A 66989-nucleotide genomic window follows, 5' to 3' on the forward strand; every position below is an offset into this window, starting at 1 on the left:
TTCTCTGTTCATGCTGTAAGCCTGCTGATAGCTTGTAAATAACCATGTAAGCTTGCTGACATATATAAATATGCTGATATCCTGAAATACTGTTAGTAAACATAAACAACCTTTGATAGCATGCTTTCACATACCAGTTTCATGTTATTAGCTTGCTGTTAGTGTCATCATCAAAACTATGAGAGTATCAATCTCCCCGTTTTTGATGATTACACTATATTAGGAAAAGTAATAAACTCCCCCTAGATATAGCAATCTAATATCACTAAACTTTCACATTTATCACAGAATAAAATCTAGCAAATATATCTAATTCACAGATATGCACAATTTAACTAACACAGAGAACAATTAATCAAAGCACCTTGCATATCATAGATAATAAGTTCAAATAATCCTATCAGGATAAACCACCTGATTAACCAACCAAATTCGACAAACCTAAAACAACTTAGTCTTGAAACATAAAATAGGGCCAGAGTACTTAAGCAGATAACACGCACACTTAAGTAAAAGATTTATTTTCCTAACGTCCTCCCCCTTAATCATTAAAAAGGAAAGAAATTTTAAAACTCATCATCATCCTTTGCAGCATCCATCTTTGCCGCAATCTCGTCCTTTCGAGCTTCCAAATCCACCTTACCAGCAGCATCAGCCTCCTTAAGTGCATCCAAAGCTGTCCTTGGCCTGTCAGGACTATCTTCTTCTTCAGTACCAGTGCTGAAAGTGAACTTCACATCCGATGAACCACCAGACCCATACATCTTTTTGCAGAGCTTATGAAGAAGAGAATTAGTGTTGCCTGAGCTGCATTTCTCGGAGTATTCCCTAAACTTATCTCCATAGACCATCTTATTCCAGAACCTAGTCTGGCGACCAAGATCATGAAGCTGCTCTGACAGCTGCTTCTGTCCATCCATCGGCTGCTCGTGATTTGAACGAAGCTCTTCCATATAGTCATGAATCTCTTGAGCAGAGATTCCCAAATCAACAACCTTAACAGAGTGAACTAGGGGTGGAGGTGGAGGAACCTCAACAACAACCAAGTTCCCATCCTTATCCAGCTTCAAATTTGACTGAGCCAAAAATTTCATATCAAGAAATTCTTTTGCAGTAACAGTGTCCTCATCAACAAACGACACTCCAAACCACTCAAACACCCTTGTTAACAACAAACCATAAGGTAAACCACCAGATGACTTACCCTCAACAGAATCCATCATATTCTTTAATATCAAATCAGGCAAATCAAATTTCCTACCAGCCATCAACATAGAAACTACAACAATGTTTTGAGAAGACAAGTTAGACCTAGTACCAAGTCTAGGACTGACATTCTCGATAGAAAACTTAAACAAGGCTTGAGCCAGTGGAAGTAATTGAGTAGTGGATGGAAAAACACCCTCAGAAACAGACTCAAGACCAGTAATCAACTTCAACTGATCCTGATGAGAAAAACCCTCAACATTTTTCGGACCTCTCTTAGTGTGAATCGACACAGTAGATGGTGGGATTTTTAAAACCGCACCCAAAAACATCGAAGATAAACAAATCTTGACATCCGAAATAAAAGAAACATATTGATCTGTCCCAACAAGTTGATGATTCGCATAAAACTCACGCACTAAAGCAGGATAACAGATCTTAGGCAAATCAACCAAGAATGACTGAAAACCTAAATCTTCAAACAACTTAACAACCCCGCAAGTGACAAAAGTTTTGCTAGAGAGTGGCTTACCCAGAATGACCTTTCGGCCTGCAAGACCACGAACAACGAGAGCCTCAGATTTGACCTTCTTCTGCCCTGATTCAACACCAGCATCACCGCGATTGACCCTAGACAACTCATTGCCGCTTTCCACTGTGACCAACTCATCATCTTCTTCATCGATTAGCTTCCGCTTTTGTGAAGTAGGAGTAGGTTGAGGAGTGTGGGCTTTGACATTGGCTCTTGTCTTCTTCTTCATTGCGACAAGGAGACCGATCGAAGCTATGGTGAGTACGAAGAGTTTTCGAAGGAGGAGAGATAAAACCCTAATATCGCGAGGTGGAGTGTATATGTAGCCGAAGAGTCGTGGCGATAAGATTTGTTTCAAAATCCTTTTAACAATTATCAGGGGAGTAGTTTTAGGAATAAAATTAAACGAAGTGATATTCCTAAAATAATTCATGTTTATCTTATAAATCCCGAATGAGTGAGAATTGTTAACAGTACTTATCACTTAGCACATGTATATATATCCCTGGAAACAAATTTGAATTTTGAACTTATCATAAATTGCACAGATAGGCACACAATCACGTATCAAAATTCAACACAAAAATTCAGCTTTCTAATCATACAACGGTAATACCATTAAAGAACACATATTTCAAATAAACACTTAAACTGACCGGCATGCAAAATAAATAAAAATGATATAGAATGCTAGGAGTAAGCTGATAGTACCCGGACCATGTTTAAGAGCCTGCTGACTGCACATCACACATACCCAATTCCCTTCTCAGCACGATATAACGTTCCTCAGGAAGAGGTTTTGTGAAGATATCAGCTAGTTGGTCTGCTGTAGCCACAAAAATCAACTTGACAGCACCCTTCGCAACATTATCTCTCAGAAAATGACTTCGAATATTAATGTGCTTTGTCCTTGAATGATTGACAGGATTTTCTGAAATATTGATTGTACTTGTGTTGTCACAAAATATAGGAGTTTGCTTGCATTTGATTCCAAAGTCCTTCAATTGTTGTCTCATCCATAGCATTTGAGAGCAACAGCTACCAGCTGCCAAATACTCCCCCTCAGCCGTAGATTGAGCAACAGAAGTTTGCTTCTTGCTTAACCAAGAAACTAAGCTTTGACCCAAAAATGCACAAACACCATTGTACTTTTTCTATCAGTTTGACTACCTGCATAATCTGCATCACTATACCCCACAAGATCAAAAGCATTTGTGATAGGATAGAATAACCCCAAAGTAATGGTTTCACTTAAATATTTAAATATTCTTTTAACAGCTTGTAAGTGAGAATCCTTTGGTTTTGCTTGAAATCTAGCACAAACACAAACACTATACATAATATCAGGTCTAGAGGCTGTAAGATAAAGTAAACTACCAATCATACCTCTATACATTCGAATATCAACATCTTTACCATTTTCATCTGCTGTTAGCTTGCTGTTAACGCTCATTGGTGCTGATTTCGCCTTGATATTCTCATATCCAAATCTTTTGAGTAGATTCTTGATATACTTGGATTGATGCACATAAATTCCTTCTGGAGTTTGCTTAATTTGGAGCCCCAAGAAATAATTTTGTTCTCCCATCATGCTCATGTCAAACTCACTATGCATGCACTTTGAAAACCACTTACACAAAGAATCATTAGTAGACCCAAATATAATATCATCTACATATATTTGAACAACAAATATATCTTGGCCTTTAAAGATAGTAAACAAAGTAGGATCAATTTTACCTCTAATAAAACCATTTTTGATCAAAAATTCACTTAACCTTTCATACCATGATCGAGGTGCTTGCTTTAATCCATATAGTGCCTTCTTGAGCTTGTAGACACGATTGAGATATTTTTCATCCTTGAATCCTGGTGGTTGCTTAACATAGACTTCTTCCTTTAGATATCCATTTAAGAATACACTCTTCACGTCCATTTAATGTAGCTTGAACTTCTTGAAGCATGCAAATGATAATAGCATCCTAATAGATTCCAATCTTGCAACCGGAGCATATGTTAAAATTTGAGAAATATTTTTGGGTTTTGATAAATTCTTTTATGGTCACTCTCTATTTCATATTTTATCATGTAATAAGTGGTTGTTGGGTCAGCATAGAAATAATTTTTTTATTAATAAAAAATGTCAAAAGACATGTCAAGACTTGTAACAAATTGAGAGAGCATGAAAACCTATTCCAAATATATTAATATTAATAAATATATATAAGTACGGGAAGAAAAAATTAGATCTTATTATTGAATTGAGAATATCTTTTTTCAAAATTTAATTATGTTAAACCTTATATATATTTTTTATAAGAAGTTATACTGTTATATAAATCAATGAGCTATTAACCAAAAAACCCAACTAACTTGTCATTTTTTTGCCAAAAAACCTTTAAACTTTTTTTTCACCAATAACCCCAATAAACTTTTCTAAATCTTTGAAAAACATTTAACTAGAGTTACTTATAACTGATGTGCACTAACCATGATCATCATATATTATGTGGCAAATTGATTACAATTAATCAAAAAAATAACTGAAAAATATATCAACACCACTAAAATCAGCTTTAAGATGGTTTATCAGCCGCTCATTAAGACACTGAAGTACCATGCTCTCATTCAAACAATTAACAGACTGAGAATTGCTCTGCCGTCATAGTTATTCTGACTGAAGGCTCGGGCCAGGCATTTCATCTACCTCATTTCTACGTGGTTGATTTTCTGTGTAGAAAATATGTATCTTATGATGTATATTAACGTGTGAAATTTTTACTTAGCTACTCGAGCATAAATAATTAACCAAGTTTCAGGTGCAGCCTTGCAGCACATCAAGTAGTAGAATGGGAACCCTGAATTCAGTAAGACATATTTTAACCACTTAGCACAACAATCCACCAAATACAAACAAATATTCAACCATATACTCTGTCCAATCAATAGTCCCGAGCAACTCCAAACAAACACCCCCTAAAACTCTATAAAAATTAGACGAGTGAAACTAGGGCCGTCAATTTTGGGTTTCGGGTCGGGTTCGGTTCGGGTCGGGTTGACAGTCGCGGGTCAAAAAATTTACCCAACCCGAACCCGACCCGACCCGAAATTTTAATGGGTCAGAATACCCAACCCGAACTCGACCCGCACTACCCGCGGGTAACCCGAACCCGACCCGAAATATACTATTTATTAGAAAATATATTTTTTAAATAATAAATAAATATAATTTTAATTCAAATAAATTAATTTATATTAAATTAAATAATTTTTATTAAATTTAAGTAATAAATATTTAAAAAATAATATAAATATATTTATTTTATATAAATATATATAATATTTATATTATATATTAATTTTCGGGTAACCCGAATTCAACCCGAAAATGACCCCTTTTTTTCGGGTTGATTTGGGTCAACCCGAATTCGACCCGAACCCGAAAAACTCCAACCCGAATTCGTATTTTACAGGTCGAATTCGTGTCGGGTTGTTGGGTCGGGTCCAATATTGCCACCCCTAAGTGTAACACCCCAACCAAACCTGTGAACTCAGGAAAACATGAAAAGTTGTTCCATCTCCTTAATTTTGTATTGAACGACGTCTGAAATAACACTCCATCTGTTAATATTTTCACACACCCTCTGATTATGTGAAAACGATAACCCCGTTAATTTATTTCGAACATCAACCTCAATAACCCCGTTAATTTATTTCGAACATCAACCTCATCCTTTACAATAATTTGCCAATATCACACATCTTCACTTGTTTTTATTTTATTGTTTAAATCTAAACTAACAAATATCATATTATAAATTATTCATATTAATGACTAGGCACTATGTGGCACACACGTGTATTAAAAGATACAAATCAGTGAAAGATACATGACAAGTCAGATTGGTAGATTTAACCATGGTTTATTTTGTATTTACTTTTATATTTTTAATAAGTTTATTGGGGTTGTTGAAGAAAACAGAAGTTCAAAGGTTTTTTGGCAAAAATTTGACAAGTTGATTGGGTTTTTTGGTTAATAACTCATAAATCAATTATTAATTATGTATACGTAAGCCCTTGGTGGTGGACACAGTATATAAGGAGGGGAGCATGGGACTAAAATTGTGTGCAGAAATAAAAATTGAATCCTTTGGGACTAAAATAAATATGTGTTAACTAATAAAAAAATTGAGTAGGAAAAGAGAATACGGCTGTATATATTTTCACCACGTAAATTTTTAAAACTCCGAAACATGTTACACGAACAAAAGCCAGAAGAGTCGGTGTTTTATGGTGGGACAAAAATAATGTGTGTCACATTTCTGATATTCTTTATTATACGTGGGACCAAAAACAAGTATAGGAACACTGTAGGAGCAATAATGAGCTTGTTTAACGATCTTTATTTTTAAAATTTAAAATTTTATTTTCTTTAATTTTCTTTAATACATATTTTATCATATCGTTTAGATATTAATATCGTTCAAATATTTCATAATATCATTTAGATATTATTTAGGTATTTCAAATATTTTATTTAGTAAAAAAATAAGAAATTAATTAAAAGAAGTATATATTGTATAATCCGAAAACAAAAAGAGAACGGTTTTCTATATTTTATTTTACCGAACAAGAGAACGAGTATCAAATAATGAAGTTTGATAGGGATGTTCACATGGTGGTCCACTAAATCTACTAATTCAATCATTTTTTGCTGATCCATTTTAAAAAATTGGGATAAACAAAGTCCTGATTTTTTTTTCTTTTCTATAAGCAAATTTTTATTAATATAAGGAGTTCAAGCCTCCTTAATAGCTTGAGTTGAGCCCTACATCACAACTTCACACCACTCAACTGCACTAACAAGCTAAATAACTGAGATGAGGTCATTTTCTATCTTACTCCCTCTGTCCCATTTAATTCTATACGTTTCTTTTTAACTGCTCGACATGCATTTTAATGCTCTTATAAAATATAGTTCCATAACTTGTTTTTAAGATTTTCTTTTTCTGTATAAAAATATAACATCCAAATTTTAATTCAGAAAAGAAAAATTTTAAAAATAGATTGCACAACTGCATTTTGGAGGAGCATTAAAGTCCGTGCCGCGTCCCCGTCCCCCAATGTATACTACTCAGGGGGACGGAGGGAGTATATTTTATGTGAAAAAATGTGGTCGACGGGTTATATTAGAAATAAACTTTTTATAAATCTTTTTGATTTTTTATACAACGGGGTCAGGAAAAAATAGAAGCCGATTTTTTCTCATAAAAAGTTACTACCTAGGTGACCGTGCCCAAAATGGCATTTTATTAACATCAGTTTTTCTGGTGTGTGTCCAAGTGCACACACTAGACACCAAATTTTATAAGTTTAGTGGATTTTGATTGGCTCCTACTTCTTTATAATGGTGGACCCCTTGCAAATTCACCAACCACACAAATAAAAATTCATCAAAATTATGGGATTTGGTGCTTAGCATGTGCTCATGGGCACACAGAGCACACACTAGCCAAACCCTATTATTCACGCCACCTTAACTGCTTGGGCAGTGCCCTATATTTCACACCACTTAATTAACTGCAGTAACAGCCTAGATACTAGGAATTTGAAATTGACTAAACAACTTAATTAAGAGCTACAGGCTGCACCTAGAAACCAACTTAGCCTTCCAAAACACTAAACCAAACCGGATTAATCAATAATGATACGCTCCATTGTCTCAGCGAGTCAGTGAACAGTGTACAAATTATATTCAAATATTATCAAACTTTTATTCAGGATAATTAAAAAACATTATCAAATTATATTTAATCTTAAAAGACATGCCAAGATGTCACGTATACAATTAAATGGGACAAGGGAGCAATTGTTTTCCTTAACCGATACGTGGCTGCTTCGAAACGTTATCACCCTCCAGCTTCAACCATTCTTCTTGTTAGAGTTGCTGCTAGTTGTACTCATCTTCGAGCAACAAGCACATTATCCACTTAATTACATCGATGATGTTACAAATCTTTAAATTTTAATAATCTTCATTTTGGTCTTTTTAAAGCACAAATTAATAGCCATTTTCTATATAGATTTTAACTTGTATATATAGATTAAGGTTATTATTGTTAATTCAATTAGCTAGCTCAAAATTTTGTTTCCAACATATTTGAATATAAGATATGATATATGAGATATGATAGTTCAAACTCGTACCACTTCAATTAGACTTTTTATCTTGATCAACTCATAAGTTTGAATTAAGTCATACCAACACTTTAATTGAGAATATCTTTTATCAAAATTTAATTATATATGTTAAACCATATTTAATTTTATATAAGAAGTTATACTCTTATAAATAAATTATTAACTAATATTTATTTGTTTTCAACATATTTGAATATAATATTTAATACATATAATTAGTTATAATGCATACGTAAGCCCTTGGTGGTGGACACAGTATATAAGGAGGGGAGCATGGGACTAAAATTGTGTGCAAATCGAAATCAAAAATGAATCCCTTTGGAGTAGCCATCACAGATGAGACCTTGAGGCAAATGGCAAAATATCGAAACAAGAAAATAACACAAGAAGATAGAGCAAGAGAGGCGATGAGATTGATCCATGCTGAAGACAAGAACCTCAATGCTCTTCAGCATGTATTGGATCTCAAGGATAAGTATGGTAGTGGAGTTTCCACATTATGCCTTGTGTATAATGCTACTGGAAACACCCTGCAACTTGTGGAGCAAAAAGATTGGCTTGGTTATGTGTACAATGAACAACCTCCAACATCCTTTGAAAATGGTCAGTGGCTCGCTTTCCTCCACGCCCACCCGTCCTCTCAGGCCTTAGGCTGCGAAGCTGTTCGTGTTTACCGCGGTCAGAATGTCCATGGAGAGGTTCGTGACTACATGATAGCTTGGTCTGCCCCTTGGGGTCCTGACTACCAGAACTCGGTGAGTATATATTTAATTACATCTTTGTAAATTAAACGTCTACTATCTTATTGATTTCTGGTAGAGCTTATTCTGTGAAACTTAAAATGCAGGCATATACCGAGGTCCGTGAAAAGGATCATTTTCCCCAATATTGGTCTTACATAAAGGGGTTGCTCGAAAAGGCCGAAAAAATAACAACTGATGAAACCGATAAAAATTGTGCATCGGCCGTGGGAATTGGTGGCCTTACTTCTCCGGAATTCATTGCAATTCTCAAGCACAAATTTAGCCCACAACCATGAGCTACAATCATCATATTGCTGCCATCGAATAAATTAATTTAATCTCCAGTCATGAGTTACGAACATCATGACATTGAATAAATGTAATATGAGGGTTGTATAAGTTTTTACTATTTCCAAAATAATTACCAGATAGACACTCTGGTATTGTGTGAACTTCTGTATTTTCTAATTCTGGTGTTGGAGATCTAGGCTCCATATAGATCTCCAACAAGTATTTTATGTATTTTATCATGAAATGAAATAAATTTATTCTATACTGTGCCCCTGTTTATTTCCCGAAAGCAGCTTCTAGGCTCTAAGGTTTATTCAGAGTGATAAACAACAAGTCAAAAATCAAAATCAGTCAAAATATTTCTTAATCGAACCAAATAATATATTAGTGCAACAATAGAATAATTATATACAATCTAGTTAAAGTAAAAACTTATTATTGATGTATGTTAATTATGTATTATAGACTTATAATTTTAAATTTGAGTAAAATATAGATATATTATTCACACTACACCAAATACAGGCTTTTCTGACGGCCACTTTATGACAGAGTGTTGTTTGGTCTTTAATTTCTGACGGGGGTTAGCATCTGACGGACAAGTGAGCTAACATCTAACGGTCATCTTTTGACGGAACTCGTTTGGGCCTCTAACTTCTGACGGACCATAATTTCTTACAGACATGTATGTTAACATCTGACAGACTTTAAAAATATTTTCAGAAAATGATTATTTTATTAATAATTTTTTGCGGGAATAATATATTTTTTCCTCTAAATACACTTTCTGGCGGGTTCCGTCAGAAGTTATGCACAAATTTTCATATTTTTATTTTTGAGAGAAATGGGAAAGGCAAAAAAAGTTTTAAAAATGGCTCAATACTTTTACTATTCGAAGTTATAAACGCATTGATGTTTCGATCTTTTAAAAATATTTCTTAATGATCAACCGTTTACATGTCAAGATCTATATATTTTAGTGATATTTCAAAAATTTCTAGAAAATATTGAATTTAGGTTTAACAGTCAACTAGTGATTGAATTAAGATTTTATCATGTATTGGTGTTTCAGTTTTTTTAAAATTATTTCTCCATGATCCAACAATATGGATGTAAAGATCTATATATATTAGTGACATGACAAAAAAATATGAAAAAACTTTTTTTTTATTTGAGATTTTAATAGTCAATTAGTGGTTTAACTAATATTTCTAACTAGTTTCTTCATGGATTAGTATTTTATTTTTTTAAATATATATCTCGATGATCCAACCGTATTTGATGTCAAGATTTATGTATTTTAGTGATATTAGTAGTTTGACTAATACTTCTAACTAGTGTTCTATCATGTATTGGTATATTATTTTTTTTTTAAAAATTCGATGATCCAACTGTATGGATGTCAAGATCTGTATATTTTAGTGATTTGACAAAAATTTCGGGAAAAAGTCAATTTATTTGATTTGAGAATGCAGGCTTAAATGGCTGTCGGAAATACCTGTATTTGGTGTAGTGTCATATTATGTGTACTACTTGATAACTCAATCATACAGTCGTGTAAGGGTGACTTATAATATTCGTTATTCATCGTATATATTTTAATATGTAACTAAATTTATTGTGAAATGTTAGAATAATATGTGTTCTTTAATTGAAATATATTTTAAAACGATTAATAAACTTATGTCAGTTAATATATTTTTATTAGGTGTATGAAATAAATTTTTTATTTAATATGGTGAGTAAATTCGTAATAGATAAGTCCATCAAAAAACTAACTGAAAATCAGGCCGACAATATATGCTTTAATGAAAATATTTAATGTGTTTTAATTATAATAAAAGTACATATGAAAATATGTTATCAATTAAGGATAGTAACAGGTCCCGACTAACCAAATAAATTTTTAATTTTTAATTTTAATTAGAAATGTATAGATATATACTATATTGGGTTTTCTCGAATTTCAGATTCGGATCACATTTCAGATTCGGATCACGTTTCGGATTTCGGATCGAGTATCGATTCGAGATATATAAGATTTGAATATAAAAAATCGCATTCGTAAAGATTCAAACGGATTGAAACGGGACTAGTATCATAAAGCTGTCAACTAACTTATTTTGCCGATTTAAGATTTCAAAAATTAATATTTCGTCGTGGAGGCAAAAATGAATTGAGTAAGGATATCATTATAATCGTAATAAGTGCTAGTCAAGGCACCCAAAATAATCATCTTTTTATCTATGGGTAAAAATTTTTTATCCAAGGCTCTCATATATTTATCCCATTTATAAAACGAATAATCCATTTATATCCCACATACATACAATTCCATATCTAATGCTTGATGTTATTAACGTGCATTATTCAGGGAAACTGTTTAAGATTTTAATTACACATTGGACAAAATCATGGAAATGGTCGGCATGTCTTTGAAAATGCATCATTCCTATTTATTTTGTAAAAATCCACATCCGGGATATTTTGTTGCTTTGTTGTAACACACATCATGATTTCGAATGTGTGCAATTGGTATCAGGTATCGTATTTGATCTGTATTCCTCTCATCGTCATAAGAACAGTCATGATAACATTTTGAATAATTCAGTTTTCGATTTCTTGCATTCACATACATAACAAATGGCTTCTAAATTATAGAACTATGAAGATTTGGATGATGGAGGATGATTTTCGTGGCACATCCCGGAATGTTGCATTTAATAGTATGCATTAATGTATCACACTTGTAAGTATATGTGTCAGATTGAACATTCCGGAATGAGATTCATACTTAGTTTTCAGGTGATTAAACATTAATTTTATTATAACAATCCATTGCAGCTCGAAAGCGATTATCTAAATCTTCGAATATTGATTTGCAAGGAGGTCAACAATCAGGATTCATTGACTACTATGAAACTTAAAATTGAATATATACAATTTATTTATTTTTCCATATCTTAGATTTGAAGTGTTGAGGGTATCGTACTGTTCTTGATGCCTACCTAGATAATCAATTAACAAATTTACGAAATAATCTTAATGGGAACATATACTATACATAATTATTATAATATTTCGAATATCGTTGTTTTGTAGGTTACATGTTCAGAAACTCCGGTTAGTTCGGATGATTCGAAAAAATAAATTAGCATAGTCCACACGCACAAGCCAAGAACATTCCTGCAACTGTAAGATGTTAGTTAATAATATGATATTATTTCTCAAGTGCTCAGTCGCGTTCAGATGTATATATTTCTCGAGATAATGTTCATTGAATAACTTTATATCGTTGCATCACATATTAATTAACCATCTGCAAAATACCGGCACCCCGTGTGTTCGGGAATCACGCAACCAAGCAATTCCATCGCTAATAATTATAGTGGTATAATATGTAATGCAAAACAAACCCCTCATAGTGGTTACTGATGGAGGCACAAAGACAAAGTTGTAAAATAGCAGTTTACACCAAGGAACATCTCGTGTATACAGGTAATATATGTTGGTTCCAACTGAAGAAAATGACGAAGGGAATATGGAGTTGGCGCTCCACTGATACACCATGTAGGCAGTAGGAGGAGCTAGCTACCACTAAATGAAAAATCGGCTAGTCTGTTACTCCCTCACTGTGATCACTCTACTGGCATGAACTCATGCGCCAACTGTGAGAAATGTCTAAGTGTTTGAGGAGTTTGTGTCTCTACTAGTAATAGTGTATGGAAGATTGCACGAACTCAATGAGTTCTGTTTTTGGTTAAGTTAAAGAGGGAGTCTACACGTATTGATAGCTACCACTCACTGTGCTGGCGCGAAGTCATGATCCCTTAACCACAGTTAATGTAGAGGAAACTCAATAATGAACACCTTTAGGTACACTGAAAACTCAAGGAATGAAATGCTTAATCGCCCATGATTAGTTTTGAAGCCTATAATTATGTGGATTGGTTTCACAATTCACATCATCCTTGAGGATGGGAAGGCACTAGCGCTGCTCTGCAGACGCGATTCTACAAACGCATCCATACACTTTTATTTTGGCATTGTTATAGATATATTATTAAAAGTTAGGAGTTGCAGCATTCGTAATTGTAGCAATTAAAGCAAACCTTCGGGTTTGATATTTATAGCACCCTTCAGCATCTTACAAATAAAGATATACCTTGAAAATATTGTGTTGGTTTGATTATTGCATATCCTCTGAAATCGAACTTGATATATAACCATAACAACGAAACCCTTTACAACACTTTAATTTACTCATGCGCAAAATTCGAAAAGTTTTAAATTGTAGTGAGTATCGTATTCAACCCCCCTTGTATGATACTTTGAGACCTAACAACCGTTGATTTTCATTTCATTTGTTCATGACTTAAAACATTTACAATTTGACAATCTAATTATATATCTGTTAATAGATCAAAAACCATATCAGTTGATCAACCTATTCTATAAACTAGTAATAAGTTAAATATAACTTTTTTTACAACACATCATCATTCGTCGATAGGTTATCTAATCAACGGATATTATAGATAGTATGCTATACGTTGATGAGATATATTTGAATACAAGTAAAAATATACTAAGTGTTTTGACTTATCATCAAAATTGACATAGTCCTCACATAGCTAAAAAATTATCACTAAATAAGTAATTGATTCATATTTTTCTTCATTAATTATATTTTTCTTAAATCAAAATATTATTCAATAATAATCAATCATCAATAACCCATCTTTAAAATAGAGCCTTACAACCACTAAAGTTATGGTGCAGAACCTTATTAATACTAGAAGGTTCCAAAAGTTCTTATCTATTATCAATTAGAAAATGACTATTAATTTGTGTTTTTTCCTTGAAGAGAAGGAGATAATTCAATAAATAACAATTATACAGCATCTGCAAGAATGATCAAGTCGAACAAACATAGAATAGATTAACATGCCATATTCATACCTTATTCATATAACCACTTGACCGAACTACCTCTAAGCATTTAAAAAAACAACAATCATATTAATAACACTATCTCACATACATTTTATTATCATTAATATTATTTAAAAGAATTAAAAAACAACAATGATATTAATAACACTATCTCATATACATTTTTTTTAGAAAAAACTTATGAATTGGGAATTTGAGATATTAATACAAATAAAAAATATTAAATTAAACACCGGAGTTTGTTTTATTCCATATTCATATCTTATTCATATAACCACATGAGCAAACTACTTCTAAGCAGGGAATTATATAATCGGTGAAGTTATAAAATAAGGATTAACCTGTGAACACCCCGTCAAACTTCATTATTTGATATTTGATAGTACGTGTTCTCTTGTTCTGTGAAAAACAAACTGCATGTTCTCTTACAGTAGTACTACCTCCATCCCAAATTAGATGGCCCTGTTGACTTTGGGCACGTAACTTTAGGTGCATTGACCGTCTACTTCCGAAATTTATTTTTTTATTTTTTCTTTTGTAAATGAAAATTTCATATTTAAATATTTATTTGCAAAAATAAAATTTTAAAAATAAATCATGTAGCTATGCGGTTAATGAACCTTAAATTGTTTGCTGAAAGTCAACGGGGTCATCATGGAGGGAGTAGTTATTTGCCGCACATTTGTTACCTACGGCTACGGCTACCACTCATTATTGGACCTGCCGGGGTCTGCATTTATTTTTGTGCAACGTATAATCAGAATAACACAGCGTATCATCATAAATGTGACATAAATTATTCTCCAACCCCAAATCCATGATACACTGACGCTTTTGGACTTTTGTTCGTGTAACATGTTTCGGAGCTTATTAAAATCGCTGTGATGTAAAATATTTAAAGACATATATAATCTAGGCCAATTATTTAAAAATTCAAATTTCATTTAAAATTCTGAATTCGATTAAATAACAAGGTTGGATATATAAAAGAATGGGCTTTTTTTATTCATAATCACGTTTTCAATCTTATTTCCAAAAATATTACCTTATCCAATCTTATTTTCAAAAATACTACATTCTCTAAAATATTTTCAAAAATACTGTGATTGCATATGCAACCATATATGCAACTGAATTCCTGATTTCAAGTTTCAGATTTCAAATGTCATTTTCGACCTCATATTTGGTATATATATATATATATATATATATATATATATATATATATATATAAATATCGATTCCAACGATGAGGTCGAAAATGATATTTGAAAACTGGAACTTGAAATTAGGATTTGTAGTTGCATATATGGTTGCATATGAGGTTGTATTCAGTTGATTCTATTGTAATCTAATGGCCCCGCCAGGGGCACCCATACATCAGTTGCAACTTACAGTTTTCCGTTGCATATGAGGTTGCATGCAACCTCATATGCAACCTCATATGCAACTAAATGCAACTAAAAACCGTAAGTTCCAACTGAAGTGTGGGTGCCCCTGGCGGGGCCATTAGATTGCAATAGAATCAACTGAATACAACCTCATATGCAACTAAATGCAACCTCATATGCAACTAAATGCAACTGAAAACTGTAAGTTACAAACTGAAGTATGGGTGCCCCTGGCGGGGCCATTAGATTGCAATAGAATCAACTGAATGCAACCTCATATGCAACTAAATGCAACCTCATATGCAACTAAATGCAACTGAAAACTGTAAGTTGCAACGGATGTATGGTGTGCCCCTGGCGGGGCCATTAGATTGCAATAGAAACAACTGAATGCAACCATATGCAACTGAATACAACCAGATGCAACTATATATGCAACTGATTTCCTGATTTTGAGTTCCAGTTTTCAAATGTCATTTTCGACCTCATCTTTGGAATCCATATATATATATATATATATATATATATATATATATATTGACTTCAAAGATGAGGTCGAAAATGACATTTGAAAACTGAAACTTGAAATCAGGATTTGTAGTTGCATATATGGTTGCATATGCAACCACCGTATTTTTGGAAAATATTTTCAAAAAGGTAGTATTTTTGAAAATATTTTAGAGATTTGAAAATAAGATTGGAGAAAGTAGTATTTTTGAAAATAAGATTGAAAAAACAATATACAAGATAAATCCCCTAAAAGAAATTAGATTGAATTTTATTTGAAATTAAAAACACTCAAATATTACTACAAAGTTATATATAAAGTAGGGCTAACATCCTCGACATTGAATTACAACAAAGCACATAAAACCCACCAACTCTTTAGAAAATTAACAAAACTCAAATAAATATGGAACAAAACTCACCAAAAAAAAATTATATAATTACACAAACAAAATGAATCGCAAAAAACATAAATCCTATTTAGGTAGGAGTATTATTGAAAAATTAGAAAAAATTAAGTAAATAAACTGATTGAAAAGTTCTGGTAAAATTTTTCCACGACTACCAGCCGGAAATAAAAGAAAAAAGTCTATGGATTTTGTGACAAGTTAAACCTATGATGCATAGATAATCATTAGATTCGGACAATATAAAAATGTTGTTAAAGAAGAACCCTATCAAACGACTAATCAAACTTGACAATTATATTTCTTTTTTTCTGAAAATAGAAGTATAGAGGAGAAAAAATATTATTAAGATAGTGGAAGACAAAACTTTATATTATATGTAGATTTAGTTTTGCTCAATCTCAATCTAAAATTTTTTTGAGCGTACTCCTCAACTGAAAAAAGCAGCATTGTTGTAAAAACTGGAATCAAACTTAGTCGATTAACACACTATTTCGAGATTAATAAGATAATCAAATATCAATCGAATTAATCAACAATTTCAACTAATTTAATTTTATCTTTAAAATAATATATAATTATTTCATCATGTTATAGATTTACGATTCTATAAAATCAAAATAGCATAAATTTATATATCACAAAATATTACCTATAAATTTATAATTATCTGTTGGGTTTCGGGGCAACAAACGCAGCGGATAAACGACGTAAAATCAAAAATTCCGAAACCCTAACCCGAGGATCCATCTATAAAGTACGGCTGATCATGGAGATACGAAGTAATACCTTGTTGAAGCTTTACGTTAGCGAAAGATGGAGGTCCGGAACGAGCTATCACCACGCAGCCCTCGTCTAAGGATCGCGTCTCTAAGCAGTCCACACGAACGTCTGATCGCCAAAGATCACCGGAGCCGGTACTAGCCGATTGCAGCCTCTCTCTCTCTCTCTAGCCTCTCTTGATGTAGAGCTGCTAGGGTTTTTTATAATAAAACGAATTTTATCTTGCTTTTCCCTAAAACAATACATCATTATGTATTTATAGGGAAGAGAGATCGATGGGCCAAAACCTAATCGGATTTGGGCTTCTCCAAACCTAATCCGATTCTGGTTTTAATATTAAATTCGAAATTCTATTACTTAATTAAGACTGGCTCAATTAAATAATTTATTTCGAACTTAATCATTTAATTTAAATTCAGAATTTAAATTAAAACTCCTTTAAACGTTCAAAGTGTGTGACCCTTTAGGTTATTATTACGTTGGCAATAATTTTAATATCCAATAATAAAATTATAAACAATGAGCGGCATCTAGTAATACATCATTGCTACCCAAGTAATAATAATAATTGGTGATACAATTAAACCTTTTGTGAGTAATGTACAATGTAATATAATCCCTTTAACCTTATATTATAGATCAGACTCAAGGCATGTATTGTGTCATCCTCTTCATCGTCTAATCCGAATTTCCTTGATCAATGAGTAGACTATTAAACAAATCAATATTTGAGCACGGCCATGCATTTTATAGTCTCACTCAATCAAGAGGCCAATAATATCACTCCTAAAATAGGAGGGTTAAATCCTTTCTAGATCATTCATATTTCTCATACGATTCATAATATACCCAATGTACATTTCATCATTACCCGGTCAAAGGTAACTTTTAGTGCAACCAAAGTATATTAATTCTCATATAGAAATATAATGATATCAAGTCAGAGGATCATTACATCATTATCACAGTGAGAATTTCTAATGACACTTATTAACATGTAAACTCTCACGGTGGGTCATTCCAGTGCCATGTTTCGATACATGCACTTATGTTCTTGACTTTAGCATCACTATACCTATGATCAATGAGATGTTATCATCAGTCAACAAACATACTAGTCTTAATGCATCATTATTGTCCCTTAACAATGATACTCGACTAGGGACATTTAGGAATATTGATATTATTCTCATAATCTCATTTCTAAGTCACGTACTTAGAGATATAGAATTACATATAATATTCCAAGGACATTTATTATACTTTCAATTTATTACGCAGTAAATAAAGACACAATAAATATTTATTCCATAATCAATATAACATAATCCATAAATGTCTATGATAGAACACAATAGTATTGTCTCTAGGACACCAATACTAACAATCTCCCACTTGTACTAGAGCCAATCTCTGATGTATCTAATACCCATGGAACTAGTATGACCTTCGTGCTTCTGCTGCGACAAAGCCTTGGTCAGTGGATCTGCAATGTTATCATCTGTATGCACTTTACATATATGTATATCCCCTCGAGTGTTAATCTCTCGGAGTAGGTGGTATCGTCTGAGTATATGCTTAGTGCGGGAATGAGATCGGGGTTCCTTAGCCTGTGAAATGGCTCCATTATTGTCACAGTACAAATCTATCGGATCTGATACTGAAGGAACCACATCAAGTCCTGTAAGAAATTTCCTGATCCAAACAGCTTCCTTGGCTGCTTCACAAGCAGCTATATACTCAGCCTCCATTGTAGAATCGGCAACCGTCTCTTGCTTTGAACTTTTCCAACTAACAGCACCTCCATTTAGACAAAATACAAAGCCAGACTGAGAGATCGAATCATCTTTGTCTGTTTGGAAACTAGCATCTGTGTAACCTTTTACAACTAGTTTCTCTTCTCCTCCATACACCAAGAATTGATCTTTAGTCCTCTTTAGGTACTTAAGAATATTCTTGACTGCCGTCCAGTGACCTTCACCTGGATTAGACTGGTATCTACTCGTCATGCTCAAGGCATACGAGACATCTGGACGAGTACATATCATTGCATACATTATAGAACCAATTGCCGAAGCATATGGAACTTTGTTCATACGGTCCTTATCATCCAATGATTTCGGACTGTTTTCTTTCGAGATCAATATCCCGTGAGACATTGGGACATATCCCCTTTTTGCCTCTTGCATCCCAAATCGATGCAATACCTTATCAATGTATGTACTCTGACTTAGGCCGATTAGTCTTCTTGATCTATCTCTATAGATCCTGATCCCTAATATATAGGTCGCATCGCCCAAGTCTTTCATCGAGAAATTTTTGCTCAACCAAGTCTTAACAGCCTGTAAAGAAGGTATGTCATTCCCCATTAGTAATATGTCATCCACATATAGCACTAGGAATGCCACATGGCTCCCACTCACTTTCTTGTAAACACAAGGCTCATCTTCATTTTGAATGAAGCCAAACTCTTTGACTGTTTCATCAAAACGAATATTCCATCTCCTTGAGGCTTGCTTCAATCCGTATATAGATCGTCGCAACTTACAAACCATTTTGGGAAATCTCGGATCGACAAAACCTTCAGGTTGTGTCATATACACATCCTCTTCTAGGCTTCCATTCAAGAAGGCGGTTTTGACATCCATCTGCCAGATTTCGTAGTCATAGTAAGCAGCTATTGCAAGCAAAATCCTGATGGATTTGACCATAGCAACTGGTGAGAAGGTTTCATCATAGTCAATACCATGAATCTGTCTGAAACCTTTTGCAACTAGTCGTGCCTTATAGGTCTGAACATTTCCATCCATGTCGGTTTTCCTTTTGAAAACCCATTTACACTCAATAGGTTTAACACCCTCGGGTAAATCAACCAAAGTCCATACTTGGTTTTCATACATGGAATCCATCTCAGATTTCATGGCATCAAGCCATCTCTTGGAATCTGGAGTGTTCTTAGCATCTTTGTAGGTTAGAGGCTCATCATTATCCATAAGCATCACATCACCAGTTTGAGTCAAGAGAAAACCATAATATCTCTCTGGCTCATGGCGAACCCTACTAGATCTACGAACAACCTGTGTTTCCGGAACAGGATTACTCTCAGTATTTTGATGTACATCCTGCTCAGGTTCCTGCTCTGGTTCAATGTTATCATGTGGTTCTCGAACTTCATCGAGATCTATTATCCTCCCACTGTTTTTCTTAGAAAGCATCTCTCTTTCAAGGAACACAGCGGTTCGAGCAACAAACACTTTGTTCTCAGAAGGATTATAGAATGAATAACCTCTTGTTTCAATTGGGTATCCCACAAAATTACATTTATCAGACTTAGGTCCTAGCTTGTCAGAATTTTGACGTTTCACAAACGCCTCACATCCCCAAATTTTCATAAATGACATGCTATGACGTTTCTCAGTCCATATCTCATATGGAGTGTTCTGGACCGTTTTAGTAGGAACTCGGTTAAGTGTATAGGCAGCCGTCTCTAGGGCATAGCCCCAAAAACTAATTGGAAGATCTGCATGACTCATCATTGATCGCACCATGTCCAACAAGGTACGATTCCTCCTCTCGGAAACTCCATTCCATTGTGGTGTTCCAGGAGGAGTAAGTTGTGATACAATACCACACTCTTTTAAGAAATTCTTAAATTCTTGGCTTAAGTATTCACCTCCACGATCTGATCGTAGAGTCTTAATACTTTTGGTAGTTTGCTTTTCTACTTCAGCTTTGTACTCTTTGAACTTTTCAAAAGAATCGGATTTATTCTTCATAAGATACACATATCCATATCTACTGAAATCATCAGTAAATGTTATGAAGTAGTAGAAGCCACCTCTTGCCATAGTTCGCATTGGACCACATACATCACTATGTATTAGTTCCAATCTCTCAGTGGCCCTCTCACCTTGTCCTGTGAAAGGTGCTTTAGTCATTTTTCCAATGAGACATGGTTCGCATGCTTCGTATGATTCAAAATCAAACTTATCCAAGTATCCATCCTTATGTAACTTGGAAATGCGCTTCTCATTTATATGGCCTAAACGACAGTGCCAGAGGTATGTTTTATTTGAGTCATCAGTTTTAAGTCGTTTATTATTCACATTATAGATGGGAGTATCCAAGTCAAGAACATATAAACCGTTAAATAAACGTGCAACCCCATAGGTAACATTATTCAAAGAAAAGGAACAACTATTGTTCTGAATTGAAAAAGCAAAACCTTTCTTGTCCAAACAAGAAACTGAAATAATGTTTCTGCAAATTGCAGGCACGTAAAAACAATTCTCAAGTTCTAAAATAAGCCCAGTGGGCAACGATAAATGATAAGTCCCTACAGCTATAGCAGCAACTTTTGCTCCATTGCCAACTCGCAGGTCGACTTCTCCCTTTGCCAAAGTCCTACTTCCCTGTAGCTCCTGCACATTCATACAAATGTGAGAACCACATCCAGTATCTAATACCCAAGATGTTGAAGTAGACAAATTGACTTCTATAACATAAATACCTGAATCAGAAGCGGCAGCAGCCTTCTTCTTCTTCAGATCCTCCAAATAAGCATGACAGTTCCTCTTCCAATGACCTGGTTTCTTGCAATAGTGACAATCACCCTCCTTCTGAACACCACCTTTCGGCTTCAAGGCCTTAGTTGGAGCAGGTTTCGGATTGGCATTAGAATTAGATCCCATCTTCTTCTTGCCTTTCCATTTGCCCTTTCCTTTGGCCTTCCCCTTATTCACCATCAATATGGGAGTAGGGGACACCTTCTGAATGTTGGTTTCAGCAGTTTTCAACATTGCCAACAATTCGGCGGGGTTCTTGTTTATCTCATTCATATTGTAATTCATTACAAACTGAGAATAGTTATTGTTTAGAGATTGCAAGATCAGATCAATTTGGTGCTCAGGACCAATCGGGGCACCCAATTTTTCAAGATAATCAATATACCCTATCATCTTCAGAACATGCGGTCCTACCGGATCACGTTCACCCTGCTTACAAGCATTCAAAGATTTGAAAGTATCAAACCTCTCCTGACGAGCCTGGCCCTCAAACATACGCTTAAGGTGCTCAATCATATCATAAGAATCCATATTCTCATGTTGTTTCTGAAGTTCAGCACTCATGGTCGCTAACATGAGACATTGGACATCCGTGTCATCATCGATATGCTTCTGATAAGCAGTATGCTGAGCACGGGTTGACCCTTCAGCGAGAGGTGTAGGGCGAGGAATATCTATGACATAGAGCTTGCGCTCTTGTTTGAGGACAATCCTCAAATTCCTTTGCCAGTCAAGGAAGTTGGTTCCTGTCAGCTTGTCCTTCTCAAGGACTGATCGTACAGAGAAGTTGTTTGAATTATTTGCCATTGGATATCTACAATATTTCAAATGCATAAGATAAATTAGTCTACAGATGTTTATTAAATTATGTTCAAGTGATTATAAATATATATTCAAAATATATATCTCCCACTATTTTGTTCAAATCAATAGCCCTAACTATTAATTCGGAAAGCATTTCTGCAAATCTTTCTAGTGAGCCAAGATCCATATTTCATCCATGTTTTAAGTTAGCGTGGGCTAATACTCTCAAAACATGACTATTTAGGTAGACAACATTTGTCAATTATATCAAATATAACTCTTGGATAGTTTGGTGGAGCAACCCTTTGCACATATTTATGTAATAAATCTCACCAAACTCCATGCCTCAAAACCCACAATCCTATTGTGATGGTTTAGTTAAGTTAGACCCAATAATTCAATAACTAAGTACATTTACTTATCACGTCTTCCCATGATTGATTAAAGTACTTTGCTTTGGCAAACCTACTTCTTTCAATCTAGATCTTGACGAGTATTAATCATTGGAAGGCATCTGATTAACTTAATATTTTAATTAGGGATTTTATTAAAACGACCATGATCCTGTCATAAAGAGATCCTCAATTTTTCCTTGAATTAAATATTTCAAATCAATACTCTTTGATTGGTTGAAAACCCGACCTGAGGTGTTGGCACAACGGCTATACTTAAAAACCCCAAATCCGACGGAATCTTCCTCTCATTGAATATCGAAAATCCATAATTAATTCCGTGTTTCATAAACACGAGAATCTCATGATCGTTGTATTCCTTTTTTTTAAAATCTTGAGTCGTTACAGATTTTATCTTGTTTAAGCAAGCATGGCATGGGTGTCGTATCGAATACATACATCTTAATCTAATTAAGCATGCATCTCTATAACTACGCATACATATCATCATCTCATGCATCATATATGTAAAGTGCAGTATGTAAACGTGCATGGTTATGGCCTTTATCCTATATGATTCTTTCAAGCTAATGAAAGAATCTAGGTCAATCTATGGTGAAGATGTATAACTATTACAAGTCTTCATGCTCCTTGATTGCCCCTCCTTGTGGATCATCCTTCAATCTTCAAGTACATTACAATGAATAATTGAATACATCCTATTCTAATGTACTTACATGAGAAAACTCGAGTTACATTCGAGATTAAAATTACAAGGATAAATATCACGACATGCAAGTCGTATTTATACAACCAAAACCAAAAAACATTAACTAGGGGTCTTTAAGGCCATAACCAGCACCATGCTCAAGTAAACAAACAAGAACACATAACAATACAAAGCGGGGGTCCGGGGGCGGCAGCCCCTGGGCGGGGGTCCGGGGGCGGCAGCCACCGGGCGGGGGTCCGGGGGCGGCAGCCCCAGGCTGGGGTCGAGCTGCCAGGTCAGCTCGGAAATTTTTGATTCCTGAATACAAGTGCTATACAAAAATCATCAATTTCGGAACAACAGATCATATCTGTTACCTTCGTGGCTACTGCATCATATGCAGTTTCAGAAGCATGTATCATATACATGCTGATCATTCCCCAGTGACCAGATCATGTCCATACACCATCTTGTTGAACAGTTTATATCATTATATAAACAACACATCATATGCAGAACATACATATCGCATACTAATCAGTCATAGCAAATCATAATCATGCTAGTATCATCATATCACTATATTCAACATAACAGAATCATATATGATCAATATAGCATGTTATAATCAACATATCTCAAAACCATATCAAGGCAGATTCATAAAACATGCATACATGCATCGAATACTGTAAACACGTAACCAAATCAGCCCCTTATAGACGTAGCTCTGATACCACTGTTGGGTTTCGGGGCAACAAACGCAGCGGATAAACGACGTAAAATCAAAAATTCCGAAACCCTAACCCGAGGATCCATCTATAAAGTACGGCTGATCATGGAGATACGAAGTAATACCTTGTTGAAGCTTTACGTTAGCGAAAGATGGAGGTCCGGAACGAGCTATCACCACGCAGCCCTCGTCTAAGGATCGCGTCTCTAAGCAGTCCACACGAACGTCTGATCGCCAAAGATCACCGGAGCCGGTACTAGCCGATTGCAGCCTCTCTCTCTCTCTCTAGCCTCTCTTGATGTAGAGCTGCTAGGGTTTTTTATAATAAAACGAATTTTATCTTGCTTTTCCCTAAAACAATACATCATTATGTATTTATAGGGAAGAGAGATCGATGGGCCAAAACCTAATCGGATTTGGGCTTCTCCAAACCTAATCCGATTCTGGTTTTAATATTAAATTCGAAATTCTATTACTTAATTAAGACTGGCTCAATTAAATAATTTATTTCGAACTTAATCATTTAATTTAAATTCAGAATTTAAATTAAAACTCCTTTAAACGTTCAAAGTGTGTGACCCTTTAGGTTATTATTACGTTGGCAATAATTTTAATATCCAATAATAAAATTATAAACAATGAGCGGCATCTAGTAATACATCATTGCTACCCAAGTAATAATAATAATTGGTGATACAATTAAACCTTTTGTGAGTAATGTACAATGTAATATAATCCCTTTAACCTTATATTATAGATCAGACTCAAGGCATGTATTGTGTCATCCTCTTCATCGTCTAATCCGAATTTCCTTGATCAATGAGTAGACTATTAAACAAATCAATATTTGAGCACGGCCATGCATTTTATAGTCTCACTCAATCAAGAGGCCAATAATATCACTCCTAAAATAGGAGGGTTAAATCCTTTCTAGATCATTCATATTTCTCATACGATTCATAATATACCCAATGTACATTTCATCATTACCCGGTCAAAGGTAACTTTTAGTGCAACCAAAGTATATTAATTCTCATATAGAAATATAATGATATCAAGTCAGAGGATCATTACATCATTATCACAGTGAGAATTTCTAATGACACTTATTAACATGTAAACTCTCACGGTGGGTCATTCCAGTGCCATGTTTCGATACATGCACTTATGTTCTTGACTTTAGCATCACTATACCTATGATCAATGAGATGTTATCATCAGTCAACAAACATACTAGTCTTAATGCATCATTATTGTCCCTTAACAATGATACTCGACTAGGGACATTTAGGAATATTGATATTATTCTCATAATCTCATTTCTAAGTCACGTACTTAGAGATATAGAATTACATATAATATTCCAAGGACATTTATTATACTTTCAATTTATTACGCAGTAAATAAAGACACAATAAATATTTATTCCATAATCAATATAACATAATCCATAAATGTCTATGATAGAACACAATAGTATTGTCTCTAGGACACCAATACTAACATTATCATGCTAAAAATTAGTGAGTAATAATAAATAATCACATATTAATTCACATTTAGTATCTCATCGTATTGATTAAATGTCAGACTATTAAATTAATCATTCCATTAATCTCCCATCAAACAAAATAATTTTCGATTAATTTTTTTAAGTATCTTCATTGATAAAGTCTGATTTTAATTTTTTATAAACTTGCCTATTATATATATAACAAATATCATTAGTAAATATAAATAGATAAAATTTTAAGTTATTCATGTGTGGAGTTAGTAAGAGAGTTTGGTTACCGGAGTGGTACATGAAAAATATGGTTAGACGGGTATGAGTTTGATCTATCATAATCGATATAATGTGTTTTGTTATTTAAAAATAATAAAATTATTATCATATTATATTTTGTATTATTAATTTAATTTTGTATTATATTTATATTTAATCATTGAAAGTTGCCCGTTCTCTTGTTAATTTGCGGAATTCCTGCTGCCTACCATTCATTATTGGCCCTACTAGTAGTCTAGTACTAGTATTATTTCTTCTGTCTTTTTAATTTTTTTACGTTATTTTTTTTGGTACGTTTCAATATTATATTTTTCTCTGGTTCGATGTTTAAATTTTTATTATAAAACAAAATTTTATTAATATATTATAAAATTATATTTTATAGAGTGATGTGCGTGCAAAGAATGTAAATAATCACATAGTATGATACTGACAAAACAAACAGGGGTCCTATACTCGTTTTGGTCCGCCGTATAACGTAGCAATATCATCAGAAATGTGACACATTCTTTTTGTCCCATCATAATTAAACACCAAACCTTTTGGATTTTTGTTCGTGTAACATGTTTCGGACGTTAACAAAATCACGTGACAAGAAAAATATAAAGATATACCTCACATTATGTAAGATTAATTTGAATGTGGTCCAAATAAATATTGGAAAAAGATTTTTCTAGAAAAATCAAATTAAGAAGAAAAAATGATATTTGAAATAATCAAGTCGAAATAAATAAAACAAATCGTATTATTAATAATAATATATTTTAATATTTACGAATAAGATTTGTTGAAATTGATATATGTACATGTACTCGCTTGACCACAACAATTATAATTTTTTAAAATCTTACTGCTGAATCAAAATTTTGAAAATTCAGTAGACATAACGTTCGAGACATTAAATTACTGTACAGTACACAGAAAAATACAAAAAAAAGATTTTTTTACTAGACAAATAAAATAAATGTAAAAATGTACGAAGAAATCCTAGTCAGGTTGGAGTATTATGAAAAATAAGAACAGATTAAATAAATTAATTGATTTGGAACTTTTCAGTGGCTGCCGGTTGTAGGAAAAGAAAAAAAAGAAGCCTACTTGTTTTTGATAAGTGCATCCCACGATGTAGATATATAGGCCATTTGACATAATTTAAAAGAAATGTTCATTTGTTGATTATAAACAAGAAGTTAATTGTAAATGGAAAATTAACTTGTATTTTACGTTTTTGGATACAATTTTTGATATTGACAATTTATTGAACTTAAATAATATTATTCCCTCCGTCTTTTAATACTTTTCCTGTTTCCCTTTATCACGTTTGCCAACACACATTTTTGGTTGATAATATCTTTAATTTTATATTAATATTAAATATAAAAACTTCATTGTATTAAAGTACTTATTAATATGAATCCAACAAAATCACTCACGACTATATTTAGTATTATAGATTACACGTAAATTAGTAATTTGTCTCATGTTATGAACAGTGCCGACATCTCAAACGGAAAACGTTTAAAAAAACAAAAGGAGTAATATAATAATAAATTATCTATTAAAAATTATATATATATTTATAAAATCAAATTACAAATTAAAAATAAGTCATTAAAAAATAAATATTTTTAGCTTCTCAAATTTTGATTTTTTTTTTGTCGAGAAGCGAAAAAATTAATAAATAACTCAAACCCAGCCGAGACAAACCCTCGAACTGTCAATTACAACCTGATTAATAAACAAAAAACGAGCTAAACATATAGCCGCTTTGTTTTCAGATCGCTTAACAAATAGAATATTTAAATTCTTTGAACCAAAAAGTATTACAATCAAATCTCGAACAATCCAACCTACATCAGTTGTGAATATACTAGCATCACAATCGACCTTCACGTACATAAGTAGCAGCATCTGTAGCCCAATGTTCAGAATTATCAGTTACATCCACTAATATTGGATCAAAAAATGACCCCATAACATGAATAATATTATGTCGTGAAAGGTGAGCTCTTGCGACATTTACCACCGTGCCATATTTGATACAAGCCATACAGATCACCCAAAATTTCATGTAACACCTTCTTGAAAACATTACCGAAAAACATAACAAGACACAGAAACATCAAAACAAACACAAACATCCCAAAAAGATGGGCACAATCTTGATGACAAGGTACTCAACAAGAACTCACCCAAAAGGATTAAATCTTGATTTTATTGATAAAACTGATAAATATAAGAGAAGATGGAAGAGCGAAGATGATTAATCAAGAGAAAGGATGAAAGATGAAGAGCGGAGAAGTGGCGGCTAAAATTTCGGAGATCGACTCTCAAAACTGCAAACCCTAATTTTGAGAGAGAGAGGTCATAAGTGTCACTCCCTCCGTCCCCCGCAATTGTTTACATTGGAGGGGGACACGGAGACCAAGACAATGTATGAAAAATGAGTAAAGTTAGATGAAAAGTGGGTAAAGTGGTGAGAGCTATCAATATTTAATAATAATTTGAGATGTTGGAGGAAAATAGTGGGTGTAATAGTAGTTTTTACTATTAAATATGAGATAGTGGGGGAAGATAGTGGATGTAATGATGGGAAAAACTTACTATTTATAGTAACGTAAAAAAATGAGAGTGACATCCCAAAATAATAACGGTAAAAAAATGAAAAAGACAGGAGGAGAAAGGAGTATCTAATTCTCAAATTTTGATTTATAGAGCGAAAATTACCAGTACCTGTCCGCGTGGGACCACCATATAGTTACAATAACAAACCGTGGCAATTTCATCTGGAATGTGATACACATTCTTTTTGTCCCCCCATAAAAAAACCAAACCTTTTGGATCTTTGTTCGTGTAACATGTTTCGTATTTTAATGATATCATGTGGCAAGAAATATATACTCCCTCCGTCCCCCTGAGTTGTATACATGGGGGACGGGGACGCGGCACGGACTTTAATGCTCCTGCAAAGTGTAGTTGTGCAATTTATTTTAAAACTTTTCTTTTCTGAATTAAAGTTTAGATGTTATATTTTTATACAGAAAAAGAAAATCTCAAAAATAAGTTACGGAACTATATTTTATAAGAGCATTGAAATGCGTGTCGAACAGTTAAAAAGAAACGTATAGAATTAAATGGGACAGAGGGAGTAAAGATTTACATCATCGTGAAAGATTAATTTTAATATGGTCCAAATAGATAATGGGAAAAGAAATTTCCAAAAAAAATTAAATTAATAATAAAACATACGATAGTTGAAATAATCAAATCAAGCATAAATAAATAAATTATATTATTAGTTCTTTAATATATATGAATAAGAGAATCGAATCATTTACTGAAATTGATATATGTACATGTGCTAACTTGATCACAACAATTACTATTTCAGGGATTATCCAAAAAAAAAAAAACAGTTACCATCTTATGAAAATATTATCTTTTAATCAAAATTTGGGAAGTTCAACAATCTAATGTTCGAGACATTAAACTAAACCATGATACAAAAAAATTACAAATTATTTGATAGATGATAAATAAAATCTAAATAAATTGAGAATAAAACTCACGAAAAAGAAATATTTCACTAAACAATAAAATAATTACAAAAATGCATAAATCCTAGTGTGGAAAGAGCAATAATGAAATTAAGAATCAATTAAATAAATTAACTAATTTAGAAAGTTCCGGTGGACCTTCCGTCCCGTCGGAAAAGAAGAAACAAGACGGACATGTTTTTGACAAGTTAATCGTGCTGATATAGAAGTCATTCGGCGTAACTTAAAGGAAGTGTTTATTATTTATAAATGAGAATTTAATTGTAAATAAGAATTAATTTTAACTTTTTTTGTTGAACAATTTTAGTTTGTTTTATATTTAAAATTTAGTGAGTATAAAAAATTATTCATATAATTATTCATTATTTTAAATAATTTTTTGAAATAGTCATTTATATAGTTGTAAATCAACTTTTAAAATAAAATTAAGTTACTTAAATAATTAGCATTATCAACTTTTTACCATTTGACTTATATATAATCACAAGTTAATTATAAATTTATTACAGAAAAGATCAAAATGACTTGAGCCTGCCCAGTATCTAAAGTACCCCCGACTCAGTAAGATTGTAAAAGATGTTGTTAAAGGAAGCCCCATAAAAGGATTTATCAAAATTGACAACCATTCCCAATGCAAAAGAGAAGTATATGGGACAAAAAATATTAGCAATAACCTACAAATTGAAAGTTTATATTATATAAGACAACATTCCAAATAGGGACTCGAGTTACCGCCACTATAAATCATCAATTTTATTAAAAATTCTGTTATAGAATACATATAAATCGTGATTCTAATATAGAATACTATAAAATAAATCTATTTTCAGTAATTTAACGTTTAAAATTTGATTAAAAAAGTAAAATTTCGAAACTGATTCTACAACAGAATAATTCTGGATGATTATTATTCTGTTATAGAATCATGTTGAGATATTGCATAATTTTAGATGATATTTGGAATAAAAAAATTGTATAACTTTGTTTTCAGTTTAATAATCAAAATTTGCAATTATATTTCATAAAAAATATAATAGAATATATATTATGTATATATTTATAATGGTGTGCTACGTAACTCCAGGGTATGTTATGGAATGCTTCCCTACATACATATTTATTATACTCGATATAAACCTAAAATAAGTTTCCAAAACAATCCACAACCTAGGAAAATCATCGTAGTAAATAAGACAATCGGACTTATTCATAGATTAATCGGATAATAGAGATCAATTGGAATGATTAACTGAATTTTTAATTAGAATTAAAATGATATTTTTAAAATTATATTAATTATTTTAATATGAGTATAAATTTATAATTTATAGTGTTAATAACATAAATTTAAAATTTTAATTTATTTTTATAAAATTTAGACCGATTAAATTGATTTTTGACAGATAAATATTACTTTAAACGAGTTTTTTTTAAAATTAATTTTTGACCTGAGTAACACTTTAATCGCCGATTTTTTTAATTTGATATTAATTATATATACTTATTTGCTTATAAAGATATTAAAATATTATATTTGTTATAATAAAATTGGTTAATTAAAATTCAAAAGGCAGTACACAATATATGTTTGTTATTTCTATTATATTTTCCGTGTAAATAATTTAATATATTTCAAATAATATTATGTCATAATAAAATTGGTTAATTAAAATTTAAAAGAGAGTGGACAAAATAATCTATTTATGTGAAAAGGTTAAAAAAAAAAAAGTAAATTTTGACCTAAAATCTAGTTTTTTATATTTATCAAGGTAGTTAAAAATGCAGGAGGTTGATTTTTGAGTAGTATATAAAGCAAGTAGGTTGGAGGCAGGAAAGGCATCCATCCATCCATCTTGCTTACAATAAAAAAGAAGAAGAAGATGGCGAATCCCTTTGGGCAAGTGGTTGATGATGAAAAGCTTGATACTATGGTGAACTACGTAGGGAAAGTGAAAACGCAGGAGGATCGAGCAAGAGAAGCAATGAATCTGATAAACGAGAATGACAAGAATGGCAAGGCAAAAAGGTATGTAGAGGGACTGAAGAAAGAGTATGGTGATGGAGCCACCACTTTGTGCATGGTTTACAACGCTACAGGAGAAACTCTCTACTACTCCGCTAGTAAAGATTGGTACGGCTTCATTGGTCGTACACCTTACCCTTTTGAGATTGGAAATGGCCAATGGGCTTCCTTCCTCCATGTCAAAAAGGCCAGTGATGCTTCTGGTTCCGAGGCCGCACTGGTCTTCCGTGGTAGCAACGCATCTGGAATGGAGCGTGACTATTGCGTCGCTTGGTCTAGCCCTTGGGCAGCTTGGTACAAGAACAAGGTAAAATATTTATTTTCGGTTTTTCTACGGTATGCTCATGGGCACACAAATAGCACTAAATTTGATGGTTTTTTCTTGTTTTGATTGGCTTACACCCTTTTAATAATGATGGCCCCTCTGCATTCACACCAACCACATCAATCAAAACACACCAAATTTATGAATTTCCGCCCTTAGCATGTGCATGTGCCCATGTGCACACACTAGACAAACCCAAATATTTTATATTTACAACAACTTGATACTTATGCATTATTAATAATCCCTTTTTTTTAGGCTTACTGTGATGTAGGTTATGTTGGGAGTTTCCCCAGGGATTGGGATACTGTTTACCACACGTTGAACAACGGCGGGTATGAACATAGCACCAACAAAGATGGAGTCGACATTGAAGCTTCCACTGCTACGGGCACTTCTCCGCTTTTTGTTGCAAAAATCAAGATCCCGTTCAGTCCAAGGCCCTAATCTTGGATACTTTTCTGTTCAAAAATGAATTAAATAAAATTATGTATGACGAAGAAATATTTCTACGTCAGTATGTAATGGTAATAATCAAAATCCATTGGATTGTACTTTATTTTATGTACCCGCACCACTAAATAAATTTCATTACTTGTACTATCATATACTAGCTTATAGCCCGTGCAAGGCACGGGAGCTTTTTAATTATTTATAAATTTTTTAAATATATTTTAAATGGTGTGAAAAATTAAATTTATAAATAATAAATTAAAATAATATATATCATGCCAAAGTATTAAATTCTTTCTATCAAATTTTAAATTATTTTAAGTAGAATATGTGACGCCAACTTCTATTAGATTATATTTATAAATGTATTTTATATTAGAATTATTATACTGTGATTAAAATATTTTTCTAAATATTTTTATGGTTCGAGATTAAAATTGATAAACACAATTTGTTTTGAATTAAGAAGATAGAATTATAAACATGCAATAAGATAGTAGAATTTGTTTTGGATTAAGAAAACGTTTTTGTATTCGTTCCTCACATAAATCGGGCATATTAATTTTAAAATATATTAGATAAAAATAATTTTGTGACGGTGCGATTTATACGATTGTACAATTAAAATTGGTAGGAAACATTTATTTTGGATTAAAAAAAACCAAAAAGATATGAAAGACAGAATTTGTTTTGGATTTAGAAAAAGAATTATAAACATGCAAGTAGATATCAGTTTCCTTATTGAACATAATTTAATTTTGTTATAATCTAACGGTGCTTATTTGTTCAATATACGATCCAACGGATAATAAGTTTTTGGACCATAGGACCATGCGACCAAATTATCTCCCTTACGCTTATTATATATAAGTATATAATAAAGTGATTTATAATATCATTTGGTGCTATTTGTGCTTCAAATTTTCCAAAAATAATGATGGGTGAGATTTGGATATGCCGCAAGAATAAGAGCATGTTTGTCTTCCTTAAGACCCGAATTTTCAGCAAGTTTCGATTTTAACCTCAAAAATGTCTATTTGTGTGATAAATCATATTTCGATTTAAAATTAAAAATAAACCGGAAACTGATTTGAGGTATTTTTTGTGACTTAGTTTCTTTTAAATAAAACTTATCCATAAAACACAAGTTACCCATACATCACTTTTATTTTCATTACTATATTTTTAATAACTCATAATTCATTAATGCGTTACAATTACTTAAAAATACATTTCAAACTCTCAACCTATCACATAAGTCACGTAAGTAATAAATCGTAAATTCTGCCAAACGGGCTCTAAGAAAGAAAAATCACTTCATGGACAACAAGAGTTAGTTTGGTTGTGTCCACAGATACCCACCCCAATCTTTGGATTATTTAAAGACTAGTAATTTGCCCGTGCTCCGCACACGGTGATACGTAGTTTTTTTAATTATTCTGATATATCTTATATTTCATTTCTTAGACAATACAATTAACAATTTAAAATTTTACAAAGGGTTTATTAAATCGAGGGGATATATTTTTCTAATTATACCGGTATATGTTCTCTATGTAATTTTAGACAAAAAACTACTAACTAAACAACTAACCCCGTGCTTTCTAAATTTACTTCACAAATCAAAGTAACGAAACTACATCAACTTAGAAGCAAAAAAACAGAGCAACAAAAATATTAAAAACCAAGTTAAAACCCAAATATATATAAAATAGTGCAAACAGAAGGAATTCATGAAACATAGTACTAAAACAACCAATTGAAAAGCACACAAACAATCCGAGCAAATCCTAGACTTCAACAGCAAAGTCATTTATTTAAAACTACATCTAGAAAAAAAAGAGAAATCTCCATCCAAGCCATTCTACTTCTTTAAGATCCCAACAGAAAATTCCATCAAGCACATTTCAACCTTCCTGCAAAAGTAATTTTTTTTAGAGTAGTCAGCAATTATATGAAGAGACATGTGACTTAAAAATTTAACACAAGAATGTTTTTACGTACAATCTTAATTTTTTTGTAGACTGATTTTTCAGAAGTTGGAGTGTCTTCTGTTTTGGTTAGGTCGATCTTGCTCTGCGAATATAAGATTTAAGAAAATTATTGCCGAATTGTTGAATTTAATCAAATCAAGAAGTATATAACGGTTAACTATTATTGTCAAAAGTAAGGCATGATACATTAAATCGGTGTAGTACCAACCTCAGCAAAACTGGAAGTACTCAAGCCTTCCCTCATCACATCGGATGACTTGTCTGCTCCAAATGAATTAGAAGCTTGAAATGCATCATTAACATAGAATATCTTACTCTTAGCTACGACATTCTCCTCTTTGACCTCAATATCAAAGGTGTACTCCTTCCCGATCATTTCTTTAATCTTTGCCGGGTATCCAGAAGCTGAAGCGGTCTACGGATTCAACAAAGTTAGGCTATTCAATGTATAAATCACTATTGAAATATGAGATCATGCATCACCTGATATTCAGATTTAAGAGTGCAATGGACGGACCTGCAGATTATCAGAAATGAGCTTGGTTGCTGTTTGGCCAACAATTCTTCTAGCAGCCCTGTCTAGAAGAACGAAATTCAATGCTTCTGTTTCATCCCCAGCAAGAACCACAATTTTGTACCTTGAACATAAATTTATAGAATAGAGAAGGATTAACATAAACTGGAGATTCATGAAGTCTATAGATAAGATTTGTCAAGCAGTAGATAGTAATTTTAGACTATAAAAGGCCAAACCTTTTTTCTGCCACTGGACTATTAGAACCACAGATGCATTTGTATCTTCCTTCCTCTTTAGAAACTTCTTCTGCGCATCCTATGCAGCTTATATACCACCAACTTCCACTTTCTTCGACATTTGTAATTTTAACAACACACATAAAGTGATTCTGCATGTATGAAACATTTATGAATAAAAATGGATGGTGTTAAATTGTCTACAAAAAGAAAAGTATAATTCACATATCATGACCTTCAGATCAGCAACATTTGTTTTCTCGCTTAGCTCACTAACAGATATCTTCTCAATGATAGCCACGTCCTGGGTCTGGACAGACGATTCTTCCATGTCCTCAGGAACCTCAAATCCTTCCTCCTCGAGCCTTCAAAAGTATAAATCGTATGCATATATTATCTATCTTCGGATTGCCAAACTATCCTTGAAGTACAACGAAGGATGACCAATTGTCCTACAAATTGCCAAACTATCCTTGAAGTACTGATTCATGTATCGCTGTGATCCAGTGTGCGTTGCTGGAAGAATAACATTTTTACCGAGAGCTCCTGGGTTTGTATCACCGTTCTGGACTGAATCGCGGATTGATTTGTAAAGGTCTGATCTGATAATATGCTGGTGTCCGCGAATCCAGTCCAACCTGTACTGTTCAACGGCTGCAAAAGCATCCACAACAAATTGCTGCCACAGTCGACCACCGAGATGTATGGTGAGTCCTGCAAAAAAACAGAAGATACATAATCAGACTAAAATAAATATTAACACCTGAATGACACTTGATATACAGAAGGTACGGGGCAGTATGTGAATCATTACCTTCATCCGGACGTACCATAAGCTTATATGCATAGAATTCCCTCATCGTGACGGTGGTCCTGTGTGCTGTCTCGTCAGGATGTTGATCACTAATTGGTTGTACGGGCATTTTTTTCTTTTTGCTTTGTAGTGGTATTTGGAGGTGAAACCCATCGTCACCATATGGGAAGAGAAGTGGATACTGCAGTTGCATAAAATGCTTGCATGTCTCAAAAACCCGTTTAAGATACCTTTGCTTGGTCTCTACAACAATATCTCGAAATGGACAATCAGTGTCCTCATCACCAACAACCAATGCAGCTACTTCATTAGACGGGCCAATTTGATTTGGTCTTCCAGAAGCTGATTTGGAAGACACCAAAAGAAGACCAAAATCATCTGGTTCACCAAGCTTAAAGCGATCCCTTGCCATCCGGAAACCTTCAGTAAGCTTGTTATTCTCATCGAGCATTTGCATTAATGATTCAACAATATCTGGATCTAGCTGATCTGAACCCGGGACAGCATTCATCCGATTCTCAATCTCGTTATCAGTGTCATAAACATAGAGCTGACAAAATTTAGGCGACTGTCCATCCTTTGGTATAAGACTCCCAATTAAATGGTAATTCTGGCCATTAAGCTTAAAACAATAAGGACCCTTGCCATTATTGATTTTTCGATCAATTTTACCACCGATGGATGTAAACTGGAAGAGTGAGTTGTAAGTGCGTATGTTTTGTTTAAAGTGTGCAGACTTTTCATGATCAGACAGCAGAGAAGCAAGTAACGGAGGGGGTTGCCTCTCCTGCGGTAACTTGACCTGACCATTTTTACAACAAAGAGAGAACGTAGCTGGACTGTTTGGATTGGATTTATTGTTTCTTTCTTCGTTCCACATACGGGCATTACAGCTGGCACAAACCTTTGATGGTGGTCCAAGATCCATATATCCTTCCCACATATCTGCCACAATGACAAAAAAGTCAACAATTGTATAACAGTCATGACAACACCATATAATGATATGAAACCATGATTAGTTATGGAAGAATTTTACATATTCAATGCTCATTAATTTACTTAGATATCCACTACAACCTGGGACATCATTAACATGTGTCGCCTCGTCATCCGAAATATATTCCCCTCGATGCCCTGTAAAAGGATTTATGACATGACATTTTGATAACGCAAATTTGACATTGAGACTCAAAAAAAATGCTACTGATACCATCAAGAGAATATACGTCATCTGACTCCTCATCCTCATCTGCAAAATGAATGTTCTTTTTATAGTTTGATCTAATAAGAAAACACTTGATCACAAAACAATTAATTTGGAGGCTGAGTGGCTGACCTGAAAGAACATCTTCCACAATGACCTGGTCATGAGCATCTTTATTCCCTGGACATTGCTCAAAAAAATCTAAGCAGTTATGTCTAAATCAATGAAAATATACACTAATTGAGTGGATCAAGACAATTACCGGTGCCCGATGAATACCAGTCTGTAATCAAACAGAGGAAAACTACTTTTAGCATTAAAAACCCAAATACACAGGGTGCAACAACAGCAAGAAGTAAATTAAAAAATAGGAAAAAAGCTGATTAAAATGACCTGGAGTTACAACACCGAGTTGCTCGGGTTCAGTCACAGTAACCGTAAAATGTCGCTGGGCATCCCTTTTTTTAGCAAGCTCAGGTGTACAAACTAATCGCGGATCGAGTTGAGTCTGCCCACCCTTGTATTTGAACGGAGCAGCATAAGGCATCCCACGATCTGCGTGCACGAAACATTTTATCATCTCTGAAAAATTCCTCATTTTTGGAACATATTTTCATATGCATGAGAGAGAATTACCACGGTTGAAGCTATCCATAAGAGCCTGTTGTGTTCGCGAGCTACCTGCTCCCCTACGAATGATCGATGATGCAGGCAGCTGAAAGAATGTATTCTTGTTCAAACTAACAGGCTTGGTCTCGATAAGTCTCGAAACTGGGGTCCTCAATCCTAAACAATAACATGAAAGTGTCACATGTCAGTGAACACCGGAATTAATATATGAGTTTTGATGTCCATAATGCAAAGAGCGAGACCTGCTAGGTCTACACCACTAAGTCGGCGTTCAGATGGACTCGGTGCGTACGGTGCTGCAGGGTTGAAATTGTGTCAATATATTTACCTTTAAAAAATTGAGGGATTTAAAAAAAAATTCACAGACCTGATAAAGTACTGGTGCCATGCCGGCGAACATTCACGCTAGGCGGTGAACTCCCCTGAAAAGACTGAGTGAGACAGCTCTGCCCAGAAGAAGGTGCAGCTGACAAAATATTAAACACATGGAGTCACCGTCATATAATTAATATGACAACATTGGGCTTGACGGATAATATAATAAAAATATTAATATTTAATATTAAATCAATGAGTGCAAAGCTAAATGTGGAACAGGTATTGTAATTGTAATCAGGAGACAACACCTGACCTCGCACTATTGCTCAACCTAGGCCAAGATTTTATTGTTGAAAACCTCTGGACTGGAATTATTCTTGAAACCACATTTAGCTTTCATATCATCTAGTCATTTAGTTTTATTTGGGATTAGATATGCTCTTTAATTAACCTTAAAGTTTCTTATTAGATGATACTAAGCTGTAATAATGTTTGGTACATTTTAGAATTGCACATATTATACCTTATTCTCTAAAATTTAAACTTGATATAGTGAATAGGTATTGTAATCAGGAGACAATACCTGCCTTCGAACTACCACTCAACCTAGACAAAGATTTTAATTGTTGAAAACCCCTGGAACGACCGAGTTCACCACTTGACGTCACACTTGGTTCCACTGTAGAATTGGGAAGAAGACGCAGAAAATTATGTTCCAATCGGCCACAATGCTAAAAAATAAAAAGGGAGCCTAGCATAAACAACATTCAACACAACACGCAAAAAATTCTTTAACCAAAAATGGGAATTGATAAATAAGCTCCACATTTTACTATTTAAGCTCCAATTCCATATTTTATACCACATTTACTCATGCTTTCTACCAATGTTTCATCCATATTATAGGTGATTATGCTATTTGGGTAAAAGAAAAAATTGAAATGGAGCTTAAATAGTAAAATTTGGAGCTTATTTATCAATTCCCAAAATAAACAACCGACAGATTAATTTTTAAAAGCTTGATACCATGCAAAGGCACAGTAAGAAAATGCCATGCAGAACACGCAAAATAGAATACCTGAAATATTGGAACTACTCATATGTCTCGGAGCCGGTGTTGCTGCACCCCGGCGCGTGGATTGCAATACATAACTTTGCTGGGGTGAAACCAGACTTGCTGCCACACAAACAATACAACAAACACCATAAGCACTCTGTCAGACACGATAACATCATAGTGTGTAAGGATCATCCGAAAGTCAGCAACAAATCTGAAAAGTTTCTGAATCTTTAAACAGAGTGTAAGGTGATAGGAACAGACATATATTAGGATCCAGATTTTCATTCGATCCAAACATAGGCCTTGAATGCTTCCGGGTTTCAAACACGTCCTCCACGGGGCATGCGGCAGAAGGCAAACCAGTGCCAAGGGCAGTAGAACTACGCTCTGACGCCTTTTGTACAGAGGATTGTTCTGATCCGAAGACGACTGCAAGACAGTATAAAGGAATACAGCAGAAAGCAATTAGTCTAGGAGAAAAAATTGAAAGCAATAAAAATATGAAGACAACTTAACCATTACTTGATCTTGGAGCGGGTCTGAGAGGCGTAGATGACGCCACGATGTTTTCGACATTGGAAACCCGTCGCTTAGAACCTGCATATTCGCTATAAAATGAAACAAAGATAACGATGATGAAGGAAGTAAAAAAGAAAACCACTACCTTTCTGAGACGAAGAAGGAGAAAACTGTCCAAGAGGAAGGCGCTTGCGCTTTGCATCATCCATAAGCAATGGTGATAGAACACCGGTGAAGCTTTGAACCTTCAAACGAAATGATGGAGAAGAAGCTATAATCACGGAAATAACCAACTGTTGCTAGATTTGTGAAGAAAAACATCGCTTTAAAAATTTTGAATAAATGGGGCTACCCGTTTATCTGGATATCCAGTACATGTAGACACATAATAGCATATGGATCAACCCGCTTGTTGTTGGGTGACCCAGAAAAACATGAGATGTCGAAAATGCCACCAGCAACAGTTAGTGGAGAAAAATGTGGAAGGCTAAAGCTAGTTTTTTTCAAAAGCTAGTTCTAACGCAAATTAAGAATATATTGATTGATATTGATATTGATTAGCTGTACATAGACGGGTTTCTTATTCTCTCTTTTGTACAAGTTCTCTTTTAAGTATCATTCACACACTTAGGGAGGGTCATCATTTGTTTCGGTTGACCGAATATCGAAATGAAATAATTTGATTTTAGTTCTGTTATGATTTGTATCTTTGCTATTCAGATTTTTCTCTCGTATTTTTATTGAAATAACTAAAGTTTCAAATAATCAAAATATATTAACAAAATAATATTATTATCAATTATTTATCATATTAATAACAATATATTTATAAAAAAATAATTTAGTTTATTTTAATGACTCGTGACTGATGAGTGATGATTTGAAGTATTTTCATTCTATATTTTAAGTAATATTACTTAAAATAAATGTATGTAAATGCTTTTTGGGGTAATATGGGTCGTGGTTTACTAAATTGTGGGTGTTAATATTAGTGTTAGTAACTTGGATTGTAGAGTAAGCTTATTGTTAGTAATTTACTTCAGAATTACTAATTTTAATAAATTTTATGTATTTTATTTTTTCTCATAATTTGCAAGTAATTTTCTCTTTAAATATTTGGTTTTTATTTCGTCATTGATTTTAATTGAAATATTAAATTTAATTCGGTGAAATAACCGACATTGCTTCAGTTCTTAATTCGATTGTGATTTTGATGCTTATTCGATTTATTGGATATTTAGGTATTCAATAATTTGGTTCGTTTTTTTACCGAAAAATCAACCTACACACATATTCTTCTACACATTATTGAAAATTTAAAAGATAATACCCAAGACTGAAATTCTTTCCAAAAAAAGTTAAAGTAGCACGTGTGATTGCAATACTAGTGGAAGCAGTTAATTTTCGAGTTTCAATTAGAATTGCATATAAGATTGTACCATATTTTTGAATTTTTTTTATAACTTGGCCGGTATTTTGAATAAACCAAAATTTAAATCAGTACACAATATTGTCATATGGGAGTCAATTAATTAATTAAATTATAAAAATAATAATTTAAGTTAAAATGATTTAAATAATTGGTTATACATTTACAAATATTAATGAGTCCTATATGCCGAACACAATCAAACCCTAATTAATACTCCCACAGTCACATTCAATTGCATACTTTTCTTTTTCACTGCTCCGCACATATTTTAAGACTCTTATAAAATATATTTTCATAACTTATATTTAAAATTTTCTTTTTCGGTCTAAAAATATAAATGTTATATTTTTATACAAAAAAAGAAAATCTTATAAATAAATTGCAGAATTTTATTTTATTGAAGTATTAAAATTCGTGCCGCGTCCCCGTCCCCCAATGTACTATTGACCGGGACGGGGGAGTATCTTTCAAATATTTTTAGGAATATTTTTGAGATATTTTTGGTACCCTTTATATTATTTAATAATCGTGATTATAAAATTTTAAGATAATGGTATCTATGAAATTCTAAATTGATAATTATCAATACAGATTTTAAATGAAAAATTAATTAGAGGATGTAAGATTGATTTACATAGTAAAATTTTTTATGAAATTAATAAGTAAAATCTTTGTGCAAATGAATTGGTTATGATAATACTTTTATAAATGACAGATTAATGAGAGGTGGCAACTATAATGAATATATTAGAAATATATAATAGACGAGAAGAATAGCAAGATCAGTTGTATTCCTTGAGACAAATATGAAGCCTATTTATAGACTTAGTAGAAGAATGTTACAAGTATGTGTAAGGTCAAAAGTTAGGAACTTGAAAGATCCAGAGGTTGGAATACTAAACATTTGGAATTCTACAGACATCCATTCATAACACTCCCCCTTGGATGTCCATTTTCAAAAATCGTGCCTCGTTAAAACCTTTCTAGGAAAAAAACCTTTGGGAAAAAAATCCTAGTAAAGGAAAAAGAGTACATCGATTTTGAAAATTTATTTAAAATCTTTGAGTCGACGCATCCCAATCTTATGTACCAATCTCTCAAAAATTGTTGGTGGCATTGACTTTGTAAACAAATCTGCAAGATTTTCACTTGAACGAATTTGCTGAACTTCAATCTCTCCGTTTTCTTGAAGGTCATGTGTGAAGAAAAACTTTGATGATATGTGCTTAGTTTTGTCACCTTTAATATAGCCTTCCTTTAACTGTTGAATGCACGCTGTGTTGTCTTCAAACATCACTGTTGGGATTGTCCCATCATAGTGCATGCCACAAGACTCTCGAATATGTTGACATATTGACCTCAACCAGACACATTCCCGACTAGCTTCATGGATTGCCAGAATCTCTGCGTGATTTGAAGAGGTAGCTGCCAAAGATTGTTTCACAGAGCGCCACGAGATGGCTGTATCTCCATAAGTAAATAAATAACCTGTTTGTGACCGAGATTTTTCTGGGTCAGATAAATAACCTGCATCTGCATAACCAGTCAAAACTGCTTGGGATTTATTAGAATAAAATAACCCCATATCAGTTGTACCTCAAAGATACCGAAAAATATGTTCTACTCCAGACCAATGTCTTTTAGTGGGAGCATAACTATGTCTTGCTAATAAATTTACTGAAAATGCTATATCGGGCCTTGTATTATTAGCAAGATACATCAATGCACCAATAGCACTAAGATAAGGTACTTCAGGACCAAGAATTTCTTCATTTTTCTCTCTAGGTCGAAAGATATCTTTTTCTTTATCTAGTGATCGAACAACCATCGGAGAACTAAATGGGTGTGACTTATCCATGTTAAAACGTTTTAAGACTTTCTCTGTGTATGTCGATTGATGCACAAAAACTCCATCTCGTAGATGCTCTATTTATAGCCCAAGGCAAATCTTCGTTTTCCCAAGATCTTTCATTTCATATTCTGCTTTGAGATAATCCACTGTTTTCTGAAGCTCTTCAGGAGTTCCAATAATGTTTATGTCATCAACATATACTGCAACTATAACAAATGAAGATCTTGTTTTCTTTATAAAGACACATGGACATATAGGGTCATTCTTGTATTGTTCCCTTAACAAATATTCACTTAACCTCTTATACCACATTCGACCAGATTGTTTTAATCCATATATGGATCTTTGCAATTTAATCAAATAAAGATGGCGAGAATGTGATTTAGATGCTTCAGGCATTTGAAATCCTTCAGGGATCCTCATATATATGTCTTTCTCGAGGGAACCATACAAATATGCCGTCACAACATCCATCAATCACATTTCTAACTTTTCAATGACTGACAGACTAATGAGATAACGAAAAGTTGTAGCATCCATCACAGGAGAATAAGTTTCCTCATAATCAATGCCTGGTCTTTATGAAAAACCTTGAGCAACCAAACGTGCTTTGTATCTTACAACTTCATTTTTATCATTTCTTTTTCTTACAAATATCCATTTATAACCAATTGGTTTAGTCCCCTCAGGGGTTTGAACTACGGGTCCAAAAACATTATGCTTATTAAGTGAGCTCAATTCTTTTTCAATTGCTTCTTCCCATTGGGGCCAATCTTTTCTACATCGACATTCTTCGATGGATTTTGGTTCAAGATCTTCGGGATCCATCATTATATCAAATGCTACATTATATGCGAAATATTCATCAATGGCAGTATCATTTCGATTACATCTTTTTCCCGTGACAACATAATTTATTGAGATCTCTTCACTATCAACATTTTCAGGTACCTGTTCCTCTTCTAGGGTTTCATCTATCATGTCACGGGTCTCTTATGGAGTCTCTGCTGGAGATTTTACTTCCTCTATGGGGGCGTCTTGAATGTTTGCTCCTTTTCTCTTTCGAGGATTTTTATCTTTAGAACCGATTGGTCTACCACGCTTTAAGCGAGGTTTCGACTCACTTGCTTTGATAATTTTTCCTTCTGGGACTTGTATTTTTGCAGGAGCATTCATAGCTGGAATATGTGATTTAGTTACTCTATTTACATCGGTGAATGCATCAGGCAACTGATTCGCTATGCCTTGTAAACGAATTTTTTCTAGAATTTCTAAGTCACATTGACTTGTACGGGGATCAAATGTATTCAATGAAGATGTATCCCATGATATTTCTCTTTCCAGCTGTTTATTTTCTCCCCCTGATTTTGGGAAGATTTTGTTCTCTCCCCCTAATTTTGGGAAGATTTTATTCTCTCCCCCTAATTTTGGAAAGACATTTTCATCAAAATGACAGTCTGCAAATCTCGCAGTAAATAAATCACCCGTCATTGGTTCGAGATATTTAATTATTGAGGGGGATTCATAACCGATATATATCCCCAATTTTCTTTGAGGACCCATCTTTGTACGTTGTGGCGGGGCAATTGGAACGTATACCGCGCACCCAAAAGTTCTAAGATGGGAAATATTAGGTTCTCTTCCGGAGACCAATTGTAAGGGAGAAAATTTATGATAGCTTGTTGGTCTGATGCGTACAAGTGCTGCTGCATGTAAAATAGCATGTCCGCAAACTGTAACGGGGAGATTTGTTTTCATAATTAATGGTCTAGCAATCATTTGGAGTCTTTTAATAAATGATTCTGCAAGACCATTTTGTGTATGAACATGAGCTACAGGATGTTCAACACGTATCCCAATTGATGCACAAAACTCATTGAAAGCTTTTGATGTGAGTTCTCCAGCATTATCCAATCGAATTGTTCCAATATTGTAATCCGGAAATTGTGCCCGTAGTCGGATTATTTGCGCAAGTAGTCTCGCAAACGCCAAGTTACGAGATGATAATAAGCACACATGTGACCACCTAGTTGATGCATCTATCAATACCATGAAATATTTAAATGGTCCACATGATGGGTGAATGGGCCCACATATATCACCCTGTATTCTTTCTAAAAATTTAGGAGATTCTGTTCCAATTTTTGCTAAGGATGGTCTGATAATTAATTTTCCTTGAGAACAAGCAGCACATGAGAATTCATTAGTCTGAAAAATCTTCTGGTTTTTCAATGGATGCCCGTGTGAATTCTCAATAATTTTTCGCATCATAATTGATCCAGGATGCCCTAGCCGATCATGCCATATAACAAAATTATTGTTGTCAGTAAACTTCTGGTTCACTGTGGCATTTACTTCAATATTTCGAATATGGGTATAGTATAATCCGGAAGAAAAGGCCGGCAATTCTTCTATAACACTTTTGCTACCCAAAGTGATACTTGTAATGTAAAGAAATTCTTTATCCCTTTTATTCACCGTTTCAACGTGATATCTATTTCGGTGGATATCTTTAAACTTAATAAATTTCTTTGTGACTTTGGGGAGAACAATGCATCATCTATAGTAAATTTTGTTCCTTCGGGTAGTAATATAGTAGCTCTTCCAGAGCCTTCGATTAATTTTATACTCCCGGAAATTGTGCATACATTGCCTTCATATTTATTTAAAGAGGTGAAATATTTTTCATTTTTAAGTATAGTGTGGGTCGTTGCGCTATCTACAAGACAAATATCTTCCTCTTTTGCTACGTGCCCGATTCGAGACATATTGCTTCAATGTTAGATAAATATAAATTAGTAAAAATGATAATCATGAGAAGGAAACACAAGCATAATATAAGAGAAGAAAATAAAGCAAAAAGGTACATCATATATTTTAGTTATCATTCAGAGTAGTAGGATTCTCATAAAAATCAGCTGCATCTAAATATGTCATTTTGAGGAGGTTGTCAGCATGGTCGTTCTCTCCACAAACCAAATTTGTTTCGACATTCTTGCCCTTGTCTTTGAGTGATGCTTGGTAAAGTTCAACCAAGTGTTTTGGCGTACGACAGGTACGCGACCAATGCCCCTTCACTCCACATCTATAGCATGCACTTTCAACAACCCCTTTTCCTTTATCTTTATTAATATTTTCCTCCAACTTCGGGTTGGAATTAGATGCATCATTCTTGAAAATGGGGTAATTATGGATTTGAGATCCACGACCACGGGTTCCTTGTCCACGAGCAAAACCACGTCCACGTCCTCGTCCATGATTACCACCTCGTCCACGCCCGCCACCTCGTCCACGCCCATAATTATATGTGGCCGCATTCGCTTCAGGGAATGGGCGAGACTCATGATTCTTCATCAAAAGCTGATTATTTTGTTCAGCAACAAGAAGACAAGAAATCAAATCTGAATATTTTGTAAAACCGTTTTCACGATATTGTTGCTGGAGGAGTACATCTGAGGCATGAAAGGTTGAGAAAGTTTTTTCTAACATATCCGCATCAGGTATATTTTCTCCGCATAATTTTAATTGAGAACTTATTTTGAAAAGTGCGGAGTTATATTCCCTAACGGTTTTGAAATCTTGGAGCCTCAGATGCATCCAATCATAACGAGCTTTTGGAAGAATCACGGTCTTTTGATGATCATACCTATCCTTTAAATTTTTCCACAATTCAAGTGGATTTTTCACTGTCAGATATTCACTTTTAAGTGCTTCATGGAGATGGCGGCGAAGAAATATCATAGCTTTTGCACGGTTGGACTCAGTCTCTTGATTTTCCTCTTTAATTGTATTTCCGAGACCTTGTGCAGCCAAGTGAATTTCTATATCCAATATCCATGACAAGTAATTTTTTCCCGTAATATCAAGAGCCTCAAATTCAAGCTTTGTAAAATTTGACATGTTGTAAACTATACAAAAAGTGTTAGTAAAATATATTAATTTTTTACTACAAACAATGAGTCTAATAAATCACAAAAAAATCCAATCTTAACATGCAACAATTATAAATGATTATCAACAAAAGCACTTTAGTTAATTTAGTTACGATCTAAACTATAATGCACATAAAATAATGAAATAAAGAGAAGATAACCCACAAAATCATTATTCTTATTCTTAAAGATTTTCGTACATAATATCATGCATAACTTATAATTAAATTCATAACAATTATATGCATAAAAGAAATATTAAACAAAAAAAATTCTTTATTACCAATCACAAGTGAACATCATATATAATAGAAGTTTACGACCAAATCTAATATTCAAGAAAGTGTAATATTAAAGGCGGCTCTTGTAATAATCGAGGAAGTCTCAAATATCAATTACATAACATGTACTTAGGTTAAGGCATATTGTTACAAGCAAACAATAAAGAGACAAAAAATAATTGCCAAGTAAAAAAAAAAATTAATAATAATAATTTTACATTTTATAGCAGAATGAGGACTCAGGACTATATCAAGAACAACAAAAAATTCTTTTTTAAAAATATTAGTAACTCACATGATCGGTCTTATGCAAGTTACTTAACTAACAAATAATTTCTTAATCAAACCTAGTGCAATTAATCCTACGACTTGACTAAGATGCTAGTACTACACTATACTAAGTTACAGTACTATATAATGCCAAAAATAAAATATGTCATATACAAGTGTGTGGCTGCATGTGTGCGACACAGAAACCAGATACACATTCAACTCTTGCAATTACCTACACCAAACCGAGAAATAGCATGGTTCTTCTCTCCAAATGGTGGTGGCGTGCATATGGTGAAAGAGGTAGTATGTGGAACAAAATAATGTCAGAAAAGTACGGTCCCCTTTGGCATTATGACTTATCAAACATAGACTTGAAGGTGTGCTCTCCAATTGTTCAAAGCATCATAGGCATCCATGCGAATCCTGTGGCGAGCAAGCTGGTTAATCCTCAGAATTTCAAATGGAGGTTGGGAAATGGATCAAAGATCTATTTTTGGGAAGATTGGTGGACTGAGGATCAGCCGTTGTGCAGAAAATTTCCGGGCCTCTACTCAGTGGCTTCTGTCCATCACTTACTAGTAAAAGATTTTCTGCATTTATGGCTCAAATTTCCAGATGATCCCTTGGTAAATAATGAACTTTGGTTAGGCTCATTGTCACATGATCATCTCAACGAATTGCATGCTCTGAGCGTGATCTTGCAAAACATGAATCTTCTTCACGGCAATGACACTCTGTTATGGCTACAAGGGGTGAATCCTTTTACCACAAAATCTTGTTATGCTATGTTAGAACCTCCTACGGCACTTAGTCATCAACAAAGTTTTATTTGGAGGCTTATCTGGGCTATGAAGGTCCCCCCGAAAATTCATGCCTTCCTTTGGAAAGTGCAATGGAATATTTTACCCACAAGGGCTTTTATTGGTAATCGTATTGAGGGTTCTATCAAGGAATGTCCCTGGTGCACGTCTTCCATTGAAACAGTCGATCATTTACTATGGCAATGCCAATTAGCTGTGTGGGGTTGGGGTTTCATTAGCAAATGGTGGAGTATTCCATGCCAGAAATTGCAGAATAATAGCCCATCTCTGGTTCATATTCTCACATTTTTTAAGTCCACTCTACAAAACAAAATCTGGCAATTAGTTGCTGCGGCGGTATTTTGGTCGATTTGGTTGGCCCGAAATGAACTAGTATTCTCTGGTACTAAGATCAGGAAGCAGCAATTTTTGGATTTAATTTTCCTGAGAATTAATAAGTGGGGGAGTGTTGTCAGATTAATTGATTTCGAGAATGACCCACTTTGGAAGGTCAACCCCCAGGGTGCTATCTCAGTTCATCACTACAAAATCTCAAGGGAATTCTGGAGGTTTAAAGTAGAATCTTATGACTACATCTGTGCAGTAGATGGGGCTTATGGTTTGAATGATCAGTGTAAGCTGGGAGGAGGGGTAGGCGGCTTCATATTAAATAAGCAAGGCACCAAAGTATTAATTTTCTCTGGCCCAGTTCGTTCTCATTGTGCTGCTGAATCCGAGCTAGAAGGAATGTTTTTAATGTGTCGTTGGGTAATTCGGTTGGGTTTGCACTCTCACAAAGTGGTTATCTGCTCCGACTCTACGACAACTATAAATACACTCCATAGCAGCACTGACTTGAGCTCAATGTATTCTTCCTGTGACCCCATGTTGCAGCATCTAATTAATGTATCGATCTTTATTCAATTTGTTCCGGGTTATTTAAATGATGATGCTGATCTGTTGGCCAAACAAGGCCTTATGAAATCAAAGATGTTTAGCTGGGTTCATAACAGCTCCGCCTAAGATTTTTGTGCCAGGCTAGTGTTCAGTGTGTGTAATCTCATATCTTGGGGTTTCCCATCGCAGTTCTCTCTTCAGCTTTGGGGCTATGAACAACTCCAAGGGCAAGGAAAATATGCTGCAGAACTTCTCCTTCAATGATAATGGCCTTTTCTCTCCTGGGGCGATCTCTCTCCTTGACAATAGAGAGCTGTTGCAATTCTCTCGAGTTTTCATGGGTCCATCTGTCAATTTTGATGCTTCTGTGTGCTCTGGTGTCCAGGCCAAAGACATTCTCCTTCAGGCTGTTCTTGTTTTCAGCCTCGGAAGCCGGCGCTAGGGTGGATCAACAGGGTGCCAGAGTCTCTTCCTCTATGACTGAAGTGGACCTGCTGTCTGCCAATCAGGTTATCGACTTGATGGGTCTTGCTGAAGTACAGGCTGTGGTAAAAGTTGATGTGGTCGCCAAGAACTAGGGCTTCTCTCTAGTTTTATCTTTGCTGTAGCTTTTAGGTTAATGCTTTTATGTCTCAGTTTTTCTTCCTGTTTTTAGCTGCTCCTTTTGCTAGCTTTAGGTCCATAGTTGGACCAAGCTTTGTGTTGGCCTGTTTCTTTGTTCAGGCTTTGTAAGAATTTCTGAGTTTTAATTCTATTTCGCTTTTCAAAAAAAAAAAATAGCAGAACAGAACGCATGATCAAACATGACCATCAATATTAAATATAAGTTAGCGTTTAAACACCCAACACGAACATGAGAAGGAAACCATACCTTTGAATAAGATATGAGAGGTTGTTCCTTCTAAATATTTTTAAGCAAACTATTAAACTCCTTCTAATTAGCAACTCGTGCTGATAACGTATTAGAAATATATAATAGACGAGAAGAATAGCAAGATCAATTGTATTCCTTGAGACAAATATGAAGCCTATTTATAGACTTAGTAGAAGGATGTTACAAGTATGTGTAAGGTCAAAAGTCTAGGAACTTGAAAGATCAAGAGGTTGGAATACTAAACATTTGGACTTCTAGAGACATCCATTCATAACAGAATATTAGTATTTATTATTAACATAATTCATTAATTAGTGAGATTGTAATAAGTACATTGATTATTGGTATTTTTGTAATTATATCTTAACTAAGGGTAACTGAAATTTGATAGACAATTTTTTTGCTCTTTTTGACCTTATTCTCTTTTAATATATAGAAAGTAGATGTAAGTCCAATTTGGTTTGTTGAATATTAGCCCCGCGCCTACAAAGAATTAGGAAGGTAATATAAAATTTGAGGTAATTTGTAGTTCCAATAAAATGGTGGAACACACTTGCACACTACACTAGCGAAGGAAAAAAAATGGTTTAATAGGCAAAAAGATCACTGAACTCATAGCCAACTTGCAGTTGGGTCACTCAACTTAAAACAGTTGCAAACGGATCACAGAACTAGATTTAACTTGTAGTCAACTAATAAAAACTTGCATTTAGATAACCGTCGGTAAGTATTAGTTGACTTTAACGAAATCCATTAAAAAATATATACAAAAAAAATTCAAAAAAAATTATAAGAAAAATTTGTAGAAAATATAAAAAATTTGTTTTCTTAAAAAAACAAAAAAATTCCGAAAACTTCAAAAACTCTGAAAATTTTGGAAAAACTTTAAAAATTATAAATTTTTTTCAAAAAAGATGCACAAACTTTGAAAAATATGAAAAACTGGAAAAAAATATTAAAACTTCAAAAGAATCTGAATATTTATCAAAAATTGATATTTCCTTAAAAACCTAAAATTTTTTAAAAAAAACTAACAAACTGCAAGAGACATTAATAGTTGAGATAATATAAAGCAAGTATGTACAGGATAGTTTCCTGTTTGTATGAATGTACAGGACATATAGTATATATATATTTTTTGTCGGGTAATATAGTACTCATATATTTAAATGTGCACTTATAAATATATAATCTTTAAGAGTAAATTTCAAAGGTGTGGCTGGATTTTTCACTAATTTACATAATTGTGGCCGAACTTTAAATATAGTAATATTAGGGATGGACATTAATCCCGACCCGACCGATCCCGACCCGATCTCCGCACCGAATGGTACGGGGATTCGGGGATTTTTTCGGGTACGGGTTGGAGAACGGGGAAGACTTTGAAAAAATATCGGGGATCGGGTCGAGTACGGTTTTTCACATTCCCCCGTCCCGATCCCCGACCCGATTTTCCCCGATTTCCGGCCCGATCCCCGACCCGATTATTATATTATATATATATAGAGTCTTACTCCAATATAAACCTCCTTATCCTAAAAACTAAAAACCAAGCTAAAATATCACTAAATCCAAAAGCAAATACCACTAAATTCTTAAACAACCCCACCTTCATCTTCACCAACCCCGCCTCCATATCCGCCACTGCCACCACCTCTGTCGTCGCCTCCTCCATAACCACCATCAACTCTATACCGCCCGCCCCTTCCATAACCACCACCTTCATCTCCACCTCCATTATTTCTCTAACAACACAATCTCCACCTCCATCTTCACCAGCTCCATCTTTGTCTCTGCAATTCAACCTCCTTCAACCCCGTTCATACTTCTTTCTCCACCCCGGCTCAACTTCAAAACGCGGCGGAGCCGCCACTATTCTAGCAACGCTCCAACCCCCTACTTCAAGCCGCCCAGACCTCCACTACTATCATCCTTCCTCCATCTCCACCTTCACATCCACCATCTCCACCAATGTCACCACCATCTGAATCGAAAATGTGAACAGATCTGGAGATTTTGAGCAGTTTCTAGAACATATCGGGAGATTCTGGGCAGTTTCTGGAAGTTTTCACTAATTCCTGCAACACAAATCACTAAATCCTAAAGAGAATATCACTAAATTGTCCCGGGAATATCACTAATTTGTATTGGTTTCTAGTTTTTATTTTAAGAGTGGTTTCTATTTGATCATGAGCATATATATATATATATATATATATATATATATATATATATATATATATATATATATAGGGATAGGATCAAATAAATTTTTTTTAAGTTAATTACAAACTTACAAACTTTTTTTTTTTGAATTTTTTTATTCTCCCAACCTGTTAATCCTTAGTTATCAAAAGTATCCATGTTGAAAATTATTGAAAAAACGTCACAATTTTAAAAATAACGCGCAGATAAATCGTGCATTCAACACATTTGTAACTAGGGTTCAACATTGGGTGTAGAACATTAATTATCATTATGTTGAATTAATATATTTATAGAGATGCTTAGACTATACCTCTGGGGTTTGGGTACGGTCTAGAAAGATAAATACTGATTATATAATACGTTTAATTTAGTTCTTACATTGAAAAATTAGTTTATGTACTTCTCCAACACAATTTTAATCGATGTTCAACAAAATATCTTAAAAGAATGTTGAACTCAAGTTATATATGTGTTGAACAAAAAATGTTTGTAAGTTTGTAAGTTTGTACCAGAACCTTCCCATATATATATATATATATATTATAATTATTTATTAATATGTTTATATACCTCTTTAAGTGCAACTTCAATCATGGATTTTCAGATCACCTGTTTATTTATTATATATATTATAATTATATATCTAATATATTAAATTTATTGAAATAAATTTTAATATTTAATTCTATTAATATAAGTCTTAAAATAAAAGAGGTCATTGAAGATTTGTTTAAATTAAAATAATGAAGTATTAAAAAGGCATATTAAAAACTAATCCTAATTATGAATTTAAGTATTTAATTAGAAATTTTGGTTTAAATTAAAAATCCCTGAATCACCACGGGTATCCCCGAATCCCGATCGGGCCGGGGATGGGGATCGTACCCCGATGGGGATCGGGCCGGGGATGGGGATTGGGTTTAGATTCAGAGATCGGGGCCGGTTATAACGATCCCTGACCCGAAGTGACCCGATGCCCATCCCTAAGCAATATCGTGACTAGAGTTTTACTCCGCCTTTTAAAATTGTGTCTCCCGTCAAGTATACCCTAACGGAGCTAACAGAGGGAGGGTATTTCAGGGTTTTTTCATTTGCAATGGTCAAATTTCAGTGTATATATAACACAACGATTGTATTACTTTTTAATTAGAGAATGAGCTGTGTAGGTTAACAGAAGCAAGCCCTAAACCTGAAATATCATCTCTTTCTTGTGTAAGCCATGAGCTTCTGTTATTGTGGGAGACTGGCAGCTGATAGAGTCGCGTAGACTGACGCCATTGCTGGGCAGAGGTTCAAGAATTGTGTGGAGGGTAGCAGTGGTTGCAAGTACTTCCAATGGGTTGACGGACCCTATGCAGTCGACCACAAATTGTAATTCCAGGCCTTTTGAGGTGGCTGAGAGACATGGAATCCAACTATGAGCGGCAACTGCTTGAAGTGCAGAAGAGAGAATCTCAGAAATGGAGGTTTCGTGTAGTTGTAGTTTGTTTATTTTGGTTGGTTGTGTATGTGTATTTTGGTTTGTTGTGTATATACATATATGTATTCGGATTAATTTTGAATAAATCGAATTCAAAACGAAAATGACATGTTTTTACATATTGATTTTGGACAATTCGAATTAGACCTGAACCCAAAAATTTCTACACGAACTCATACTTTTTTTTGTGTATTTGTGTCTGGTTTTCGGAGGTTTTCACAAAGTCTAATTTTCTATTCCTGCGAATACAAACTCTTTTTTATTGCCAAGTGGTTAGTATATTGTATAAATTTGGATATCAGGGAAGGGGCGGGGCGAAATTCGTCCCATGCACCTTGGCTCGGCCAAGAACAAAGGAAATAATCCTATCGAAATACATAGGAAATAGCAATCCCACGTAGTAGAGTACAACAAACATATTACAATGAAATAAGAAGACCCACGCAGGGGTAAAGTAACCAAGTATCAATTACAATAAGTAACTATCATGCTCTCCCACTAGGAAGAAACTACAACAATGAAACTAGTCATCTCCATGGCTTAGTAGTTCACATTTTCATGCCCCAAGGCGGCAGACCTCAAAGCAAAGAAGACTGCAGCTAAAGCCAAGTGCTCAACAAAATAAATCGGGATCACAAAATTCATAACCTCAGCACTCAATACTTCTTGTTGAATAGCCATGACATTACCAAAGGAATCTCCTTGGCAGGCATATTCAAGAATGCAAGACCTCACACATCAAGCAGCATCCTAGAAATAGAGAACACGTATGAATAAAGCATGAAAAGTATTAACCGTTAATTCCATCGAGAGAGCTGACCACTATCCAAGCACCAAGAGCGGAGACACCAACTGAATCCGCTACCCAGCAAGACATCAATATGAAACTATTGCTCAACAGCACCCGCCTACTTAGTTGCCAACTGCCAGGAACTAGCCAAGAAATAAGCAGGGGCAACTGTTCTCCCGAACACGAACGCCACAAGACAAGCAACACCAAACAGAGAATCCCAGAAACAAGGTGGCCAAGGTGAAGACCATCAACAAGCTTTCACACTTCACACACTCTCTCTCTTTCGATGCTTTTATTCAATCTCACATTTCATCATTTCTAACCCTAATATCTATTATATTGTTGTTCGTGTGTATTCCATTTTATTATTTATAAGTACTACTTCCACCTAGTATACAATAATCATACCATAATAGTAAATATAAATTAATAATAATGTGATCCTTGCTGGGAGAGAATGGATTGAAATGTTTAAAAAGTGATGTGGCAAATTGTTAAAATAATAAGAATCAGTTGAGATGCACTATTACGAGCTGTAGAATGGTGGTGCTCCCGCAGTCTAGCGCTGCGGAGGTGATGGAGATTCATGATGATGTTAGTGTTCCCACTCTTAAACTTCATGAGGTCCTTGTTCGTGCTCTTGATACTAGAGTACGCCAATCCTCTTGATACTAGAGTAAGCTAACATCATCACGAATAATCACGGAGCTATAGAATGGCCATGCGCTGTCTCCGTCAATCCTCTTGATACTAGAGTACGCCCCCCCCCCCTATCTCTCTCCCTCCCCCTCCCCCTCACCCTCTCCCTCTCCCTTTATTCGTGTTAATTGTGCCTCACTCTCGTTCCTTTTTGCATTTGTGATTTGTGCTTGTGTGTGTTATATGAGTTGAACAAGCTTATACAGTCTTTATGCACTTGTAAAGACTTTGTATAACTTGCATTCAATTTTCATAAAGAAAACTGACTAAGAGAATATTTATCACATAGACATTATATATAGGCAATATTACAGAAGCATAATTTCGTTATAAAATGCTGGATTTTCCTGTTATCTAATAATTGTTGTTGTTGATATAATTTGAAATACTCTCTTCTTTCATTACGCGTCTTCTTTTGAATATTTTGTGACTAGTTTGTAATTTTAATGAGTTTATGATGAATCCGGTATCCTTTATTATTTTTTCACTTCGATTATAAATACTTAAATTTGAAATTTATCATTTTAGATTAATAATTGAACTGAAATATATCGAAAGCTCTGATTATTTGAAATAACGCATTCCATATGACCAATAAACTTGTCTTTTTCCATTAAAAGTGAATACAAGGAATTTTGTAGGTAACTGTAAAAAATAGAGAATTTGTATAGACTTTATAGTGGGGGAGGTGAAAAATTTGTTATTTTACACCAACTATAAGAAAGATTGTAGAAGGGGGGGTTGAATACAATCTTTTACAAAATAAAAGATTCAAGAAGACAAACACTTTAAAACAGCAAAACAGAAAAACACCAAGTATTAAAAATACGGGTGGATTGAATGATCCACCCGTGAGATTTTATATTGAAGAATCTGTGGATTGATTACAATTCGCACAGCTGCAGGTTCATCACTTGAACAGTTTCTAACTCTCAGATTTTCTCTCAAGTTTTTCGAACACATTGATGCTACTAACTTGGTTATATACTCCAAGTTTTACAAAGCTTTTTAACTAGAATACAAATTGCACTCTAATCTAAACAATGCTTTCTGAGATGTCTTCATCTTTGACCATCATCTTGATTTGATCCAGATTGCAATGCATGAGATAAGAATGTTTCTGCTTCTTTATTTTCCTAATCAGGCTTCCATGTCTATTTTAGTGTAATTCGATCCATGTGATTTGTCAGGCTTAAGCTCTAGTCACTTTCAACTGCTCTTTGCTTCATCAGTTGAAAGCTCTGGTAACTTTCAACCGCTGTTGGCTTCATCAGTTGAAAGCTCCTTCATCAGTTGAACGAATTACAGACTTCATCAGTTGAATGCTGTTCCAGTCTCATCAGTTGAATTCCTTAGCATCATCAGTTGAATACTTTGTCTTCAGTTGAATGCTTGGTTTTCATCAGTTGAAACATGATCCAGTCTTCATCAGTTGAATAGTTACATCTCATCAGTTGAATATCCTTCACTTAGATAAAATTACATGGCATTGGATATTTACAATTAGCCATCTTATTCCATCCATCCGTTGATAATTCTCAAGGACAAGAAGTATAACAATTACAACTGAGGTTTTGATAAAGATTCTAAATAAAACATGTTACAAAGTGTTTATGTTATCATCAAAAATTATTGATTCCTAAGAAAATTCCCGGAACATTTTTATCAATGTATGATATGAATTTGACCTTGTACAGATGTCAGTCGTTGTTCAAGTGTTTAGTTTTATCATAGTAAGTCTTAGACTAGGTTTGAGTTCCCCTTGCTATTTTGAGTGCACATTCATTCATTTTTTTCCGAGTTAATTATCAACTTACACAATATATTGTCCCAATATATCAAGTGTATCACGAAAAGAAATTTGATCTCATTTGAATTCATTAACACAAAATTAGTTATACTTTGTTAGAAATTTGACACTAAAATAAACATTCTCTTTTAAATTTATGACATGGATTTGACTAGGACTTGACGGGGACGTTTCAATTAAACAAATTTTAGCAATAAGATGATATCATATATTAGTTGTTAATTTTTCATTAGTTCTCTTTTATTTTAACAAAAAACATTAGTTTAAATGCCAACTTTATATAAATTTAACAAGTGGTAAACTAATTTTATGTCAAATGGTTCAAATGAGACTAAATATTTGTCAGTGTTCCACTTGATACGTCACAACAAGATTAATGGGTTAGATGATAATTACCCTTTTTCTTTCCCTAATAAATTTGGTTTTTATATCAAAGTGGTCATGGTTCTCGTTATATATCTCACCTAGCTACCTGATCTCTACGAGGACTCTTCTTAAATACTCAAATCATTATATATATCACCAGGTTAAATCTAGAAAATTTATTGATAGAAAACTTAATGAAATCAAAATCACAAGATGAAATGTACTACACGTGGTGTAAAGCATAATGTAACATAATGTAATAGCGATAACTCAACACTACAAAAGAATAGGAAACAATACGTAATTGTGATACATGAATCAACAGGTTGGAGATCTGGTACGAACATACACAAACAATCTAGATATCTTAGACGAACATTTGTCCACTAAAAGAAGTTCATTAACATGTTCAAGCCTCAGTGGCGAATAAAGTTCAGGTAGTTTATGCTTTCGAAGATTTCCTGTCGATTAAGTTTCAAGAACCAGAAGATTCCAGTATATCTATACTGATTATTCATAATCATTTTTTTGTAGAAATATTAAACCTATATTGACTGATCAAGTATTTCATCAAGTAAAGAATATAAAGAATCACTTCAGTACTAGTCGTTTGTAAACTTGACCAGTGCACAGAGCGTCAGTACGTACGAGGTTGTTCAATATTTTAATCAACGAAGAATTGATCAATTCATAATTTAGCTATTCCCGAGTCAAGTGAAGTCAAGCGCTTTCGATGAAAGTCAAATATGAAAGCGGTGCCAAAGATTTAAACTCAAATTATATATATATATATATATATATATATATATATATATATATAATTAAAAAATAGGATTAATTAGATAAAGAAATAATTAAAAAATATAGAAAAAAAAGGTTACAATTATATTCACGTAGGATTAATTCAAGTTGCAGTAAAACTATTAACAATTAAAGGTATTAATTCTAGTATACTATTATGCCTAAGAGATGCAATGAAACAGCCAAAAGACCAATAAATAATAATATATTGAGTAAGTCCCCTTCGTCTTGTGCAACATTTTATGTTGACAAAAATGCTGAAAAAGAAAAAGGTGTCCCTAGATTAGTGATTAATTATAAGCCGTTAAACAAAGTCATTCAATGGATTATATATATATATATATACACACACACACATATACATACATACATACATATATATATATATATATATTATTTGTTTAGCACTACTTAAAACTACATATGATTTTAAGTCATATGTATACACACACACACACACAAACACATATATATATATATGTGTCCCAAATTTAGCAGCTATGCTTACTAATTTTACTAAGTAAGCCTGTGCAGTGCATATATAAGGAAAGTAGTGACTTTCCTTTTACTCCTTTCCGATGTGGTACGAAGACATTGATTTTAAGAAAATAACATTTTAGTTGGGGCAGCGCCTAGGGCTGGCGACAGGGCGGCGCCTACCTTGACTAACATAATTTTTAACTTAATAGCTAAGCTAATGCTTATATTCTTATAAATAGATTATCATGTTCTCGATGTGGTATAAAGGTGGCTTTAGCAAGGCGCTCGAGGGCGCTAGCAAGGCGCAGAAATTCCAGCGGCGCTAGCAAGCCGCTACTGGCTTATATTTTATTAACTTAGAAACTAAGTCGTTGCTTATATTCATGACAATATAATGTATTGTCATCGATGTGGTACAAAGACAAGGTAGGAAAGAAATGAAATTCCAGGGGCGCTAGCAAGGCCCTCCAAGGGCTTTAGCAAGGCGCTGCTGGCGTATATTCTATGAACTTAGAACTTAAGTCATTGCTTACATTCATGACAATATAGTTTACTGTCATCGATGTTGGTACGAAGACAACGTAAGAAAGAAATGAAATTCCAGGGGCGATAGCAAGGTGCTCCAAGGGCGCTAGCAAGGCGCCCGGGATTCACAAGAGACGCCTAGCCAAAATCAACAAATTTTTGTTAAATATTGCCTCGACTCTTGCTATATATTCTTATCCTTGCTCTTTCCTTTTATCGATGTGGGTTGGGAGTTTTTGTATTCAATATAGAAGTTGTAATATACCACATTGAAAAGATAATGTATCAACTTCAACTTGTTTCTAGGATTGTACAATTCTATTTGTCCCATATCGAGGAGGCTTTGAAAGAGATCTCCTATCAACTCTATATAATGTTAGCAGACTTTATTCGCTTAGAACATTAAAGAAAACCCACCCCTTCCCATATTTAAATATTTATGGGAGTATTGCTATCAAGGAAAAATAACATTTCACTAAAACAAATATATGAAAATAATAGTCATTAAAATACACATAAATTATGCATTATTCATATAAATTGAATTCAGGATATTTCAAAACTAGAGACGAAGTAACAGACAATATCTTAAAATTTATAAATAAACACCTTTGTGTACAGAAAGAACAAATTCAATGTCAAATTTTTAGAAAATATTTTTCCTATTATGATTGTGAACCTTTCATTACACTAGCTTCAACTCTTTTTTGTTTAGCCTTGTCCACACGGGGATGCTATCATGATGACTTATATGGTCTGATTGCATCTGATAAAACATGTCCCAAATAGTTAATATTGTTGCCCTTTAAATGGTGACAATGCTGGGTGTGCACACAATTGTATTTTGGACGCGGTAAAAAAATGATTTCTCTCGAAAACCTTGTTGATAGATAAATAAATTAATTAATGATAGATAAACTTACAAGAAATTAATCTTTGTTGCATTTCCTTTTTTTTAAATCCTCTTTCACATACCGTCTAACCTATTATTTCATGTTCTCTTATGATATCATGAGTCTCATTGTATGATTTGCAGAAAGCACTTTCTCTATAAGAGGTAATGCTGGTGCAAGAAAGTCTATAAATTTACAATACGTCTTTTAGAAGGTTGTTGAGGCTTGGAACTGGTTACATGAGGTAGCTCACAGTTTCTCCAAAATTCTTCTGAGGGTGAGCCACAAAGCTTGAAAATCTCTTGTAATTGTTCCACTTAACAGGCCAACAGATGCAATCCTTATCTTTTCACTTGTATAAGTAAATAAAAACATTGATGTTATGATAAAAAAAAGTATATAAGAAGAAGTACAAGTTACAATGAAATGGATGATATTATGGAGTTAATGTATCCTATGTGTTACCCCGAAGAGCACTCAAAAGTTGCCTTTACCAAGTAAAAATTAGCATATGTCATAGTACAAGAGAAGATGGCTTCAACTAGTACTTAACGAAGACCCTAATGTTCTATCACTTTTGATTCTCATGTCAGTATTTGAGGAATAATAATAGGGTATTGGCTATGAAGAATTTTTTTGTGGGTGTCGCTAAAAACATAAAATACTGCTAGCCCCCATCATGACCACCAGTATATCTAGCATTCAGATGTTTATTTTTTTACCTCTAACAAACTAATGTTTGATCAACTGGATCTCTATCAACTATATGAATAAATTTATTGTATCTCTTGCACAGGTCGTAAAAAAGGGAGTATAATTCACACATCATGGGAGGGACCTAACAAATGATAAAATGACGATTGACGTATGACATTACCGCTTCTTGTGTTGAATATCAATGCATGTTCCCAAAAGCGTAAGGCATATTTGTTCTCTAGTTAAAGTTTAAAACTTCATATTTTAATTTGATATTGTCGAGACATAAGTTTTGTTCTAAAAGTACCGAATTAATGTGTTCATACTATCGATCTACATGATACAAATACTCAATTTTAAACCATAAATTACCTGGTATTCTTGGTTAGACTTGCCGGAGACGAAGCATTTGACCCCTGTCTACTTTCATGTTTACCCACACTATATATAAAAAGATACAAAGGTAAACAGCTAGACTATTTATGACATGAAATCATAAAATTACTAAAAATCTTCAATTTTATAATTGTGACTACTTTTTAGTCCATCAATTTTAACCTGAAAGTTGAAGCATTTTCTTCATTGCTTGATTATGTAACTGATCTACATTTGTGTCAATCTTCCCTGTGAATGAATAATAAAAATATCATTTCAAATCAGTCAGTTGTTAATTATAGTACTAACACAATTAAACAAATTAGTTGATCTATTTAAGCAATGATTACCAACTAAGTATAAGTCAATATAAACAAATCAATCCACAAAAAGGAGTTGGTTGAAACATGACATAATTGACAATCAATATGTTGATAGTTGATAGGTCTGAAAAATATAAGGTTCAAAATAGATAATTGTATAATAACAAATTTAATAATTGTAATATTGAGTGTTTATGTCTAAACACACACACACACACACATAAACACATGTGTGTATCTTTTAGAGTAAAGTGCACTTTGTATACTCCTACTTTACTCAAGACATCATTTGTAATACTGTAGTTCAAAATCGAGCACTTGTAATATCAATCTTTGTACTTCATTAAACTTTGTTGTATTCCGTTAATTTGGGTTAACTCCGTTAATAATTTAAGGAGTAAAGTGAATTTTGTGTACTCGCACTTCACTCAAAAACATCACTTGCAATACTTTAGTTGAAAATTTACAGTAAAGTGCGAGTACACAAAATGAATTTTAAGTAAAGTGCGAGTACACAAAGTGTACTTTACTGTCTAAATACTTAACGGAGTTAACCCAAATTAACGGAATGCAACAAAATATAATGAAATACAAAAATTGATATTGCAAGTGCTCGATTTTGAATTACAGTATTGCAAGTGGTGTCTTAAGTAAAGTGCGAGTACACAAAGTGCACTTTACTCTATTTTAACAACTACATGATTATCAATGATAGAAATCTGGGTGCATAAATCAATATATATCTTACATCGTTAAAGGTACACTGACTGGTTTCGATGTAATTGCGACGGTATCGTAAAATTCAGATCTAAGCTGTAGAAACATATAATGGGAGAAGAATTACTTGAAAGATACTGAGATGAGCCCACCCAAGATGATTTTATCACGATTTTCATAATTTACAATTGTGAACCAAAAAAAATATTATGATCGACGATCAATGAGCCTACATATATCAATTTATGAAGGTAATTAATGGTCGAAAATATAACTAAAAGATTGCAGATCTATAAAATAAATATATTATATGCATATGATGTGTGTTATGTATGTGTACATATGTGTGTGGATGGGTGTATATATGTGAAATGACTTTACATTTATGTTTTATATAAAAAATCTTACGTTTATCAACATCTTAGATCTTGCGGATGATTCTAGATGTATCCGGAGGCAGGAATTAAGGGCATATATTGGGCTGAGATAATGTTTAGGCTCATTGTTAATATTTCAAACACAATGTATAATGAGAGTCATTGTGACTGAGATAAATTTAGACCTAATTTGGTTTGTTGAAAATTATTACCGGAGCTACAAGTAAGGTAGGGAACTAAAAGGCATATGTATAACCTATTTGTATTAAAGAGGTGACAACTCAACACAGATAACAAAGCAAGGTAAATAGCAAGTACTATTAACTGGAACCCGTACGAAGAACTTTAAGTGATATATTGGAATTATATGTCAAAAGAATTCTAGGATGCTGCTGCACACCACTGAGAGAAGTTCATTAATATGTCCAGGCCTCAGTGTACAAATAATCTTTTGTAGCACCTCCAAGAGTTCAGAAGGTAAAAAGTTTTGATATTTTATTTATTCAGGAGATTCCAATTTGATACTACTTATGAAGATGGACTTTAAAGATGAAGACTAGATGAACAAGCCACAACTTAATTGTTTATTTGATGAAGAATATTTGATTTGTCTAGATACAGATGAACCAAACAGTACATTTTGTGTATGCTACTCAGATTAAATATTTTGCATCAAAAGAAGGTGGTCGTTCAATCGATGGACAATTCAAGACGAAGACATTAAATGTTTGATGAAGACTGAAGTCTCTGCTGCTGAAGAATGGAGTTTAAATAATTAGTGGGTTATTATTTCACTTCTCAAATAATTATATTAGTTGTGTAATTTTTTTATTAAATTAATTCACTCTCGAATTAATTTAATTCATGAATTTATGTAATTAAATTGATTAAGTGGATAATAGTTTATCGATTATTCAATAAAGAAAATAACTTGTTTTATTTATAAAACTCGGCAGGACCATCTCGTCCCTCCTGGTAATTCCCTGGACACGGGAAGACAAACTAGAGTTCGTCCTACCGATATTTGGATGACTTTGTCTTAGAAGTGTAATGAATGTCTTAGTAGGAATTTTGTCTTGCCGAAATTTGCTTCCAAGACCATCCAGTTGTTTGTCTTACCGAACTTAGGTTTGTCTTAGCCACCTTAACTTTGTCTTGCCGAGGGTGTTAATTGTCTTAGCAGCTGTTGAATTGTCTTGGCAGGTTTGTGTTTTGTCTTAGCAAGCCATTTGTCTTAGCAAGTGTTTAGATTGTCATAGTAACTTTGTCTTGCTAGTCCAAAGTGTTGCCCATAAATATGGCTTCACTTCTTCATTTTAAAGTGTTCAAAGTACTTCGTATCCTTGATTCAAGTGCTCTACTTGCTTAAATATAATATCCACAAATTTCTGTGCTTGATCATTTGATTGTTTTACTCACTAAATTAGAATACTTCCTGGTCGAATTTAATCTAAGATATTTAGTGGACATTAAAACCGAACCCCTTTAATTGTGACTTTCAAGTTTAACGTATCAATTAACTTGAACCTTGTTATATTAATTAATTAAAATCTGATTATCTAGTTAAATCCAAATCAAATTTATTCCGCGATTATTTTGTGACGAATGTATTCAACCCCCCCCCCACCCCCCTTCTATAATCGTTCCGGACCTAACAGGAACACATCTACACACTACACTCACTACAAGAAAAATAGATGAAACAACGGTTTTTTATGTTGTCAAATAATTTCATTGACGATTGAAGTGATATGTGATGAAGTATTAGACAAGGTAGGCCAACCTTTGTTGGAACTAGAAAGCAATGAAAGTCCTATAAATATTTGATGTTGTTGTTTTTGTGGTTTTTTTTATAAATATTGATATAAATCTGTTGATATTTTCTTTATTTAAGAATTTATCATATACATTCATTTTGATCCAGGACTTTGTTTTGCGAAAGCCTCATCTTTTAACTTGGAAAATGGAGAAATGCAATGTGCTCTTCATTACAAAAGGGAAGGGCATTGTAGTGCTGAAAAATTGTTAAGATGGAAGCCTTTCACTTAGATGCTACATATGCAAAATGCAACATATGAACGGAGTTTGTTCCTGCTTCCTTAAATTGCCTCTGAGTGAACAAGACAAAATATCAACGTGTTTGCTTATAATGGTGAAATCTTGTAAGGACAATGTAACAATGTCAAGTCACATGTAGTTGATGACAGAGTTATGGGCAAATAGTGAATATCATGTTTATTATTTTTTTTAATCTTACAGAATTAATAATAATCCATCTTCTATTTTATTTGTTCAATTATTATTTTTTTTTCCTTTTGAATATGCTTAGCTCCCGCATATCTGTCCCTCCGATTTATTTTAGCTAAATCCAAAACTAATAAAACATGATTCTCCTCTTATATGGATTGATTATTTTGCCTATTAAGTAAAGGGCTTTTTACCCGCCAAAATAAGCCCAATTATAATCTAGGGCTTATCCAATAACCAAGCCCTATAAATTGACATATCATCCGTGCACCTTTGAAGAATTCTAAGGTTTCGGTTTTCGTGTTATATCTCTTACAAATTCAGCAAAAAATTGATAAAATATCGATCCATTCTCAGTTATGATGACTCCAGTTATTTTGAGTAATCAATTCTTAGAAAATTGATTTATTTCTGTTGTGACGATATATGAATATATTCACATGTCAGACTTCAGAGATTTCAAAAGAAATCAATGAGAATTCAATTCATTTTACTGAGTGGAAAAAACATCAAATATATCGATTCTCTGTGGCTTCAGTTGTACCTTATTGTGATTATAATTTGATGATATAGGAATTTGGTGAATCAACAAACGTGAGGTTCGTCGCCGGAATTACGGTGTAGCGTGGTGATGATATGACGGAAACCCGCCGTAGGATGGTGGTTTTAGGTGTTTGAGGGTGGCTGAGATCAAGGGAATATACTTCTGCTCTCGTTCTCACAACTCTCGATATATCCCCTTGATCTGCCTACGTACCCCTTTATATAGGGGATCAAGCCGTATGTAGTTCTATTGAACCAAGACTCCTAGTTTGATCACGACTAGGCCTCTTGGGGATAAGACCAACCTTAAGCCGGTGACTTATCACTTAGAGTTCTACTCCAGTTACAATTAAGCCTTGAGCCTTGAGCCTTGAGTCCAAGTACATCACGGATACGGCACTATCTCCACTATGAGAGATAACACTAACCGCTACGTTTCGTAGCATGAAGGAGACGTCTGGTAGAGCCATGACCAATTCCTTGAGGTGTAGGAACGCGTCCTTACCCCATAATGAAGGTTCTCACTAAGGGGTAAGACAATTAAGGAGCCAAGTTACACGATCGTCTCAATCCCCCAATGAGGGCTAACTCACAAGAATACAGGATTCAGACATATGATCGGCCTTCATGTTACCCCTGAGGGCCTTCAAGAGCCATGATCACCTCAAGCCTCCACACGAGGGTTAACTCGGCAAATAGAAGGATTAAGGATTGTAGATCATGCCCGCATGAGCCCGGGAACTATCAGATGAGCCTGGTAACTAGTCTTCATGTCCCTCGGAAGGGTAGGTCTTCATATCCCTCGGAAGGGTCGTCATTGAGACTCACTCATTCCCTCACCTGGCATATTACATGTGGGCGCGACCCCTGAGGGCGCGCCCTAGGTCTTCATTCTCCTGTTTCACCAAATGTTTGAAGTCAAGACACCTCCACCTCATAAGGCTGCGCCCTCGGGATCACACCGAGAAGGGCGCGCCCCTTGTCCAAATTATATGGCCGAATTTAGCCATAACAATTACTTCCCAGATTCTTTGTTCATTAAAAATGTTCAAGGAATCTTTACTAAAGGGAAGCTCACCCTGATGGTCGCGCCCGTGACTAAGGGTGCGCCTATCATGCAACATGTTGACTCCAGAATATGTAACAATCCAACCATTATATTCCAAAATGATTTAATTTTGAATTTAATTGACGGACAGCTGTCACCCCTTTCCGCCTCCACTATAACTATCGGCCTCTTCCCTCACTTTACATTTTCCATCCTTCTCTTCCTTCACAGCATCCCAGCAGCGACCCAGAATCATCTCCGATGAACCTATCCATTCCCGGCGACTTTCTTGCAATTTCACTCCATTAAATCGATTCTCCGACTCTTAAGGTACATTTTCATTGCCATTTCATCTCATTTTGCTGAGTTTTTTGTTAGATCCACCATTGTGACTTTTCAGTTTCCAGTTTGTTCTTGGTGTACTTGCCATTTTATATGTATATATCTGTGTGTGTATCGCTTTAATGCATACGTTTAGATCCATTATTTTGAAATTTTGTTTGTCCATCCTGAGCTCACGTGATTGAAGTCGCGCCTTTGGTATTAGGCGCGCCTTTAAGACAATCAAGCATGCCTTCGCACGTTAAGTCACCACTACTCTTATTCACGGTCCA

At 33.9% G+C, this 66989-nt stretch overlaps 6 protein-coding genes and 1 non-coding gene across 7 annotated transcripts; 4 read left to right on the top strand and 3 right to left on the bottom strand.

The window, feature by feature from the left end:
* Nucleotides 1–8213: 8213 nt before the first annotated feature.
* On the top strand, nucleotides 8214–9235 carry LOC108217692 (23 kDa jasmonate-induced protein). Its single transcript, XM_017390573.2, has 2 exons — nucleotides 8214–8694; nucleotides 8787–9235. The coding sequence occupies exons 1-2, from the start codon at nucleotides 8248–8250 to the stop codon at nucleotides 8976–8978; spliced, it is 639 nt and encodes a 212-aa protein (XP_017246062.1). The 5' UTR covers nucleotides 8214–8247; the 3' UTR covers nucleotides 8979–9235.
* A 22151-nt stretch (nucleotides 9236–31386) lies between these two features.
* LOC108216792 (23 kDa jasmonate-induced protein) lies at nucleotides 31387–32577 on the top strand. Its single transcript, XM_017389629.2, has 2 exons — nucleotides 31387–31887; nucleotides 32164–32577. Exons 1-2 carry the CDS (start codon nucleotides 31438–31440, stop codon nucleotides 32350–32352), a joined length of 639 nt encoding a protein of 212 aa, XP_017245118.2. The 5' UTR covers nucleotides 31387–31437; the 3' UTR covers nucleotides 32353–32577.
* A 1466-nt stretch (nucleotides 32578–34043) lies between these two features.
* Nucleotides 34044–35043, bottom strand: LOC135152225 (uncharacterized). The gene is made up of 4 exons (XM_064092069.1): nucleotides 34870–35043; nucleotides 34561–34767; nucleotides 34363–34434; nucleotides 34044–34274 (listed from the first exon to the last, which is right to left on the bottom strand). Exons 1-4 carry the CDS (start codon nucleotides 35041–35043, stop codon nucleotides 34266–34268), a joined length of 462 nt encoding a protein of 153 aa, XP_063948139.1. The 3' UTR covers nucleotides 34044–34265.
* Nucleotides 35044–45814: 10771 nt separating this feature from the next.
* Nucleotides 45815–46837, bottom strand: LOC108216943 (uncharacterized). Its single transcript, XM_017389803.2, has one exon. It carries the CDS (start codon nucleotides 46835–46837, stop codon nucleotides 45815–45817), a length of 1023 nt encoding a protein of 340 aa, XP_017245292.2.
* Nucleotides 46838–47677: 840 nt separating this feature from the next.
* Nucleotides 47678–49246, top strand: LOC108216944 (uncharacterized). The gene has a single exon (XM_017389804.1). It carries the CDS (start codon nucleotides 47678–47680, stop codon nucleotides 49244–49246), a length of 1569 nt encoding a protein of 522 aa, XP_017245293.1.
* Nucleotides 49247–51589: 2343 nt separating this feature from the next.
* On the bottom strand, nucleotides 51590–54363 carry LOC135152226 (glycine-rich protein 2-like). The gene is made up of 3 exons (XM_064092070.1): nucleotides 54260–54363; nucleotides 51911–52001; nucleotides 51590–51739 (listed from the first exon to the last, which is right to left on the bottom strand). Exons 1-3 carry the CDS (start codon nucleotides 54361–54363, stop codon nucleotides 51590–51592), a joined length of 345 nt encoding a protein of 114 aa, XP_063948140.1.
* Nucleotides 54364–65192: 10829 nt separating this feature from the next.
* On the top strand, nucleotides 65193–65288 carry LOC135152494 (small nucleolar RNA R64/Z200 family). The gene has a single exon (XR_010291669.1). It is a non-coding gene; the product is annotated as a small nucleolar RNA R64/Z200 family (small nucleolar RNA).
* The last annotated feature ends 1701 nt before the right edge of the window (nucleotides 65289–66989 follow it).

The sequence above is a fragment of the Daucus carota genome, chromosome 4 (genome assembly GCF_001625215.2).
Source record: "Daucus carota subsp. sativus chromosome 4, DH1 v3.0, whole genome shotgun sequence".
Classification (NCBI taxonomy): Eukaryota; Viridiplantae; Streptophyta; class Magnoliopsida; order Apiales; family Apiaceae; genus Daucus; species Daucus carota.

Excerpts from the sequence above, each read along its gene's own strand:
- LOC108216944 (XM_017389804.1), top strand. The coding sequence starts at position 47,678 with ATGGTTCTTCTCTCCAAATGGTGGTGGCGTGCATATGGTGAAAGAGGT.
- LOC108216792 (XM_017389629.2), top strand. The coding sequence starts at position 31,438 with ATGGCGAATCCCTTTGGGCAAGTGGTTGATGATGAAAAGCTTGATACT. Across the intron at positions 31,888-32,163 it reads CAGCTTGGTACAAGAACAAG|GCTTACTGTGATGTAGGTTA; the intron begins GTAAAATATTTA and ends CCTTTTTTTTAG.
- LOC135152225 (XM_064092069.1), bottom strand. The coding sequence starts at position 35,043 with ATGAATCTCCAGTTTATGTTAATCCTTCTCTATTCTATAAATTTATGT. Across the intron at positions 34,768-34,869 it reads TCATTTCTGATAATCTGCAG|ACCGCTTCAGCTTCTGGATA; the intron begins GTCCGTCCATTG and ends TTGAATCCGTAG. Across the intron at positions 34,435-34,560 it reads GTACTTCCAGTTTTGCTGAG|AGCAAGATCGACCTAACCAA; the intron begins GTTGGTACTACA and ends TTATATTCGCAG.
- LOC108216943 (XM_017389803.2), bottom strand. The coding sequence starts at position 46,837 with ATGTCAAATTTTACAAAGCTTGAATTTGAGGCTCTTGATATTACGGGA.
- LOC108217692 (XM_017390573.2), top strand. The coding sequence starts at position 8,248 with ATGAATCCCTTTGGAGTAGCCATCACAGATGAGACCTTGAGGCAAATG. Across the intron at positions 8,695-8,786 it reads GTCCTGACTACCAGAACTCG|GCATATACCGAGGTCCGTGA; the intron begins GTGAGTATATAT and ends CTTAAAATGCAG.
- LOC135152226 (XM_064092070.1), bottom strand. The coding sequence starts at position 54,363 with ATGGCTATTCAACAAGAAGTATTGAGTGCTGAGGTTATGAATTTTGTG. Across the intron at positions 52,002-54,259 it reads GCAGTCTTCTTTGCTTTGAG|ATCTGTTCACATTTTCGATT; the intron begins GTCTGCCGCCTT and ends CAAAATCTCCAG. Across the intron at positions 51,740-51,910 it reads GAAGGATGATAGTAGTGGAG|AGAAATAATGGAGGTGGAGA; the intron begins GTCTGGGCGGCT and ends TTGTGTTGTTAG.